The sequence below is a fragment of the Triticum urartu genome, chromosome 6, assembly GCF_003073215.2.
Source record: "Triticum urartu cultivar G1812 chromosome 6, Tu2.1, whole genome shotgun sequence".
NCBI classification, from domain to species: domain Eukaryota; kingdom Viridiplantae; phylum Streptophyta; class Magnoliopsida; order Poales; family Poaceae; genus Triticum; species Triticum urartu.
Window position 1 is genome coordinate 459,896,222 of NC_053027.1, and position 72,089 is coordinate 459,968,310.

Here is a 72,089-nt window from a genome sequence, read left to right on the forward strand (position 1 = left end):
TCCACTGCTGCATGTCCGTCCACCTTGTGCGGGAGGGATAGCGTGTAGCGAAAGCTTCTACTTACTGCTCCTGCCTTTGCGTCTATGATAGGTGGGCCCAACAGGTGGTTGGCCCTCCTATCATGCAGCCAAAGGCAGGTGCAGTTAAGGCACTGGAGCTCAGTCCGCGAGGGAGAGGGCGTTGTAGTAATCAAATTTCTTGGTCTTGTACGAGTTGATGCGACACATCAAAGCATTGCACTCGATATAAGTCTTTTTACACATTTCAAATGGGCTACTTCATATGTAGGAGTAGACATATTCTGCTTCGTATGTAGTCACTTGTTGCGATCTCTAAAAAGACTTATATTTGGAAATGGAGGGAGTACAACGCATGCATGCATGACGTGATTTTCCTTTTGATACTTGCATGTGTTGATTTGATGCACCTTGCCAAATTTTGACTATAAATTTAACTAACCAAATTTTCATGCATGTCACAAAAAATTACGGGGCTGTTTGGATTGTGACTATGTTTGTCTTGTGTTGCCACATTATTTTTCCCACACTTGCCACACTTGCCTAACATGAGTTGCTCAAATTGTTAGCCACACTTTGGCTTGCCTAAGGGAATCTTGCCACAATTTTTGTGTCTATGACATGTGGGGTTCACTGCTAATAAAAAAATCTTGTCTTAGGAGTGGCTAATAAAAAAGACTTATATTTAGGAACGGAGGGAGTATAAAATATAAATAATAATGCATGTTGGGGCAACCCACGTTTCTGCTATTTTTAGTCGTGGGCTTGTTCATAATTTTTACGAGGGGGTGGTTGTTCATTTAATGGAGGGACTTGTAGTACCAGACTTGAACGATACAAAGTGCGACCAGGCACACCGTAACACCACTTGGAACAAGCGGGTAGCTATCTCAAAAAACAATCAACAACTAAAAAAACCGCGACCTGGCATGTAGTAGTACACAATTTTAAACGATTGTTTTGATGGAGTGAAAAAGGAAAACTACCCCACTACGTATATATAGGCCGAAGCCTCCGCGCTTTCTTGCTAGGGTTGCTCTATTCACACACTCTCATCCTCTCCAGATCTAAACAAGATAGGGGTAGTAACACTGTCTTTCTCCCTTCAAAAAACACTGGCTTTCTATCCTCACCGCTGGTTACAGATCCGGACGTATCTCCCTCCGCCGGTGAAGGGGAGGAGGGCCAGCGTTTAGGCCGTCCACGACAGCGAGGGAGGAGACCCACTACCGGCCGCACCGTTATCTTTGGCCGAGCGCCAGCGCGGGAGGTCCTCCGATCCCTTCATCATTGCCTGTGGGCGGATCTGGCCTCCCGCCGCCCACCTATCCACAACCCGACGACCTTCGGGTATATCTTCGTTCGAAACCGCCTTAGCTCTACTTCCCCAGCTCGCTACGTTGTTGCATGTGCATCATTTTCTACCTCTCAGCCCCTCTCGATCAGATGGTCCAACGTCACATTTTTTTCTTCTATTGTTAGAGGTAAAGCCACTTCATGGAGACGAATCTTGTACTCCCTCCGTCCGAAAATACTTGTCATTGAAATGGATGCATCTAGATGTATTTTAGTTCTAGACACATCCATTTTGATGACAAGTAATTCCGGACGAAGGGAGTACTTGGTTCAAACAAGAAATAAAGTGGGGGTGGGGGAATTTAGTATGTACATCAGACTTGGAACAAACAGGAACGAAAGGGGGTGAAAGTAGTACAGACTGGTCATCCAACTAGTCTCTTGGTCAAAAAGGGAAATATAGGGGTAACGTTGTACACAGTGGTATGACCAGGACTAGATTTGCTATCCACACATAGGAGTAGGTGGCCAGAGTGAACAAAAATGGGACCAACCCAGATATGTTTCTTGGATGTTTGTTTCTCGGGGCAACAAAATATGAATCACCACTTTATGCCCCTGTTTACGTACATGGTGCTGGACTGATGGTGCACACACTGTTCTTAATCTAATGTCCCTGGTAAAAATGAAGCCATGCCACTGTTATAAGCCATGAAAAGTTTAGCCAAATGTTTTTGCCTGTAATTGTTTGAGACTCTGACTGTTTCCTCTGTGCCTTTTGTGCAAACAGGGATATCCAATTCACTTGGTTGCTGTTGTGACCTTTTGGTGCACTGCACAAAACTCTTCTTAAAAGAAGTGACTTTTGTGTTGTTTAACTGGAATGTTAGAATGGAACAATTGGTTCATTTTGGTGGAACTGCACAAAGGGAGATCTGTGTTCCAATCCTCATCATCCATATTTGCGCCATAACCTTCCTTTAGGTAAGAATGATATTTAATGCATGTGTTCATCTCTATTTTCCGACTGCCATGGGAAAATAATGTTGTTTTTTACTAGTACACTTGTACTCCCTCACTGACAAAACCAATTCTGAATTAGAAGGCCAATCATGTACTTGGTTTCACCAACTGGCGAGGAGAAAGAGAAACAGAGCATGAAGAGGAAGAAGAAGAAGAATAAACAGTGCCAAGGAGATCTTGCTGAAGCCAGAGGCCTCAGTCGAGGCCATTCAAGGGCTCCGGTAACGACTACCTTACATGTGAGACGATCCTCCAGGGAGCCCTTCCACTTCTGCTGTCTCACTTAATTAATTAGGAGTACTTAGGTACCACTAATTTATTACTGCCTAATTTTCCTGTTGGAGTTAAACAAATCTTTAGTAGGACCCTATGCTGAATCATGTACGTGTGTATGTTTGTCTATGGAGGTGAATCATGTGGTGGAGCAGGGAGGGAATATTATTAGTGTCATGACATAATAGTGCTATTGTTTTGCATGTCAATTTATTTCCATTGGTTCAATGAGGCTATGTTTTGCGTATTGTCCATCATGAATTTGATGCTACTGTTTGAGTAATATGCTAATGTCTTCCTATCCTTTATCACTAAGCTAATGAAGGTTTCACCTTGTTCCTACTTGTGCAAATAGGGATCATGTTGTGCCAATCATACATTTTAGTGGAACTATACAAGACAATACAATGAACTGTATCCCAGCCAGTGCTTTAACTCCGCTGGAAGTTCTTGATAATCTTTCGATATAATCTCAACACTGGTAAACAAGAGTGATTTCAACCATACATTTGAAGTGCACAAAAATAAATACTATTGTGTGATTCTAGTGAGTGCTTTATCATCTCTTATGGGACTACATGAATAAGCTTTTTTTCTCAGGTTGGTACGGGCCTAAGGCCTTCATCCATATTAGTTTGCTGTCATCTCTATTTGTATCATGCTACTGTCATGAGAAACTCCTTTATCTTTGCATGTTAAAGTTTTGCAACCTATGATAAATGGCAATGCTTTGAGTGTTGAGTTGAGCTAATTGGCACTGATTAAATAAACTAATACCCTCTTTTAGCAAGACTACTATGTTGCTAACTTTACCCATTAAGATAATGAGGGTGCTTCTATTTGTTAGTGTATGTTTCATCAACTAGTCCCACTATTATAGTAATCTCACTCTCTCAATATATGTGCCAATAGGGATGCTCGATTTTGGTGGAACTGCACAAAAACTTTGGGTGCTTCATTGCCTCGACAGCTTCCGTCCTTTCCTGTCAGTTGCTAATCTCCGCTTGCTTTCTTCCTTTGCTGTCAGTCGCTTGGCTTAGCTCGGCTTCCAGTCAAAGGAAATAGTAATTGATATGCTACCTCACACAGGTTGGTACTGGTCTTTATCCTGATTATTGTGCCTGTCATATGTATTGGTAATTTGGTATTGTGCTACTGTTTGCCAATTTCATAAAGGAGTAATTTGGAGCCTGAACTCGCAGGCAAATCATTACATCGGGTGATTTCAGTAGAACTACACAAAATGATTAGATGGACAGGTACTTATGCTGCGGCTATGTACTCCAAAGTTCACTCAGACAAGCATCGATGTTGACAAGAAGTGCCTATATTCATTCGAGTATCAACCGGCGTCAACCAATTGTCAAACTCCGAGTATTAGGAGAGTGAAAGCCAAAAATATTGCTTGGTGCATAGCCCAGAAAAACACAGTCCAGTCTTTGGTCCCAACTTGTGCCTTTTGGTTATCGGCACATATGGTAGCGAACTATATGGCATGGAGTCTAAAGATTCCAGACAAGTTGGTTGACACGTATATTCATCTGGCACTAAATCAGTCTGCACACCAAGGATGCTCCATTTCAGTTGAACTGCACAAAAAATTTGGGTGGTTCATTTTCTCAACAGCCTCCTTTCTCGTCTGCAATGTAGTATTTTGGCGAGATACATGACCAAGATGAGCCAGTAAACTAGTTGGATGAAAGTAGTGGCCAAGTTGCTCAAACCTCCCTCGGCACGAGGCCGCTATTTGAGGATAAACCTACAAGCAAAGTTCAGATTGTCTGTGCTGCCTCTTATGTACTCGAAAGTTTACTCATACAAGAACTAATTTTAGCAAGAAGTACCTCCGATTGAACACCATTTACCAGTCTGTACCCTAGGTAATTAAAGTTCGTCCATGGATCATATTGGCTGTGATCTCAATCATTTGGATGCATAAACATACTGAACATGTGTATATCTTAATCTTTTTGTGAATTATGTATGAATATTGTCGTGTGATCTATCAATCATTTGGATGCATAGATATGCTGAGCTTGTGTATATATGAATCTTTTGAGTTGTTGATAGTGAATGTTGGCTATGAATATGAATGTATCATGTGAACCTGAGTTTGATATGAATGTTTACCTTTTCTGTTGTATTTGTGTGTGAACTTGTTAGTATGCCTACTGTGGGGTATAAAACGCATGTCTCTTATAAAAGTAATGTTCTGTCCAATTTATGTTTTCCCTTCTAACCACATTATATATACTAGCAAAAGGGCCCGTGCGTTGCAACGGGAAAAAAAATATGGCACACACTTATGTTCTATTCTTCTTTACCGGGTCTGTCATTACATGTGCTCCGGTGTAATAACATCATAAATTACCAAACTGCCTTAGGAGTTTTTGTCTCAAGCACCACAGTGAGAATGATTGACAATATGAGCATCACCAGCCTGAAGAAAGTTGTTGCTGTTATGACTGGCATGGCCAAGAGGATATATGATGCGCACTGACATCCAACAACAACATTTCTCATGGTTTCGGTTTTTTCTGAACCAATGCTATATTTGATTATTTGGCACAAAAAAGTTGTAATTCTTTCACTCCAACTACGGACAACATGGCTCGTCATTCTTCCAAAAGATGTCCCTTATGATATTTTTCAGAAAAAAGGAGTTCATTATCTCCTTGCTGTCGTCTAACTGAAGGAAACTGAATGTGAAAATTTAAGTGTATATAGACTGACCCACTCGGAGTGCATACAAAAATATTTTTATCCAAGTCGTCAATGCCAACATTGTACCTCCAATGTCCATCTGCATTGACACGGCTAGGTCTAATCTTAAGCAAGAATGAAACTACCAAGCAAACTGAGATAACAGCATGTTGCCGACCCCGGGCAGCAGGTGGTCAGGGATCATCAGCAGAGAAACACGAAGTCGGCTGACGACCGCCGAGCATGGCCAGGCCCATCTCGCTCTCGTGGCTGCCGTGGTGGCTCTCGGGCCTCTCCATGGCTCCTCCACTCCGAGTCCACAGCCTGACCTCGGCATTCCGCCTCCATCCTCCTCCGCCCTCTGTCCCGCGTGCTCCTCCACACCTCCCTCTCCAAGCCGACGGATCCGACCTTCCCCTCGCTGGATCCGGTCCACCACGAGCCTCAAGCCACCCTGCCGCCGCGCTCGTGTCCATGTCGTGCGTGGTGTAGAGGTGGCCAGCGTGTGGAACAGGCTGCGTCACAGGCATCTGCGCGCTGCGCCTCCGCTTCCTCACCTCGGCGAGCGCCGGACTGAACAGCTTCGCGCCGGACTGCCGTTTTATTGTACAATGTCCCTTCGTTCCCATTCTGTGTTTGTTGATTCAAGAGGCTCGTTGTTGATATGCAATTTTCCTAGGTATATAAATTGGTAGACTTTCATGTAAGCAATCGAGGTGGGATTACTCCGAGTACATGTGTGAAAATCAGGTAAGGTACAGATACAGAAGCGTGCATGCAGGCCGAAACATGCATGCAAGACTAATAAGAGAATGTGGACGTGGACCAATTGGATGGACAAAGTTTTTAGTACCGCCTCGCAGCAATTGGACGGACTGTCGATCAAAACTAACGGAAAAAACTGAAAGCGTAAATTCACGGAAAGAAGCGTATTGTGACGGTGAACCCAAAGAGTCAATCCGTGCTTTATTATTAGGGAAATATTTATATTATTACTATTATCGTATATTTTATAGAGACCTATATATACATTATAAAACATCCCATGTGTTATTAACTTATAAAAGTAAATGTTTAACGGAAGTTGGCAAGGAAAATCCTGGTTGTTTTTGACTCACAGGCAAGGAAAATCCTGGTGATTGCATACAAAAGCTTGCGAAGATTTTAAGGACCAATTTAATAATAACGCACTCATTTTTATTTTGAGCAATAACTCACTAATTTATTAATTATATATATATAATGTGCTTCTCCGGTTTATTCTTTGATATCAATTGCTCCTTCTAACATAACATTATATATATAACGAGCCCACCTAATACGTGTATTTCAAGGAAGTGCAAATGGGCTGGGATTTCTTAGAAAATATAAATGGGCCTGATTGATGCGAAATTATTTGTTCACCCAGCCCAGCAAATGGACTGTACATTCTAGAAAATATGGGTTAAATATATGCCACATTTTTGCAGGCTGACATGTGGGCCAATAGGTCGAAGCCTATGCAGGGCGTTGTCAACTTGGTCAACAAATGATTGTGTCATCCACAGCCATTGGACTTATATCCAACGGCCAGCTTGCACCTTCAATCTCTCGTCTTCTTCCTCCAGCGTCGCCGGGACCGCCTGGTCCGGCCTCCGGCGGCTAGCGGCTCTGCTTAGCACGCATCGCTGCGAAGCGCTACCCCACCGTCGGCCAGGCTATCCCTCCACCCCTCGACACCTCCTGTTATTCTCCACAGACTACAGCCCCACGCCGCAATAGAACCAGTTTTAACCCTTCTCCTCCTCTCAATCTGCGACTCCACTGCCGAGTTTTCCCATCTCCGAGTCGTTCCCATCCCGGGCCTCGCCGTCGTCCACCGCCTCGCTGCGTTCGGTGCGGCGTGGTCAACAAACGAGAGTCATCGGAAGAGGACTATACGTGGAGAGCCTGACGGCTGGGACCCACGAGGTCCATGGTCGCACGCAAGGAAAATTCCTCCTTATTAAGCTGAAAAAAATGTTTCCTCCACCTGACAGCTGGGACCCACCGGCTATATCTTCACACGGAAGGAAGCGCCTCCTTGTTTTGCAAAAAAAATATTCATCCCGTTGACAGCTGGGACCCGTCAGATTTGGTGACTGACTTATGGGCCTACTAAGCGGACGTGTACGCACGGCTTTGTCAACTTAATCAACAAATAATTCTAGCAGCTGGACCGTTGGATGTTAATCCAACAGTCGTGCTCCTTCTTCAACCTCTGTTCTTGCTCCTGTCTCCCATGGGCGGCACCGCGGCTGTGCTGTCGCGCACCCGAACCAGTGAAGTTTCTCACTCCTCTCCATCTGCGACTCCACTGCCCCGTCTTCCCCATCTCCGGGTCGTTCCAGTCTGGGTGCGCTCGGCACGGTGGTGTCAACGTGGTCAACAACCGAGAGTCATCGGAAGATGACTATACATGAGAGGCTGACAGTGGGGACGCACCACGCCCATGGACACATACATGCAATGAAACGCGGTGAGGTCAACGTGGTCAAGGACGACTTCCATTGGAAGTATACTGTACGTGGAGAGTATCAGCTGGGTCCACGGTCGCAACAAGTAAGTGCCTCCTTATTGCACGGAAAATAATGATTCCTCCAACTAACAGCATGGACCCACTGGACGAGCCACCGTATTTTGTGAAAAAAACATTTGCCCCCTGACTGCTGGGACCCACCTAACGGGCCACCATATTTCATGAAAAAAAAACGTTCCCCCCGCTGTCAGCTCGGACCCATCAGAAGTTCCTCCTTATTACGCACAAAAAAATGAATACTCCCCCGGCTAGCTGGGACCCACCTTGGTGGGAGGCTGACTTGTGGGCCTACTAAGTTGACGGGGATGAAGGGCTTTGTCAACTTAGTCAATATGAACGATTCTAGCTCCAGTGACTGTATGATGTCCATCCAATGGCCGTAGTGCTTCTTCAACCTCTGGTCTTCTTGCTCTAGCCGCCCAAAGCAGCGTCGGTCGTGCCGCGTGCTCCTGCCTCCCATGGCCGGCTGTGCTGCCGCGGAGGCCTCACCGCCCCCTACTATTCCCACCGCTGGCCAGGCCCTGCGGCGACGGCAGCCTCACACCGCAGCCGAACCAGTGAACCCTCGTACTCCTCTCTGCGCGGGCTTCCACTGTCGCGTCTTCCCCGGCTCCATGTCGTCCCCTTCCTAGGCCTCACCGTCGTCCACCATCGTGGTGCTCTCCGCGCGGCGTGGTCAACGTGGTCAAGGAACGACTTCCATCGGAAGAGTACTGTACGTGGAGAGGCTGACAGCTGGGTCCACGAACACAGCCTAGTTTTTTTGTGATTTTCCAAGTAAGTCGCTTTGTCAGGCCTGTTGGGCTGCAAATCTTTCAAGATGAGGAGAGCTTTCATTCGACTGGCCGAGAAAATGGCCCATCAGTAATGAGAAATGGGTTGTACATTTTTAAAACACATCAAACCGGCAATTAGTTTCAAATATCTTTTTTTCATTTCGAGATTTTAAATTACATTAATTTTTATGCATGGAGAATTTGTTGGATTTTATATTGATATACATTTATTTTTAAAATCAGTTTGAATGTGAGTCAATATTTTGGGATTAAAAACAGTTCGGACCGCACTGAAATATGCAAAATTTCGTATAATTTTTTAATCGTGGCCACAATATGGGCTGTAATGCTAACAAAAATAATATGGGCTCCAAAAAAACCTTAAGAATTAGCAAATGGGTTGTAAATTATTAGAAATAATGGTAGATGGGATGTATGCTGTTTTCCACAGATTTGAGCCTTTCCTAAAAAAAAGGTTGATGCACAAGCAGTGACTGTTGGATGTCCATCGAACGGTCGTCGTGCTTCTTCAATCCCTGCTCTTCCTGCTCCAAGTGCTCAAACAAGCGCCGGCGGGACTGCCTGCTCCCTCCTCCCCGCGGCCGGCTGTTCTTCCGCGTAGGCCTCACCGCCCCACCGTACTCCCATCGCTGGCCTAGCCATCCCTCTACTCACCCACACCATTTGTTATTCTCTGGCGATGGCAGACGAACCAGTAAACCCTCGTACAGTCGTACTCCCCTCCGCGTGGGAAACAACTGCCGAGTCTTCCCTGCCTTTGTGCCGTTCCCTTCCTAGGCCTCGCCATCATCCACCGCCCTGGTGCTCTCGGCGTAGCCTGGTCAACGTGGTCAACGACCGACACCCCCTGTTATTCTGTGGTGACGGCAGCCTCACACCGCAGCGAACCAGTGAACCCTCATACTACTCTACACGTGGGCATCCAGTGCCGCATCTTCCCCGGCTCCGCGTCGTCCCCTTCCTAGGCCTCACCGTCATCCACCGCCCTGGTGCTCTCGGTGCAGCGTGGTCAACGTGGTCAAGGAACAGCTTCCATCGAGCGTGGACAGTACGTGGAGAGGCTGGCAGCTGGGTCCACGGCTGCAGCAAGGAAATGCCTCCTTATTACATGCAAAATAATTATTCCTCCACCTGACAGCGGGGAACCACCGGACGGGCCACCGTATTTCACGAAAAAAACGTTTGCCCCTGACTGCTGGGACCCACCAGCTACATATTCGCACGCAAGGAAGTGCGTCCGGGCAAAAAAAACGATTCGCCCCCTGACTGTTGGGACCCACCAGCTACATCTTCGCAAGCAAGGAAGTGCCTGACAGTCGGTACCCACCTGGTCGAAGCGTACGTAGCATTGTCATTCTGGTCGCGAACATGTATGTACATATATACTGGTGGATGTAGAGGCGCACACGTGTCGTAGTAGAGGCGCGTATGTGTCGTAGTAGAGGCGTGCACGTAGCATGTACACGTACGTACAACGGCCAGGGTGCAAGAAAGAAAATACAGCCACGTATGTGTACATACGGGCGGGGTCTCGAACGCCTACTCGCGCATACATACGACCAGGGCTCGTGTACATGGCTGGGTCGGAACGGAGAAACAGCACCGTCGTCGTGTTCATGGGGAGGCAACGGAATGCCTCGTGTTCATGGGGAGGCAACCGGCTGGGTTGGAACAGAATGCGTGGTCGTGTTCATCGGGAGGGCTTGGACGGAACAGGCGATGGAAACGAGGCCTAGCGTACCGCACAACGGACGAAACGGACCTCCTACGTTCGGAACGGGGTCCTGTTGATCGGGAGGGGTCTGGCGTACCGCAAAATGGAGGAAACGGACCTCCTACGGTCGAAACGGGGGTCCTGTTGATCGGGAGGGGTGTGGCGTACCGCAAAACGGATGAAACGGACCTCCTACGGTCGAAACGGGGGTCCTGTTGATCGGGAGGGGTGTGACGTACCGCAAAACGGACGAAACGAACTTGTGTTGGAGCGCTACGGTCGAAACGGGGGTCCTGTTCATCGGGAGGGGTGTGGCGTACCGCAAAACGGGACTCCACGGGATACTGTTCATCTCCACCGTCGACCTCCTCCAGCCTCCACGGGCTACCGTCGACCTCCTCCAGCCTCCACGGGCTCCTGTTCATCCAGCCTCCACCGCGCGCTACTCCACCGGCTACTGTTCAACCACCCCTCCACGGGCACCCCTCCACCGTCTACTGTTCATCCAGCCCTCCACACCATGGGGTCCTATTCAACCACCCCTCCACGGGCACCCCTCCACCGTCTACTGTTCATCCAGCCCTCCACCACACCACGGGGTCCTGTTCATCAAGAGGCAACGCCACCGCTCACTGTTCATCCACCCCCCCGCAATGCTCACTGTTCATCCCAGAGGCAGCATCGATCGGCTTCAGTTAGCAGCAGTAGCGAAGGAATCGCTCGATCGGGTTCAGTTAACAGCCATCGATCGATCGCTCGGGTTCAGTAACGCGTAGCCTGCAGTGCAATCGCTCGGGTTTAGTTAGAGCCCAACGCCTAGCTCGGTTTCAGTTAGAGCCACCGCCTTGCACACACGCGCGTACGTGTACGAGAGAAACGCGCATCGCTCGGCCCCCGACCTCCCACCGTAACCGGGAACTCCCCGAAATTTTCCTCCCCCTCGCTTCTACCACGGTTTTTTCTGTCATGGACGGCCCAAAGAATGTCATGCAGCTGCGTCTCCGGCCCGCCCAGGACGACAAGCCCATTTTCTGTCATGATTTTTTGTCATAGAAGTAGGAGCCCACCATATCTATGATGATACGGGTTTTGTCACAATTATCGTCACAGAAGTGTCATATGTATGACAGAAAAAAAATTCATTCGGCCCTAAATGTCACGGATGTGTCTTTTTTTGTAGTGCCATGAGGACTCGTGTGAGGTGAAATCCATCAATTATTGGGTCGAGGACCAGTGCGGGTGACCCGCCATGACGGATGCTGGTCGGATGGTCCCTGCGATCGAAGGTGATCGGGCATGACAACCATGGGTTGAATTTTGGGGTGATTGGCTCTATCGCATAGACGTCCCTGAGCGCGCGCTTGCGCTCCCTCTTGGGGATATGGGTAGCGTATATCATGTTCACCATTTTGATTTGAGGGGGAAACTTCTTCTGTCCCCCTGTGTTCGGTGGACGGGGCTCCTCGTCATCATTCTTGCTTTGTGACCGCTTCTCCTTATCTTCGCCATTTAATTTGCCGGCCTGTTTGAAGACCCAACTATTGGGGAACGTAGCAGAAATTTAAAATTTTCTACGCATCACCAAGATCAATCTATGGAGTAATCTAGCAACGAGGGGAAGGAGAGTGCATCTACATACCCTTGTAGATCGCTAAGCGGAAGCATTCAAGTGAACGGGGTTGATGGAGTCGTACTCATCGTGATCCAAATCACCGATGATCCTAGTGCCGAACGGACGGCACCTCCGCGTTCAACACACGTACAGCCCGGTGACGTCTCCTACGCCTTGATCCAGAAAGGGAAGAAGGAGAGGTTGGGGAAGACTCCAACCAGTAGCAGCACGATGGCATGGTGGTGAAGGAGGAGCGTGGTAATCCTGCAGGGCTTCGCCAAGCACCGTAGGAGAAGAGGAGGACTTGGGAGAGGGGGAGGGTTGCGCCAGAACTTGGGTGTGGCTGCCCCCCAAGGCAACGGGGGCACCCCCCCTTTTAGGGTTCCCCCAAACCCTAGGCGCATGGGCCCTAGGGGAGAGGCGCCCAGCCCACTAAGGGGCTGGTCCCGCTCCACATACAGCCCATAGGGCCCTCCAGGGTAGGTGGACCCTCCCGGTGGACCCCCGGAACCCCTCCGGTGGTCCCGGTACAATACCGGTAACCCCCGAATTATTCCGGTGACCGTATGATGACTTCCCATATATAAATCTTTACCTTCGGACCATTCCGGAACTCCTCGTGACGTCCGGGATCTCATCCGGGACTCCTAACAACATTCGGTAACCACGTACATCTATTCCCTATAACCCTAGCGTCATCGAACCTTAAGTGTGTAGACCCTACGGGCTCGGGAGTCATGCAGACATGGCCGAGACAACTCTCTGGTCAATAACCAACAACGGGATCTGGATACCCATGTTGGCTCCCACATGCTCCACGATGATCTCATCGGATGAACCATGATGTCAAGGATTCAATCAATCCCGTATACAATTCCCTTTGTCCATCGGTACGATACTTGCCCGAGATTCGATCGTTGGTACCCTGATACCTTGTTCAATCTCGTTACCGGCAAGTCTCTTTACTCGTTCCGTAACACATCATCCCGTGATCAACTCCTTGATCACATTGTGCACATTATGATGATGTCCTACCGAGTGGGCCCAGAGATACCTCTCCGTTTACACGGAGTGACAAATCCCAGTCTCGATTCGTGCCAACCCAACAGACACTTTCGGAGATACCTGTAGTGAACCTTTATAGCCACCCAGTTACGTTGTGACATTTGGTACACCCAAAGCATTCCTACGGTATTCGGGAGTTGCACAATCTCATGGTCTAAGGAAATGATACTTGACATTAGAAAAGCTTTAGCATACGAACTACACGATCTTTGTGCTAGGCTTAGGATTGGGTCTTGTCCATCACATCATTCTCCTAATGATGTGATCCCGTTATCAAAGACATCCAATGTCCATGGTCAGGAAACCGTAACCATCTATTGATCAACGAGCTAGTCAACTAGAGGCTTACTAGGGACATGGTGTTGTCTATGTATCCATACATGTATCTGAGTTTCCTATCAATACAATTCTAGCATGGATAATAAACGATTATCATGAACAATGAAATATAATATAATAATAACTAATTTATTATTGCCTCTAGGGCATATTTCCAACAGTCTCCCACTTGCACTAGAGTTAATAATCTAGTTCACATCGCCATGTGATTAACACTCACAGGTCACGTGGCCATGTGACCAACATCCAAGAGTCTACTAGACTCAATGATCTAGTTCACATCACTATGTGATAAACACTCAAAGAGTTCTGGGTTTGATCATGTTATGCTTGTGAGAGAGGTTGTAGTCAACGGGTCTTGCCATATTCAGATCCCTATGTATTTCACAAAACTTTATATCATAGATGCTGCTGCCACGCTCCATTATACGTATTTGGTATCTCTACTCAGAGCTATCCGGATAGGTGTTAAGATTGCATCGACGTAACTCTTTACGTCGAACTCTTTATCACCTCCATAACCGAGAAACATTTCCTTATTCCTCTAAGGATAATTTTGACCGCTATCTGGTGATCTACTCCTAGATCACCTTGGTACCCTCCTGCCAGACATGTGGCAAGGCACACATCAGGTGCGGTACTTCAGCATGGCATACCGTATAGAGCCTATGACAAAAGCATAGGGGACGACCTTCGTCCTTTCTCTTTCTTATGCCATGGTCAAGCTTTGAGTCTTACTCAACTTCACACCTTACAACTCAGGTAAGAACCCCTTCTTTGACTGATCTATTTTGAACTCCTTCAAAAACATGTCAAGGTGTGCGTTCTTTGAAAGTACCATCAGACGTCTTGATCCATCTCTATAGATCTTGATGCACAATATGTAAGCAGCTTTATCCAGGTCTTCCTTTGAAAAACACTCTTCAAACAACCATTTATGCTTTCCAAAAATTCTACATTATTTCGGATCAACAATATGTCATCCACATATACTTATCAGAAATGTTGTAGTGCTCCCACTCACTTTCTTGTAAATACAAGTTTCTAGCAAACATTGTATAAACCTAAAAGCTTTGATCACTCCATCAAAACATATATTCCGATTCCGAGATGGTTGCTCTAGTCCATAGAAGGATTGCTGGAGCCAGCATACCTTTTAGCATCCTTAGGATCGACAAAACCTTTTATTGTATCACATACAACTTTTCTTACGAAAACTGGTAAGAAAACTTGTTTTGACATCCATCTGTAAGATTTCATAATCAAAAAATACAGCTAATGCTATCATGATTCCGACGGACTTAAGCATTGCTACGGGTGAGAAATTCTCATCGTAGTCAACTCCTTGAACTTGTGAAAAGACTTTTTCCCACAAGTCGAGCTTCATAGGAGGTAACATTACCGCCCATGTCCGTCTTCTTCTTAAAGATCCATTTATCTCAATGGCTTGCCGATCATCGGGCAAGTCCACCAAAGTCCATACTTTGTTATAATATATGGATCCTATCTCGGATTTCATGGCTTGTAACCATTTGCCGGAATACGGGCCCACCATCGCTTCTCCATGGCTCGTAGGTTCATTGTTGTCTAGCAACATGATATCTAAGACAGGATTACCGTACCACTTAGGAGTAGTACACATCCTTGTCGACCTATGAGGTTCGATAGCAACTAGATCCGAAGCTTCATGATCACTATCATTAACTTCCTATTCAATAGACATAGGCGCCACAGAAAACATCTTTCTGTGTTGCATCACTCTCTGGTTGAAGTAAAGGTTCGACAACCTCAACAAGTTCTATCTTCCTCCCACTGAATTCTTTCGAGAGAAACTCCTTCTCGAGAAAGGACCCGTTCTTAGAAACAAACAATTTGCCCTCGGATCTGAGATAGAAGGTATACCCTACTATCACCTTTGGGTATCCTATGAAGATGTGTTTGTCCGCTTTGGGTTCGAGCTTCTCTGGCTGAAGCCTTAAGCATCGCAGCCCCAAACATTAAGAAACGACAACTTTGGTTTCTTGCCAAACCAATGTTCATACGACGCCGTCTCAACGGACTTAGATGGTGTCCTATCTAAAGTGAATGCAGCTGTCTCTAATGCATAACCTCAAAATGAAAACGGTAGATTAATAAGAGACATCATAGATCGCACCATATCTCATAAGGTTCGATTACGACGTCCGGACACACCATAACCCAGTGGTGTTCCAGGTGGCTTCAACTTTGAAACAATTCCACAATGTCTTAAGTGTTTGCCAAACTCATAACTCAGATATTCTCATTGATAAGATCGTAGGAATTTGATCTTCTTGTTATGATGATTCTTAACTTCACTCTGAAATCGCTTGAACTTTTCAAACGTTTTAGACTTGTGCTTCATTAAGTAAATATACCTATATCTACTCAAATCGTCAGTGAAGATGAGAAAATAGCGATATCCACCGCACACTTCAATTCTCATTCGATCACACGCATCAGCATGTATGATTTCCAACAAGTCACTTGCCCGCTTCATTGTACCTGAAAGCGGGGTCTTAGTCATCCTGCCCATGAGGCATGGCTCGCATGTGTCAAGCGATTCAAAATCAAGTGACTCCAAACATCCATCAACATGGAGTTTCTTCATGCATCTTACGCCAATATGACCTAAGTGGCAGTGCCACGAGAAAGTGGTACTATCATTATTAACTCTACATCTTTTGGCGTGAACATGTGTATTACCACGACCGAGATTCAATGAACCATTCACATAGGGTGCATGACCATGAAAGGTATCATTCATGTAAACAGAATAACCATTATTCTCTAACTTAAATGAATGACCGTATTGCAATGAACATGATCTAATCATATTCATGCTCAACGTAGACACCTGATAACATTTATCTAGGTTCAATACTAATCCCGAAGGCAGATGGAGCGTGCGATGGTGATCTCATAAACTTTGGAAACACTTCCAACACACATCGTCACCTCGCCCTTAGCCAGTCTCCGTTTAGTCCGTAGCTTTTGCTTCAAGTCACCAGTAATAGCAACTGAACCGGTATCCAATACCCAGGTGCTACCAGGAGTACTAGCGAGGTACACATTAATAACACGTATATACTTTGTTGAAGTTGCCAGCCTTCTTATCTACCATGCATTTGGGGTAATTCTGCTACCAGTGACCGTTCCCCTTACAATAGAAGCACTTAGTCTCGGGTTTGGGTTCAACCTTGGGTTCCTTTACTGGAGCGGCAACTCGTTTTCCATCCATGAAGTTTCCCTTCTAGCCCTTGCCCTTCTTGAAACTAGTGGTCTTGTTAAACCATCAACACTTGATGCTCCTTCTTGATTTCTACCTTTTACGGTCTTAAGCACCGCGAACAGCTCCGGGATCAACTCCATCCCTTGCATGTCATAGTTCATCATGAAGATCTAGTAGCTTAGTGATGGTGGCTAGAGAACTCTATCAATCACTATCTTATCTGGAAGTTTAACTCCCACTTGATTTAAGTGATTGTAGCACCCAGACATTCTGAGCACATGCTCACTAGCTGAGCTATTCTCCTCCATCTTGTTGGCTAAAGAACTTGTCAGAGATCTCACACCTCTCAACACGGGCATGAGCATGAAATCCCAATTTCAGCTCTTGGAACATCTCATATGTCTTATGGCATTCAAAACGTCATTGGAATCTCGATTCTAAGCCGTAAAGTATGGTGCACTAAACTATCAAGTAGTCATCAGGATGTGTCTGTCAGGTGTTCACAACATCCACAGACGATGTTGTAGGGGTTTGCACATCGAGCGGTGCATCAAAGACATAAGCCTTCTGTGTAGCAGTGAGGACACTCCTCGGACTACGGACCTAGTCCGCATCATTGCTTACAATATCTTTCAACTTAATCTTTCTCTAGGAATGTATTGAAACAGGGAGCTACAACGTGAGCTCTTTATCTACAACATATTTGCAAAGACAATTTAGACTATGTTCATGATAATTGAGTTCATCTAATCAAATTATTTAATGAACTCCCACTCAGATAGACATCCCTCTAGTCACCTATGTGAAACATGATATGAATCGACTAGGCCGTGTCCGATCATCACGTGAGACGGACTAGTCATCAACGGTGAACATCTCATGTTGATCGTATCTTCTATACGACTCATGTTCGACCTTTCGGTCTTCCGTGTTCCGAGGCCATGTCTGTACATGCTAGGCTCGTCAAGTCAACCTAAGTGTATTGCGTGTGTAAATCTGGCTTACACCTGTTGTATTCGAACGTTAGAATCTATCACACCCGATCATCACGTGGTGCTTCAAAACGACGAACCTTCGCAATGGTGCACAGTTAGGGGGAACACTTTCTTGAAATTTTAGTGAGGGAACATCTTATTTAAGCTACCGTCGTTCTAAGCAAATAAGATGTAAAACATGATAAACATCACATGCAATCAAATAGTGACATGATATGGCCAATATCATTTTGCTCCTTTTGATCTCCATCTTCGGGGCTCCATGATCATCGTTGTCACCGGCATGACACCATGATCTCCATCATCATGATCTCCATCATCGTGTATTCTTGAAGTTGTCTCGTCATCTAGTACTTCTACTACTATGGCTAACGCTTTAGCAATAAAGTAAAGTAATTACATGACGTTTATGTTGACACACATGTCATAAATAAATTAAGACAACTCCTATGGCTCCTGCCGGTTGTCATACTCATCAACATGCAAGTCGTGATTCCTATTACAAGAACATGATCAATCTCATACATCACATATATCATTCATCACATCCTTTTGGCCATATCACATCACAAGGCAATGTTGGAAATATGCCCTAGAGGCAATAATAAATTGGTTATTATTATATTTCCTTGTTCATGATAATCGTTTATTATCCATGCTAGAATTGTATTGATAGGAAACTCAGATACATGTGTGGATACATAGACAACACCATGTCCCTAGTGAGCCTCTAGTTGACTAGCTCGTTGATCAATAGATGGTTATGGTTTCCTAACCATGGACATTGGATGTCGTTGATAACGGGATCACATCATTAGGAGAATGATGTGATGGACAAGGACCCAATCCTAAGCCTAGCACAAGATCATGTAGTTCGTATGCTAAAGCTTTTCTAATGTCAAGTATCATTTCCTTAGACCATGAGATTGTGCAACTCCCGGATATCGTAGGAGTGATTTGGGTGTGCCAAACGTCACAACGTAACTGGGTGGCTATAAAGGTACACTACAGGTATCTCCGAAAGTGTCTGTTGGGTTGGCACGAATCGAGACTGGGATTTGTCACTCCGTGTAAACGGAGAGGTATCTCTGGGCCCACTCGGTAGGACATCATCATAATGTGCACAATGTGATCAAGGAGTTGATCACGGGATGATGTGTTACAGAACGAGTAAAGAGACTTGCAGGTAACGTGATTGAACAAGGTATCGGGATACCGACGATCGAATCTCGGGCAAGTATCATACCGCTAGACAAAGGGAATTCTATACGGGATTGATTAAGTCCTTGACATCATGGTTCATCTGACGAGATCATCGTGGAACATGTGGGAGCCAACATGGGTATGCAGATCCCTCTGTTGGTTATTGACCAGAGAGTTATCTCGGTCATGTCTGCATGACTCCCGAACCCGTAGGGTCTACACACTTATGGTTCGATGACGCTAGGGTTATAGGGAATAGATATACGTGGTTACCGAATGTTGTTCGGAGTCCTGGATGAGATCCCGGACGTCACGAGGAGTTCCGGAATGGTCCGGAGGTAAAGATTTATATATGGGAAGTCCTGTTTTGGTCACCGGAAAAGTTTCGGGTTTTATCGGTAACGTACCGGGACCACCGGGAGGGTCCCGGGGGTCCACCAAGTGGGGCCACAAGCCCCGGAGGGCTGCATGGGCCAAGTGTGGGAGGGGACCAGCCCCAGTGGGCTGGTGCGCCCCCCACAAGGGCCCAAGGCGCCTAAGGGGAGGAGGGGGGCAAACCCTAAGGGCAGATGGGCCTTAGGGCCCATGCCTGGTGCGCCTCCCTCTCCCCCTCCACCTGGCCGCCACCCAGATGGGATCTGGGGGCTGCCGCCACCCCTAGGGAGGGAACCCTAGGTGGGGGCGCAGCCCCTCCCCTTCCTCTATATATACTTGAGGTTTGGTCTGCCCAAGACACACGAGTTCCTCTCCTTCTTTGGTGCAGCCCCTCCCTCTCTCCTAAGTCCTTCTCCTCTCCCGTGGTGCTTGGCGAAGCCCTGCAGGATTGCCACGCTCCTCCACCACCACCACGCCGTTGTGCTGCTGCTGGATGGAGTCTTCCTCAACCTCTCCCTCTCTCCTTGCTGGATCAAGGCGTGGGAGATGTCACCGGGCTGTACGTGTGTTGAACGCGGAGGTGCCATGCGTTCGGCACTTGATCATCAGTGATTTGGATCACGACGAGTACGACTCCATCGACCCCGTTCACTTGAACGCTTCCGCTTAGCGATCTACAAGGGTATGTAGATGCACTCTCCTTCCCCTCGTTGCTGGTCTCTCCATAGATAGATCTTGGTGACACGTAGGAAAATTTTGAATTATTGCTACGTTCCCCAACAGTGGCATCATGAGCTAGGTCTATGCGTAGTTTCTATGCACGAGTAGAACACAAAGTAGTTGTGGGCGTTGATTTTGTTCAATATGCTTGCCGTTACTAGTCTTATCTTGATTCGGCGGCATCGTGGGATGAAGCGGCCCGGACCAACCTTACACGTATGCTTACGTGAGACCGGTTCCACCGACTGACATGCACTAGTTGCATTAGGTGGCTGGCGGGTGTCTGTCTCTCCCACTTTAGTCGGATCGGATTCGATGAAAAGGGTCCTTATGAAGGGTAAATAGCAATTGGCATATCACGTTGTGGTCTTTGCGTAGGTAAGAAACGTTCTTGCTAGAAACCCATAGCAGCCACGTAAAACATGCAAACAACAATTAGAGGACGTCTAACTTGTTTTTGCAGGGTATGCTATGTGATGTGATATGGCCAAAAGGATGTGATGAATGATATATGTGATGTATGAGATTGATCATGTTCTTGTAACAGGAATCACGACTTGCATGTCGATGAGTATGACAACCGGCAGGAGCCATAGGAGTTGTCTTAATTTATTTATGACCCGCGTGTCAACATAAACGTCATGTAATTACTTTACTTTATTGCTAACCGTTAGCTGTAGTAGTAGAAGTAATAGATGACGTGACAACTTCATGGAGATACGATGATGGAGATCATGATGATGGAGATCATGGTGTCATGCCGGTGACAAGATGATCATGGAGCCCCAAGATGGAGATCAAAGGAGCTATATGATATTGGCCATATCATGTCACTATTATTTGATTGCATGTGATGTTTATCATGTTTATACATCTTATTTTCTTAGAATGATGGTAGTAAATAAGATGATCCCTCATCAAAATTTCAAGAAAGTGTTCCCCCTAACTGTGCACCGTTGCGACAGTTCGTAGTTTCGAAGCACCACGTGATGATCGGGTGTAAGATTCATACGTTCATATACAACGGGTGTTGACGAGCCTAGCATGTACAGACATGGCCTCGGAACACATGCAAAACACTTAGGTTAACTTGACGAGCCTAGCATGTACAGACATGGCCTCGGAACACAGAAGACCGAAAGGTCGAGCATGAGTCGTATGGCAAATAGATCAACATGAAGATGTTCACTGATGATGACTAGTCCGTCTCACGTGATGATCGGACACGGCCTAGTTGACTCAGATCATGTAATCACTTAGATGACTAGAGGGATGTCTATCTGAGTGGGAGTTCATAAGATGAATTTAATTATCCTGAACATAGTCAAAAGGTTTTTGCAAATTATGTCGTAGCTCGCGCTTCAGTTCTACTGTTTAGTTATGTTCCTAGAGAAAATTTAGTTGAAAGTTGATAGTAGCAATTATGCGGACTAGGTCCGTAAACTGAGGATTGTCCTCATTGCTTCATAGAAGGCTTATGTCCTTAATGCACCGCTCAGTGTGCTGAACCTCGAACATCGTCTGTGGATGTTGCGAACATCTGACATACACATTTTGATAACTACGTGATAGTTCAGTTAAACGGTTTAGAGTTGAGGCACCGAAGACGGTTTTTGAAACGTCGCAAAACATATGAGATGTTTTGAGGGCTGAAATTGGGATTTCAGGCTCGTGCCCACGTCAAGAGGTATAAGACCTCCGACGATTTTCTTAGCCTGCAAACTAAGGGAGAAAAGCTCAATTGTTGAACTTGTGCTCAGATTGTCTGAGTACAACTATCGCTTGAATCGAGTGGGAGTTGATCTTCCAGGTGAAATAGTGATGGTTCTCCGAAGTCATTACCACCAAGCTGCTAGAGCTTCGTGATGAACTATGATATATCAGGGACATATATGATGATCCTTGAGATATTCGCGATGTTTCACACCGCGAAAGTAGAAATCAAGAAGGAGCATCAATTGTTGATGGTTGGTGAAACCACTAGTTTCAAGAAGGGCAAGGGAACAAAGGGATACTTCATGAAACAGCAATTCAGCTGCTGCTCTAGTGAAGAAACCCAAGGTTGAACTGAAACCCGAGACTGAGTGCTTCTGTAATAAGGGGAACAGCCACTGGAGCAGAATTACCCTAGATACTTGGTAGATGAGAAGGCTGGCAAGGTTGATAGAAGTATATTGGATATACATTGTGTTGATGTGTACTTTACTAGTACTCCTAGTAGCACCAGGGTATTAGATACCGGTTCAGTTGCTAAGTGTTAGTAACTCGAAATAAAAGCTACAGAATAAACGGAGACTAGCTAAAGGTGAGCTGACGATATGTGTTGGAAGTGTTTCCAATGTTGATATGATCAAGCATCGCACGCTCCCTCTACCATCGAGATTGGGGTTAAACCTAAATAATTGTTATTTGGTGTTTGCGTTGAGCATAGACATGATTGGATTACGTCTATCGCAATACGGTTATTCATTTAAGGAGAATAATGGTTACTCTGTTTATTTGAATAATACCTTCTATGGTCTTACACCTAAAATGAATGGTTCATTGAAATCTCGATCGTAGTGATACACATGTTCATGCCAAAAGATAGTACCACCTACTTGTGGCACTGCCACGTAAGTCATATCGGTATAAAACGCATGAAGAAGCTCCATGTTGATGGATCTTTGGGCTCACTCGGTTTTGAAAAGTTTGAGGCATGCGAACCATGTCTATTGGTGTATATGCATGAAGAAACTCCATGCAAATGGACCGTTTGGACTCACTTGATTTTGGAATCACTTGAGACATGCAAATCATACCACATGGGCAAGATGACTGAAAGCCTCGGTTTCAGTAAAATGGAACCAGAAAGCTACTTGCTGGAAGTAATACATTTTGATGTGTGCAGTCCAATGAGTGCTGAGGCGTGTAGTGGATATCGTTATGTTCTTACTTCATGGATGATTTGAGTAAATGTTGAGTATATTTACTTGATGAATCACGAGTCTGAATTATTGAAAGGTTCAAGTAATTTCAGGGTGAAGTTGAAAGATCGTCGTGACAAGAGGATAAAATATCTATGATATGATCATGGAGATGAATATCTGAATTACGAGTTTGGCACAGAATTAAGACATTGTGGAAATTGTTTCACAACTGATACAGCCTGGAACACCATAGTGTAATGGTGTGTCCGAGCATCATAGTTGCACCCTATTGGATATGGTGCGTACCATGATGTCTCTTATCGAATTACCACGATAGTTTATGGGTTAGGCATTAGAGACAACCGCACTCACTTTAATAGGGCACCACGTAATTCCGTTGAGACGAAACCGTTTGAACTATGGTTTGGAGAAACCTGAGTTGTCGTTTCTTAAAAGTTTGGGGCTGCGACACTTATGTGAAAAAGTTTCAGGCTGATAAGCTCGAACCCAAAACGGATAAATGCATCTTCATAGGTCACCCAAAACAGTTGGGTATACCTCCTGTCTCAGATCCGAAAGCAATAAGGGATTGTTTCTAGAATCGGGTCCTTTCTCGAGGAAAAGTTTCTCACGAAAGAATTGAGTGGGAGGATGGTGGAGACTTGATGAGGTTATTAAACCGTCTCTTCAACTAGTGTGTGGCAGGGCACAGGAAGTTGTTCCCATGGCACCTACACCAATTGAAGTGGAAGCTTATGATAGTGATCATGAAACTTCGGATCAAGTCACTCCCAAACCTCTTGGGATGACAAGGATGCGTACTACTTCAGAGTGGTGCGTAATCCTGTCTTGGAAGTCATGTTGCTAGACAACAATGAACCTACGAGCTATGGAGAAGCGATGGTGGGCCCGGATTCCGATAAATGGCTCAAGGCCATAAAATCCGAGAGAGGATCCATGTATGAAAACAAAGTGTAGACTTTGGCAGAACGGCTCGATGGTCGTAAGACTATTGAGTGCAGATGGATTTTAAAAGGAAGACGGACAATGATGGTAAGTATCACCATTAAGAAAGCTCGACTTGTCATTAAGATTTTTTCCGACAAGTTCAAGGAGTTGACTATGATGAGACTTTCTCACTCGTAGCGATGCTAAGAGTCTGTTGGAATTATATTAGCAATTACTGCATCATTTATGAAATCTTGCAGATAGGATGTCAAAACATTGTTTCCTCGACGATTTTCTTGAGGAAAGGTTGTATGTGATACAACCGGAAGGTTTTGTCAATCCTGAAAGATGCTAATAAGTATGCAAAGCTCCAGCAATCCTTCTGAGGATTGGAGTAAGCATCTCGGAGTTGGAATGTATGCTTTGATGATGATCAAAGATTTTGGGTTTATACAAAGTTTATGAGAAACTTGTATTTCCAAAGAAGTGAGTGGGAGCACTATATAATTTCTGATAAATATATGTTGTTGACATATTGTTGATCAGAAATGACGTATAATTTCTGGAAAGCATATAGGGTTATTTCGAAAGTGTTTTTCAATGGAAAGCCTGGATTAAGCTACTTGAACATTGAGCATCAAGATCTATAAGGATAGATCAAAACACTTAATGGAACTTTCAAATGAGCACATACCTTGACATGATCTTGAAGGTGTTCAAGATGGATCAGTCAAAGAAGGAGTTCTTGCCTGAGTGGTAAGGTATGAAGTTAAGACTTAAAGCTCGACCAAGGCAGAATAGAGAGAAAGGACGAAGGTCGTCCCCTATGCTTAAGACATAGGCTCTACAGTATGCTATGCTGTGTACCGCACCTGAAATGTGCCTTGCCATGAGTCAGTCAAGGGGTACAAGAGTGATCTAAGAATGGATCACAGGACAGCGGTCAAAGTTATCCTTAGTAACTAGTGGACTAAGGAATTTTCTCGATTATGGAGGTGGTAAAAGAGTTCGTCGTAAAGGGTTACGTCGATGAAAGCTTAACACCTATCCGGATAGCTCTGAGTAGAGATACAGGATACGTATAATGGAGCAACAATTTAGAATAGCTCCAAGTAGAACAGTTATTTGGAATAGCTCCAAATAGAACGTGGTAGCTGCATCTAGGAGATGACATAGAGATTTGTAAAGCACACACGGATCTGAAAGGTTCAGACCCGTTGACTAAAACCTCTCTCACAAGCAACATGATCAAACCCAGAACTCTTTGGGTGTTAGTCACATGGCGATGTGACCTGTGAGTGTTAATCACATGGCGATGTGAACTAGATTATTGACTCTAGTGCAAGTGGGAGACTGTTGGAAATATGCCCTAGAGGCAATAATAAATTGGTTATTATTATATTTCCTTGTTCATGATAATCGTTTATTATCCATGCTAGAATTGTATTGATAGGAAACTCAGATACATGTGTGGATACATAACAACACCATGGTCCCTAGTGAGCCTCTAGTTGACTAGCTCGTTGATCAATAGATGGTTATGGTTTCCTAACCATGGACATTGGATGTCGTTGATAACGGGATCACATCATTAGGAGAATGATGTGATGGACAAGACCCAATCCTAAGCATAGCACTAGATCGTGTAGTTCGTATGCTAAAGCTTTTCTAATGTCAAGTATCATTTCCTTAGACCATGAGATTGTGCAACTCCCGGATACCGTAGGAGTGCTTTGGGTGTATCAAACGTCACAACGTAACTGGGTGACTATAAAGGTGCACTACAGGTATCTCCGAAAGTGTCTGTTGGGTTGGCACGAATCGAGACTGGGATTTGTCACTCCGTGTAAACGGAGAGGTATCTCTGGGCCCACTCGGTAGGACATCATCATAATGTGCACAATGTGATCAAGGAGTTGATCACGGGATGATGTGTTACGGAACGAGTAAAAGAGACTTGCCGGTGATGAGATTGAACAAGGTATCGGGATACCGACGATCGAATCTCGGGCAAGTATCGTACCGCTAGACAAAGGGAATTGTATACGGGATTGATTAAGTCCTTGACATCGTGGTTCATCCGATGAGATCATCGTGGAAAATGTGGGAGCCAACATGGGTATCCAGATCCCGCTGTTGGTTATTGACCGGAGAACGTCTCGGTCATGTCTGCATGTCTCCCGAACCCGTAGGGTCTACACACTTAAGGTTCGATGACGCTAGGGTTATAAAGGAAGCTTGTATGTGGTTACCGAATGTTGTTCGGAGTCCCGGATGAGATCCCGGACGTCACGAGGAGTTCCGGAATGGTCCAAAGGTAAATATTTATATATAGGAAGTCCTATTTCGGCCATTGGGACAAGTTTCGGGGTCATCGGTACTGTACCGGGACCACCGGAAGGGTCCCGGGGGCCCACCGGGTGGGGCCACCTATCCCGGAGGGTCCCATGGGCTGAGGTGGGAAGGGATCCAGTCCAAAGTGGGCTGGGGCACCACTTCCCTTATGGCCCATGCGCCTAGGGTGAAGGGGGAACCCTAAGGAAGAGTCCCAAGGAGGGAAGGCACCTCCTAGGTGCCTTGGGGGGGAGGGAAACCTCCCCTAGCCGCCGCCCCCTAGGAGATTGGATCTCCTAGGGCTGGCGCACCCCCCCCTTGGGCTCCCTATATATAGTGAGGGTAGGAGGGCCTCTTGAGACACCCCTTATGCCTTTGGTGCAGCCCCTCCCTCTCTGCTAAGTCCTTCTCCTCTCCCGTGGTGCTTGGCGAAGCCCTGCAGGATTGCCACGCTCCTCCACCACCACCACGCCGTTGTGCTGCTGCTGGATGGAGTCTTCCTCAACCTCTCCCTCTCTCCTTGCTGGATCAAGGCGTGGGAGATGTCACCGGGCTGTACGTGTGTTGAACGCGGAGGTGCCGTGCGTTCGGCACTTGATCATCAGTGATTTGGATCACGACGAGTACGACTCCATCGACCCCGTTCACTTGAACGCTTCCGCTTAGCGATCTACAAGGGTATGTAGATGCACTCTCCTTCCCCTCGTTGCTGGTCTCTCCATAGATAGATCTTGGTGACACGTAGGAAAATTTTGAATTATTGCTACGTTCCCCAACAGGCATATGCTGCAAAAACAAGTTAGACGTCCTCTAATTGTTGTTGCAAGTTTTTACGTCGCTGCTATAGGTTTCTAGCAAGAACGTTTCTTTCCTACGCCAAAACCACAACGTGATATGCCAATTTCTATTTACCCTTCATAAGGACCCTTTTCATCGAATCCAATCCGACTAAAGTGGGAGAGACAGACACCCGCTAGCCACCTTATGCAACTAGTGCATGTCAGTCGGTGGAACCAGTCTCACGTAAGAGTATGTGTAAGGTCGGTCCGGGCCGCTTCATCCCACGATGTCGCCGAATCAAGATAAGACTAGTAACGGCAAGTAAATTGACAAAATCAACACCCACAACTGCTTTGTGTTCTACTCGTGCATAGAAACTACGCATAGACCTAGCTCATGATGCCACTGTTGGGGAACGTAGCAGAAATTTAAAATTTTCTATGCATCACCAAGATCAATCTATGGAGTAATCTAGCAACGAGGGGAAGGAGAGTGCATCTACATACCCTTGTAGATCGCTAAGCGGAAGCGTTCAAGTGTACAGGGTTGATGGAGTCGTACTCATCGTGATCCAAATCACCGATGATCCTAGTGCCGAACGGACGGCACCTCCGCGTTCAACACACGTACAGCCCGGTGACGTCTCCTACGCCTTGATCCAGAAAGAGAAGAACGAGAGGTTGGGGAAGACTCCATCCAGCAGCAGCACGACGGCATGGTGGTGAAGGAGGAGCGTGGTAATCCTGCAGGGCTTCGCCAAGCACCGTAGGAGAAGAGGAGGACTTGGGAGAGGGGGAGGGCTGCGCCAGAACTTGGGTGCGGCTGCCCTCCCAATCCCCACATATATATAGGGGCAAGGGAGAGGGGGGCCGGCCCCCTCAGATCCAATCTGAGGAGGGGGCGGCGGCCAAGGGGGGTTGCCTTGCCCCCCAAGGCAAGGGGGGCGCCCCCCCTTTTAGGGTTCCCCCAAACCCTAGGCGCATGGGCCCTAGGGGGAGGCGCCCAGCCCACTAAGGGGCTGGTCCCTCTCCACATACAGCCCATAGGGCCCTCCGGGGCAGGTGGACCCTCCCGGTGGACCCCCGGAACCCCTCCGGTGGTCCCGGTACAATACCGGTAACCCCCGAATTATTTCGGTGACTGTATGATGACTTCCCATATATAAATCTTTACCTCCGGACCATTCCGGAACTCCTCGTGACGTCCGGGATCTCATCTGGGACTCCGAACAACATTCGGTAACCACGTACATCTATTCGCTATTACCCTAGCGTCATCGAACCTTAAGTGTGTAGACCCTACGGGCTCGGGAGTCATGCAGACATAGCCGAGACAACTCTCCGGTCAATAACCAACAGCAGGATCTAAATACCCATGTTGGCTCCCACATGCTCCACGATGATCTCATCGGATGAACCACGATGTCAAGGATTCAATCAATCCCGTATACAATTCCCTTTGTCCATCGGTACGATACTTGCCCGAGATTCGATCGTCGGTACCCCGATACCTTGTTCAATCTCGTTACCGGCAAGTCTCTTTACTCGTTCCGTAACACATCATCCCGTGATCAACTCCTTGATCACATTGTGCACATTATGATGATGTCCTACCGAGTGGGCCCAGAGATACCTCTCCGTTTACACGGAGGGACAAATCCCAGTCTCGGTTCGTGCCAACCCAACAGACTCTTTCGGAGATACCTGTAGTGAACCTTCATAGCCACCCAGTTACGTTGTGACGTTTGGTACACCCAAAGCATTCCTACGGTATCTGGGAGTTGCACAATCTCATGGTCTAAGGAAATGATACTTGACATTAGAAAAGCTTTAGCATACGAACTACACGATCTTTATGCTAGGCTTAGGATTGGGTCTTGTCCATCACATCATTCTCCTAATGATGTGATCCCATTATCAATGACATCCAATGTCCATGGTCAGGAAACCGTAACCATCTATTGATCAACGAGCTTGTCAACTAGAGGCTTACTAGGGACATGGTGTTGTCTATGTATCCACACATGTATCTGAGTTTCCTATCAATACAATTCTAGCATGGATAATAAACGATTATCATGAACAATGAAATATAATATAATAATAACTAATTTATTATTGCCTCTAGGGCATATTTCCAACACCAACAACTCATGTGGGTATGGTTGGTTGGTTTATCAGGGGTGCCATGGATCTGACATGGGCTATCGAGTATGCGGTCCAGGCTAGAAGGGCCTTGATTATTTCTTTTATATGGCTTCTTCCATTGTCCGGACTTGGAGCCACTGAATCCGGCATTGACCGTCGTGTCATCGGTATGATCACCGTTGCTTCGGCGCTTATGTCTATTGCGTCGGGGCTTGCCGTTGCTATTTCTAGCTTCCGAAGTGCCGGGTTCGCTTGTGTTGTTATTGCTACGGGCTAGCCAGCTATCTTCGCCCATGCAAAAGCGGGTCATGAGTGCCGTGAGGGCTGCCATGGACTTCCGCTTCTCTTGGCCGAAGTGTCGGGCGAGCCATTCGTCCCGGATGTTGTGTTTAAATGCCGCTAGGGCTTTGGCATCCGGACAGTCGATGATCTGGTTCTTTTTGGTTAAGAATCTAGTCCAGAATTTCTTGGCTGACTCTCCGGGATGTTGGATTATGTGACTGAAGTCATCGGCATCTGGATGTCGAACATATGTACCTTGGAAGTTGTCAAGGAAGGCTTCTTCTAGGTCCTCCCAGCTGCCAATGGAGTTTTTAGGCAGGCTGTTCAGTCAGTGTCGGGCTGGCCCCTTGAGTTTTAGGGGGAGGTATTTGATGGCATGAAGATCATCGCCACGCGCCATGTGAATATGGAGGATAAAGTCTTCAATCCATACTGCGGGATCTGTGGTTCCATCATATGATTTGATATTCATGGGTTTGAACCCTTCTGGGAATTCATGTTCCATTACTTCATCAGTGAAGCAGAGGGGGTGTGCGGCGTGCGCCTCTATATCCGGCCAGGTCGCGACGTATTTCGAATGTAGTCCGTCTATGATTTTCGGCTCGGATGTATCTGTGCTTGCCATGTTCGGCTCGATAGCCGTCGTCGCGCGTCGGGGCACGTCCCTGTGATCCGTAGATCGATCTAGCCGGACCTGCTTTATTCTTCAGGCCCTGCCGGAGATCATATGTGTATCCCTGAGCAGTTTTGTCTGTCTTTACGGCAAGGTGGTACGGGCTGGTGTTCGGCTTGGGTTGCCGCTTTGTCCCGACCACGTGGTGGTCGGTCAGCTGCATTGTGCACTGATGGCATGGGCTCCAACGCCTCGACATCGAATTGAGGTAGTAATTTGTGCTTCGGGTAAATTTTGAGTGGTCGCTTGAGGCCATACTCCTCGGCTTCCAGGACGTTAGTCCATCTGTCATTGAGCAGATCTTGATCAGCTTGAAGCTGTTGCTGCTTCTTTTTTAGGCTCCTCGCAGTGGCTATTAGTTGGCGCTTGAAGCGCTCCTGCTCGAGAGGTTCCTCAGGCAGGACAAAATCCTCGTTTCCAAGGCTCAACTCATCCTCGGAGAGTGGAAGATAATTGCTATCCTCCGAGTCTTCGTGCGCGGCCTGTTCATCAGAGCTGGCTCGCCCATCTTCCCGTTCATCTTGTTCGGAAGTTGCCTCAACGGGGTCTTCATTGTCTTTGGCACCGCCCGGAGTGTTATCTTCTCCTGTGCCAGTGTTACTGTCTTGCTGCGACGTGATTTAGAGCGGCGCTGCTGACGCCGGTGCTTTGGTTGTATCTCAGGAGGTTTATCCTCAACTGGATCTTCCTTGTCATCACCACTATTTTCTTTTGGTGCATCTACCATGTATACATCGTATGAGGAGGTGGACGTCCATCGTCCGGTGGACAGCGGGTTTTCGGCCTGCTCCTCTCCAGCATCGTCATCCATACCATCAATGTCTTCGGAGCCGTAATCGAGCATGTCGGTTAAGTCTTCGACTGTGGCTATTAAGTGGGTGGGGAGTGGGAAGAGAAATTCTCCGTCGTCAGCCTCCAGTTCAAACCGGATATAATTCGGCTGAGAGTCCCCCGCTAAGGAGAGTGTTTTTAATGAGTTTAGCGGGTTGCCTAAAGGCGAGTGCCGAAAGATGTCCGCGGAGGTGAATTCGACGATCGACGCCTGATCAAGCTTGTCGTGCGCGGACGCACATGGTTTGGAACTTGTAGCCAGAAATGGGTCTGAGGTTCCGGTGACACGGATCCCACTCAAGGTTGGGTCGGTGTGCGGCTCAAACATCGCTGAATCTGCGGTTTCCGTGGCGGGGTTAAGCCTCCCGTCCTCGGATGGCGCAATCTGCTCCGGATCCAGGGCCGGAGCAGTTACAAGTGATGTCCCCTGGACATAGTCCGATGACAGATTTAATTCATGTTCATCGTGGCGGCAGGGAGCAGCTGCCATGGTCTCGAATCCGTCGAAGATCAAGTCTCCGCGGATATCCGTGACGTATTTCAAGCTTCCAAATCTGACCTGACGGCCAGGGGCGTAGCTATCATTCTGCTCTAGATGGCCACACGAGTTGGCCCGCAGTGCGAAGCCACCGAATACGAAGATCTGTCCGGGGAGGAAGGTTTCTCCCTAGACAACATTGTTGTAGACAATTGATGGGGCCATCGAACCTCCTGATGAAGACACAACGAAACTCTCAATGAAAACACCAATGTCGATGTCAAAACTGGTGGATCTCGGGTAGGGGGTCCTGAACTGTGCGTCTGAGGTTGATGGTAACAGGAGACATGGAACACAATGTTTACCCAGGTTCGGGCCCTCTCGATGGAGGTAAAACCCTATGTCCTGCTAGATTAATATTGATGAGTATGGGGGTACAAGAGTTGATCTACCACGAGATCATAATGGCTAAAACCCTAGAAGTCTAGCCTATCTGATTATGATTGTCCCTATGGACTAAGCCCTCCAGTTTATATAGGCATTAGAGGGGACTAGGGTTATACAAAGTCGGTTACAGAGAAAGGAATCTTCATATCCTAACGCCAGGCTTGCCATCCACACCAAGGAGGGTCCCATCCGGACGTAGGTGAGTGTCTTCGGTCTTGTATCTTCATAGCCCATCAATCCGGCCCATGTCCAACAGGCCGGACGCCCGAGGACCCCTAAGTCCAGGACTCCCTCGGGCGGCGGCAGCCAGGCAAAACAGCGGTAGTGGGAGGCAGTGGGGGAGCGGGCGGTGCGGGCACGCGTGCAAGCCGAGCGCGAGGTAGCAGCGGCGAGGCCGCGCGCGAGCGTGCAGAAAGGGCGCGAGGGAATGGCGACACAGGGCTCGACGGTCGCGGTGGCCATGGCCACTGGCCGGAGACCGACAGCTATGGACGGCGGCCTACGGCAATAATCAGACAACTACGACGACTAAATCAAGAGGGGAATAGGGGGATTCGGTGCCAGAGCTCACCACGAGGTGCAAGAAAGGCCGGTGGGAGTTTAGTAGTTGCAGGAGGCAGCGAATCGAGGAGGAAATCGACGACGGCAGAAGGAAGAAGACGATTTCGATCCCATCATTTGGCGATGCCCTGGCTCGATCTAGACCTTGTAGACGACGTGGAAGACAATGAGGAAGCCGGTGGACACACTAACTTGGCGCGGGGACGGCGGTGGCCGCGACAATGACGACGACGAGCATGGTCACTCCATGAGCTCTGAGCTTGTTTTCGAGCCGAGGAGGAGGGGTGTGATGGGGAATGGGAGGGAATCGGATGGGCATGAGCTAGGGTTTTCAAGGGGCTTATTTGTACGTCCAGAGGGGGCCGCGTGGAGGCCATCCATGGACAAGGTGCCATGGATGCGTAACACGCACGTCCTCTGTCTCCTATAGCGGGAGGTGGAGGAAAAGTCAGTTGGGTTGGGCCAAAAGTATTGTGGTCATCAAAGGCCCGATGGCACAATAGTTAGTTAGGCCATACTTATATTTTTCTTCTATGTATCTAAGTTAGCTACTATTTCATATTAATTTGAGTGATCAAATGAATTTAGTTGAATGTTAAACTTAACACATAAATAAGGCACAACATTGTAGTGTTTCATAAAAAGTTTCAGAGCCAAAGGAATTGTTCAAGCATTTTTAGAAATTGAATAAGCCACTTAAGATGCTGTTGGACCACTTTATATTTTCCTAGTGATCAAATGGTGAGTCGAATGATGTTGGTTTCTACACGATAATTAGCTAGTGAATACTTGAAACCCAACGGACATTTTTGTCTTTAAATTTTTGAAGAAAATAATTTGACTAGCAATTTGAATTTGAACTTGAGTTTGATTTGGAACTAAATGATGATTAGCAAAATAATTTCGATGACTTGGCAGTCATTTGCAGGAGTTTACTATAGCTTAATTACCCGGGCGTCACAATTCTCCTCCACTACAAGAAATCTCGTGTCGAGATTTAAGGGGAGGAATAAGGGGGAAAGACTCGGGAAGGACGAAGCTCAACACCTGATAGGTACCTGGGGGGCTATCTCAATGAATGTGGCATAGAGACATCTCTCGAGTTGAAATTCAAGAAAGTCATCAAGAGCAAGGTAAGAAGGTGCAATAGGAAGCTTCAAGCGGATAGACAATCGTCCGATGTGTGGAACAGAGTGTTAAAAGGGGTTTAGAGCAACGGGAATAAGTATTGTGTCTGATACCAGAGTAGATCGACTCTCGAAAGGCGGCTCGGGATTTTCATACGAAGCCAAGCATGAGAAATAACTTTAGAAACAAGGGTGTACAGGAGAGTCAGGTTTTGACCCTGTGGAACTGTGGGTTATGGGCCCACCATGTGGGTTAAAAGTAGGAAGGGCAATGATAGCAAGGCATGTCAGAGCATAGACTATTAGTTATGTTGTCAACAACGTTGGTACCAAGGGAGAGAGACGAAGAGAACCATTCTCCTGCTCGTTGAACGAGGCAGACCAATAGGCAAAGTTCTCGTCCATCGGTGGTTACCGAAATGTCATCAACATTAGTAACAGGGTCTTTGAGGGAGTCCTGGATTGAAGACTTCGTCCCATGTACGGATGGGACATTCCTTGACGTGGAAGGCAAGCTTGGGAATACGGATATGTAGATCTCCTCCCTTGTAACCGACTCTGTGTAACCCTAGCCTCCTCCGGTGTCTATATAAACCGGAGGGTTTAGTCCGTAGGACAACAACAATCATACCATAGGCTAGCTTCTAGGGTTTAGCCTCTACGATCTCGTGATAGATCAAGTCTTGTAATACTCATATCATCAAGATCAATCAAGCAGGACGTAGGGTATTACCTCCATCGAGAGGGCCCGAACATGGGTAAACATCGTGTCCCCTACCTCCTGTTACCATCCGCCTTAGACGCACAGTTCGGGACCCCCTACCCGAGATCCGCCAGTTTTGACACCGACATTGGTGCTTTCATTGAGAGTTCCATTGTGTCGTCACTGTAAGGCTTGATGGCTACTTCAATCTTCTGTAACGATGTGGTCCAGGGTGAGGTTTTCCTCCCCGAACAGATCTTCATATTCGGCGGCTTTGCACTGTGTGCCAACTCGCTTGGCCATCTGGAGCAGATCGAGAGCTACGCCCCTGGCCATCAGGTTAGGTTCGGAAACTTAAACAACACTGCCGACATCCGCAGAGACTTGATCTTCGACGGATTCGAGCCCATGTCAGGTGTGTTGCACAATCACGACGAGCATGACGTAACTCTGCCATCGGATAGTGTTCGGGAGATCACACGTGCAACTACTCCGGCCCTCATTCCGGAGCAAATTGCACCGTCCGAGGACGGGGGGATAGACCCCGCCATGGAGGCTGCACTCTCAGTGGCGATGGAGCCGAATACTGACTTTACCCCTTACGAGAGCCGTGTTGCTGAACTACTGGATTCATCCCCGGCCATAGACTCCGAGCCGCCTGCGTCCGTGCCTATCGAATCCGATTGGGCGCCGATCATGGAGTTCACCTCCATGGATATCTTTCAGCACTCACCTTTCGGGGACGTGCTAAATTCATTAAGGTCTCTCTCCTTGTTAGGAGATCCTTGGCCAAACTATGCCCGGCTAGAAGGGGATGCAGACGACGAAGAAATTCGCTGCCCACCCACCACCCACTTAGTAGCCTCTGTCGATGATTTAACTGACATGCTCGATTCCGACTCCTAAGACATCGATGGCATGGACAACGATGCAGGAGAAGAACAGGAACCAGTGCCCACAGGGCGCTGGACAACCACTTTACCACATGACATATACATGGTAGATACACCCAAAGAAAACAATGACAAAGAACAGCAGGATGCAGCGAAGAATAGCTTCCTCGAGAAGCAATCAAAGCGTTGGCGTAGGCGCCCCTCAAAATCCCGCCTCGGCAAAAACAGCGATAACAGTGCAAGAGAAAATAACACTCCAGTCGACTCCAGAGGAAACGACGACCACATCGACCCAGCGACAAAGCACGATGAAACTGCAAACGGCGAACATAGTACGGATCCTATGTCCGAACACGGCAACGCCAAGGATAAACCTTATCAAACCCCCTCTGGGGAGGAAAACAGTCCGAACGAAGATGCACACATCATCCCGGAAACACACTTGGAGCAAGAGAACCTCTGCAGAAGGCTTATTGCCACAGCAAGGAGTCTGAAGAAGCACAAGCAAAGGCTTAAGGCCGCACAAAATACGCTGAACAGCAGGTGGAACAAAGTGCTCGACAATGAAGAAGAGTATGGTGGAAGTTACCACACAAAGAGCTATCCAAAGCGCAAGCTATTACCTGAATTCGAAGATGAGGCCTTAGAGCCCACACAGCCGAAAAATAAAACGGCCAACCGGCTGGATCAACCACCTTGTGACCACGATAGAGCGGCTAACAAGGCCGCACATAAGCCAACACACGATCTATGTGAGGACTTGCGCCAAAAAACCAGTATGACCAGATCCATCTATGGATCTAGGAAGCGCGCTCCGGCACAAAATCAAAACCGAATACTACAACCGTCTGAACGCCATGACGCATCCAAACACAGGGGTGCCGCACACCCCCTATGTTTCACCGATGAGGTGTTGGACCACGAATTTCCAGAAGGATTCAAACCAGTGAACATAGAGGCGTACGACGGGACCACAGACCCTGGGGTCTGGATTGACGACTTTATCCTCCATATCCATATGGCTCACGGAGACGATCTCCACGCCATCAAGTACTTGCCCCTCAAGCTTAAAGGACCAGCTCGACATTGGCTGAAAAGCCTCCCCGAAAACTCAATTGGAAGTTGGGAGGAGCTCGAGGATGCTTTTCGGGCTAATTTTCAAGGGACCTATGTCCGACCTCCGGATGCAGACGATTTAAGTCATATAATTCAACAGCCTGGAGAGTCAGCCCGAAAGCTTTGGAACAGGTTTCTCCCTAAGAAGAACCAAATCGTCGACTGTCCGGACGCCGAAGCCTTAGCAACTTTCAAGCAGGCCGGTAAGCTAAACGCCAAACACAAGGGGTGGGAGACACCAAGCGAAGACGAGGACGAACCTCGCCAGCAAAGCACTGGAGGACAGAAAAAATTCCCACCAGAGGTTAAAAAAGTAAAGATGATCCATGTGACGAAGAGGAGAAGCAAACATGCACTCCGAGACATACGCGTCGTAGAGCCCGTCACACCCAAGTTCACCCCCTGGTTGGCCTGCCCGATCACTTTCAATCGCATGGATCACCTGACAAGCATCCGGCATGAAGGATTGGCTGCCTTGGTGTTAGACCCAATAATAAATGGATACCATCTCACATGAGTCCTTATGGACGGCGGCAGTGGTGTAAATCTGATATATCAGGACACAGTCCGCAAAATGGGGATAGACCCAACAAAAATCAGCCGCAGTAATACTACCTTCAAGGGAGTAATACCAGGATAAGAGGCCCGCTACACGGGCTCTCTATTACTAGAGGTTATATTCGGTTCTTCTGACAACTTCCGAAGCGGAAAGTTAACTTTCTACATCACTCCATTCCGAAGTGGCTATCAAGCACTACTCGGAATAGCGGCTTTCGCTCATTTTAATGCAGTACCGCATTACGCTTCTCTCAAGCTTAAGATGCCCGGTCCATGTGGCACCATCACAGTTAGTGGAAATATTGAGCGTTCTCTACGCGCGGAAGAACATGCGGCGGCTTTAACAGCCGAGCACTAGACGGCCTCACCAACCAGAATAAATGACAGGTCGTCAAGACCACAGACACAGTTAGACGAGTCCGGCGCATCACTACATATACATGAGATTGGTTTGATGGTTAAACCCTCATAGACGGTACTGATACGTCTCCAACGTATCTATAATTTTTGATTGCTCCATGCTATATTATCTACTGTTTTGGATGTTTAAGGGCATTATTATACACTTTTATATCATTTTTGGGACTAACCTATTAACCCAGAGCCCAGTGTCAGTTTCTGTTTTTACCTTGTTTTAGAATATCATAGAAAAAGAAAACCAAACGGAGTCCAATTGACCTGAAACTTCACGGAACTTATTTTTGGAAGGAAAGCAACCCGGGAGACTTGGAGTCCACGTTAAGGAAGCTTCTGGAAGGCCACGAGGTAGGGGGCGCGCCCACCCCCCCTAGGCGCGCCCTCCACCCTCGTGGACCCCTCGTGGCCCCCCTGACGTACTTCTTCCACCTATATATCTCCATATACCCTAAAAACATCCGGGAGCACAATAGATCGGGAGTTCCCCCGCCAAAAGCCTCCGTAGCCACCGAAAACCAATCTAGACCCGTTCTGGCACCCTGCCGGAGGGGGCATCCCTCTCCGGTGGCCATCTTCATCATCCCGGTGCTCTCCATGACGAGGAGGGAGTAGTTCTCCCTCGGGGCTGAGGGTATGTACCAGTAGCTATGTGTTTGATCTCTCTCTCTCTCGTGTTCTTGAGGTGTTACAATCTTGATGTATCGCGAGCTTTGCTATTATAGTTGGATCTTATGATGTTTTCTCCCCCCTCTACTCTCTTGTAATGGATTGAGTTTCCCCTTTGAAGTTATCTTATCGGATTGAGTCTTTAAAGATTTGAGAACACTTGATGTATGTCTTGCCGTGCATATCTGTGGTGACAATGGGATATCATGTGATTCACTTGATGTATGTTTTGGTGATCAACTTGCGGGTTCCTCCCATGAACCTATGCATAGGGGTTGGCACACGTTTTCGTCGTGATTCTCTGGTAGAAACTTTGGGGCACTCTTTGAGGTTCTATGTGTTGGTTGAATAGATGAATCTGAGATTGTGTGATGCATATTGTATAATCATACCAACGGATACTTGAGGTGACATTGGAGTATCTAGGTGACATTAGGGTTTTGGTTGATTTGTGTCTTAAGGCGTTATTCTAGTACGAACTCTAGGGTTGTTTGTGACACTTATCGGAATAGCCCAACGGATTGATTGGAAAGAATAACTTTGAGGTGGTTTCATACCCTACCATAATCTCTTCGTTCGTTCTCCGCTATTAGTGACTTTGGAGTGACTCTTTGTTGCATGTTGAGGGATAGTTATGTGATCCAATTATGTTATTATTGTTGAGAGGACTTGCACTAGTGAAAGTATGAACCCTATGCCTTGTTTCCTATCATTGCAATACTGTTTATGCTCACTTTTATCATTAGTTACCTTGCTGTTTTTATAATTTCAGATTACAAAAACCTATATCTACTATCCATATACCACTTGTATCACTATCTCTTCGCCGAACTAGTGCACCTATACAATTTACCATTGTATTGGGAGTGTTGGGGACACAAGAGACTCTTTGTTATTTGGTTGCAGGGTTGTTTGAGAGAGACCATCTTCATCCTACACCTCCTACAGATTGATAAACCTTAGGTCATCCACTTGAGGGAAATTTGCTACTGTCCTACAAACCCCTACACTTGGAGGCCCAACAACGTCTACAAGAAGAAGGTTGTGTAGTAGACATCAGGTACCAGGGGCTTTCCGCGTGTAATCAGGGCTAGTTCGGCTCAACTTGACTTATCTTGAATTTTAATGGCTTATTGATAATAGCCAATTTTCTGGCACGACAACTTTCACCTAAGTTCTTCTCTTTTACAGATGACAATCGTGCTACACCCGTCCAGGACACGGCACAACGGAGACACAGGCGCAGACGTGCAGCAGGGACCCGCTCAAAGGTTTCTTTTCAGATTAAGACCCTATGTAAACCTTTTTTACTGTCTCTTGTTGTTCACATCCTCCGGATACTCAATACAACCGAGAAGGTTGCTGACGTTATTGGCATGTGGCCACGTCAGGATATTGTACGTACCTGGACACTCGGGGTTTATTATTAAGGGCATTGTTTAGCCCGGCATATGTTATAAAGACCGAATACCTTAGGGAGTGTTCGGCGTCGCGAGTTTGGCCTTATATGCATCAGCTCCAAATCATGTCTTTTGGTCAAATGTTGGGTTTGCCCGGCTCCCGTGTTTTTCTACCTTACGTTCCGCTCTATCGGCTAAGGCGGCACCGGGAGAACTACTGCGATTGTGCCCTGGTTCATCCGGATGAGCACCTCAGTAGAGAAAGCCGAAAATTGACTGTCATGATAAAGCGCGAGACTGGTCAACCACTCGATGACTTAGTGGAATCTTCGGTATTCCTCCGCATTAACGAAGGGCCATTTCTCGGTCATGTACGTATGCACCCCGTATTCGGACGAGCGTGGAAGTACAAGGGGCTATATAGTAGTCCCACCGTCAAACTCCTATGGCTAAGCGAAAGTGTTAAAGCAATATAGTCCGATTGCCTCGTTCGCTGCGCTACCACCTCCTTCATGGACCAAGACGTTGGATCAAGTGTGAATACGCATTTTTTGCGAACACCCCCGCATTATATGCGTGGGGGCTGAAGCCGACGACTGCAAACTTTCAGGTTATATACATATATACATAAACGGCCGCACAGGAGGCATCATAATACTTTCAGGCAAAAGTATAAACACAGCCTTTATAATTCAATAAAACATTGTTTTTACAATGGGAATACATGTCACTACAACATAATATTCTTCGAGCACTGAGCCTCTATCGAACGAGCGCCTTCAAGGACTTCTTCAAAGTAGTGCTCGGCAGCTACTCGGCCCACGGCCGAACCCTGTGTTGCAATGGTGGTGGCCTCCATCTTTGCCCAGTATGTCTTGACACGGGCAAGTGCCATCCGCGCACCCTCTATGCACGTCGACCTCTTCATAGCATCGATGTGCGGCACAGCACCAAGGAATTGTTGCACTAAACTAAAGTAACTATTCGGCCTTGGCCCTTCCGGCCACAGATGATCCACAACAGACCTCATGGCAAGTCCAGACAACCTATGGAGCTCGGCCCACTCGTCCATTCGCTCATTCAACAGCAGCGGATGCACTGGAGCATGGAACTATGACCAGAACAGCTTTTCCACTTCACGATCTTTTTGATCCTTGAAGTACTCGGCCGCATCAGCAGCACTTGCTGCCAAATCCACGTATGCGTCTGCAGAACTCCATAGTTGATCAAGAGGGGCATACTTCGGATCTCCGAACTTAGTCCGCAACAAAAAGGGCTTCCCGGCCGCGATATCTCCAGCTTGACGCAGCTCCTCCTTCGCCGCTCTGATTTTGGAGCGGGCTTCCTTGGCTGCTACCATGGCCTTCTCAAGGTCCGTCGCCTTCGCTCGGCTTTCTTTTTCAAGAAGCTGGTAACGGTCGGCGGCATCTTTCAACTCAACAGCCATCTTGGCTATTCTTTCCTTGCTTTGGCAATGCACGGCCTGTTCGGCCCTCAGCTCTTTGACCGCCTTTAGAGCGGCCGCATTACTATTCCTGGCTTGTTCCTTGGCTCGGGCAAGTTCCGCCCGAAGGGTCTCCATGGTGGCAGCTTCATCTGTAGTCACAACATATTAAAGATACTGGCATCATGCTCCTCTTACTATGTGTTGATCGCCGGAGAAATCACATACCATGTGCCTCGTCGAGCCGCTTGTTGACAAGCACGATGTCGACATCTGCCGCATCAAATTGCCGCTTTAGCTCGGCAAACTCATCAGTCCGGCTAGCCACCGGACCTTCAGCCACCTGCACATGATGGCGGCCTGATTATTAACTGGGACTATGATCCTCTGTTTGCCGTCGTTCTCGACGGCAACCAGAGTCTCAGGGGCTACTATCTGCATAGGGCACACCTAACGTGTGCGGTACTGTCAAAAACATACACTATTTCACGTACCTCAAAGCCTTTCAGCAGACTCATAAAAGCTTCATGCAACCCGCTTTCGGTGGATGAAATCCTCTCAATCACTGTACCCATTAGCGTATGATGCGCTTCTGAGATGGCCGTTTGCTCCAGAAGATTCTTCAGTGCGTCTGATCACACACCGGACGGTTCCGGACTCTTTCTGTTGCTCTCTTTAGGAGACGAATACTGAGGACTTCGGGTGGCCAAAGGATTACCCTCTGGCCTTGGTGGATCAGGATAAACCCTCCGCGATGACACTTCAGGGGCGCCCGCCTCATGAGGCGGGATGGCAGGGGGAGGTGTTTCGCTCTCCATCATCTCCGGAAGAAGATCCCCCGAAGACGAACTATGTCGAGAAGGGCTACGATCCGAACTACAAGATATATGCTTCGGTTATTGTCTTCAGAGGTAATGTAGGATATTTTTACTATTAAGTACTTTTTGTTTACTTACAGCTCGGTAGAGGGCTGATCCCCTTGCGGGCACTGTGCGGCAAGAGTACCCTCCGAGGCAGGACCCTCTGGCGAAGATTTCTTCCCCTGTTTGGAAACCTTTGCTTCCGGGTCTTCAGAGGTGGTCCTCTTCCTTCCTTGGGGAGAGGGAATTTCAGATTCTTCTCCCTGGTTATCCTCCTTCGTGGAGGTGCTAATTCCCCCGGTTTGGATGAATAATGAGTGAGGCCGGCTCTCAGCCTCTTTACTCCCCCTTTATCTTCCCCTCAGGGCGCCTGACAAGGCACCGGCTCGAGCATTCTGGCTAGTACCGGATTTGCTGAGCCTTCGGGAAGGGGGGCCGAACACCTGATCATATTTGCCTTTGTTACCCAGTCCTGGTCAAGGAGCGCCTTTTCAGAATAATGTTATGATAAATAAAAAGACAGCATGTTCGGCCACGGGATTACTTACTTGGGTATCTGGGCGATTACAGCTCAGACCCGCATCCTCGGTGGTGTACGGACACTTTATTTGTGGTCCGAAGAACAATTTGTACATCTCTTCGAGCATCATGCCGAGGAAGTGCTGGATGGTTCGCGGTCCTTCCGGGTTGAATTCCCACATACGGAGGGGTCGACATTTGTAAGGCGGGACTCGATGAACTAGCATGACTTGCATTACCGTGACCAGGCTGACTTCTCTCTCGAGGAGATATCGGATGCGACTCTGCAATATCGGCACATCATTTACTGGCCCCTAGTTCAGCCCCTTGTTGATCCATGACGTCAGTTGTGGTGGGGGGCTCGAGCGAAAGGCAGGGGCGGCTACCCACTTGGCACTTTGGGGAGCTGTGATATAAAACCACTCCCGTTGCCATAAACCGGACATCTCTAGGAAGGAACCCTCTGGCCACGGAACATCAGCACTTTTGCTTATCACGGCACCTCCGCACTCTGCGTGTCGCCCCTCAATCATCTTCGGCTTCACATTGAAAGTCTTGAGCCATAGGCCGAAGTGTGGGGTAATGCGGAGAAAGGCCTCACACATGACGATGAACGACGAGATGTGAAGAAGGGAATCCGGGGCCAGGTCATGGAAATCCATCCCGTAATAGAACATGATCCCCCTAACAAAGGGATCCAGAGTGAGGCCTAGACCTCCGAGGAAGTGAGAGATGAATATAACGCTCTCGCCGAATTCGGGAGTGGGAATTACCTGCAATCGAGCAGGCAGCCTATGCGAGATTTCGAGGGTCAAATACCTGGCCTCTCTTAGCTTTTTGATGTCTTCCTCTATGATAGAGGAAGGCATCCACCGACCTTGAAGGTTGGATCCGGACATGGTTGAAGGTCTGAAGCGCCTGACCTGAGCCTTTGGTGTTGGAACTCGAGGCGGGGAAAGGATTCGATTGAGTACGAGAGGGAAAAAAGGACAAGCCTTGGCCTCTTTATAAAGAGGGTGAATATCAAGCGTCCTCCTTGTGGCCGTTTGGGACTTGCCTAAAACCGAGGAAACATACCAACGGGCACGATTGGGTTACCCGCGTCCGTATTGATGAGAATCCCGTAATAAGGGGGACACGATCTCTGCTTTGACAAGACATGTCAAGAGAACCACCTCGCGATATGTGCAGTGCTGGTTGAGAAAAACGGTTCAAATAAAGGCCGGGCCATGGCATGATGTCATGTTGCTAGACGTGTCAGCAGACTAGATTTGTGGAAATATTATTCTCTCTACGGTGGTATGTGGAACTTATTTTGCAGAGCCGGACACTATTCTCGTATTCAAGATCTTCTATGATGTATTCGGAGGAGGAACCCGCCTTGCAATGCCGAAGACAAATCTGCGCGCCGGACTCATCGTCATTGAAGCCTGGTTCAGCGGCTACTGAGGGAGTCCTGGATTAGGGGGTCTCCGGACAGCCGGACTATATCTCTTGGCCGGACTGTTGGACTATGAAGATACAAGATTGAAGACTTCGTCCCGTGTCCGGATGGGACTTTCCTTGGCGTGGAAGGCAAGCTTGGCAATACAGATATGTAGATCTCCTCCCTTGTAACCGACTCTATGTAACCCTAGCCTCCTCCGATGTCTATATAAACCGGAGGGTTTAGTCCGTATGACAACAACAATCATACCATAGGCTAGCTTCTAGGGTTTAGCCTCTATGATCTCGTGGTAGATCAACTCTTGTAATACTCATATCATCAAGATCAATCAAGCAGGACGTAGGGTATTACCTCCATCGAGAGGGCCCGAACCTGGGTAAACATCGTGTCCCCTGCCTCCTGTTACCATCCTCCTTAGACACATAGTTCGGGACCCCCTACCCGAGATCCGCCGGTTTTGACACCAACAGTCTTACCAACATAATTGTACACCGGGGTGTTTACATAAGCAGGAGAATATTACTGCTTAGATCATATAGATCACAAGAAAGGTTAAACAAAACAATGGGAAGGAAAGGGTGATTATCAGATTAAACAGAACAATGGAAAGGAAAATGTGTTTAAACACATATTTCAGGGGTATATCCTTCCCAAGGACAAGCAGAGCATGATATCCATGACAGGATATAATGTAGAAAACCCTTTTGGTAAGGGGAGAGAAATTTCATGACATTACCCATACAACGGTGCCTGGATAATTGAGCAAGAAACATTTAGCAATGGGCTTCAATTGTTCTTGTTGAAAACCGGAGTACCACAGACATGCTTCGAGATAGCATTGACATGGTCTTCAAGCAAGGTCGGACTTTGGATACACAAGGGATCCATTATGAACAACTTATAGAATAAGTCTTACCATTTCCTCGTGGAAGAATGGCTAGCCTTGCTAAAAAGGAAACTATAACAATAGGTCCTATGGCCAGGTGTGCTAGGCATGACATCACCTTACCGAGTCATATAAAGATCAATGTTATAACTCTTGGAAATATGTTCCAACCATCATATCTGACCGAGATTCAGATCTGATTGGTGTTAGGATACCATAGACTCATGATGCCTGAGAAGAAAAGGTGCAACACAAATTGACGAGAAGACATTGTAAGATTCTCGGGAAATGAACTATGGGAGTGAGTTCCGAAACAAGAGTTCATCATTAAACCAAGGAGAGGGTGAGGAGGTGGCTGATGGACTCAGCGACATTCCATCGAGATTTCCAAAAAGATGGATTTCCACAATTATGTGAACAAGGAGATAACATTTGTCAAATCAGATGGCATAATGAGGTATGCTTGAGGAAAACATACATAATTAAACATTGGTTGAAAGGTGCACCCGAAATATGGGCTAGGTAGCATGATCAATGTTAGAATGGTGATTCAATAACCAATGGTCTAAGAATGAAATGTCGACCATTAACTTCAAAGCAATAGGGTTGCTAGGAGTTTTGAATTCGCACTTCATAGTTCAATTGTCGGCTTTCCGTTTAGAAACAAAATGGGGACTAAGGAATGAACGGAGATGACAAGAAGTATCACTTGTATCAAGAATTCTTAAGAGGTGGTGAAATTCTCATGACCTTCCTGCCATAAAAGATGGTAATACTCTGAGGTAAAGGAGAACAAATGCTGGATAGCAAGGAACTCAAGTATAACACAAAACATGAACAAGTTTGTGTTGGAGCGAAGGCAATAAAATAGTCGATGATAACACAAATCATTGAGGGCAAGGATGGTATTTCTCATCATGAATTCAATTGATATCCTGGAAGAGCTCGGAATGCTGATGATCACGACACATTTGTCGAGAGATTTCATGAAGATGTAATCGATCGGCGATGACATCAAGTCAAAGGAATGATGAAGCGAAAGGTTATTGGAACCATTGTAGGACACAAACTCGAAATCAACTTTGTTGTTCAAGGAGAATCGATATGACGAGGAAGATCGATGTAAGATTAGCTCATCGTCGAAATTTGTGCTCTAGGAAGAAGGACCAGGTAGCATAGTTAAAATTAGCACGATAATGATGTAGTCAATCAGGCTAGGAATGGCGCGATGGAGTATTAAACTTCTTAACAACAAAGTACTAGGAGTACTAAATCACACTGTAGATTCGATTCACTAATCGGTGTTCTCGGTTGACGACAACCTAGAACCCGTGGAGTGACTATGACGCGGAAAGGTACTACTTCATCAGGAATTCATAAGATGTAGTGCAATGGGTTGATATCATCGAGATACCAGGGGGTAATACTAGAAGGTACATCAAAATAGTGGTTGGGCAGGCGTATTGTTCTGTAGAAGGCAAGTACTTTAACTTGTCCAAGAAATAGAATCAAAGAAGAACAATCATGGTCGGAACCACGGTTGTAAAGGACCAAACCCCAGATATAAGATGAACTTATACCAAGGGATAATTAATTTTAAGAGAAGCCGCCATGATAAGATCTACATCGTGTCCATGGGCATGAACACAAGGTCCAAGGTCGACTCTCACTTCTTCAATGCATAACCTTCCATTCACTGCTCTATTAAAAATGATTTGAGTGCGAAGACCTACCTGGTGATTTACCAGAGGAGTATGAACCTTGAAAAACTTCTGGATTCACACAGATTAAGGAAGGCGTAGGTTCAACCCATCGGGGCATCTTAGAAACATATACCACAAGCTTCGAGAGTAATTTATCACCAACTCAAAAGCATAGCATGGTTGGCCAAATCAGAGAATAGGATTTACCAATGGCATTATGTATCCTAGGAAAGGCTCACAAGGTTATTGAATATGAAGGACATTGTCAGATAAAATCCAACAAAGGATCTGGTGGTCCACAAAGGATCTGATGTGAGTATCGGCACACAACCAGAGGAAGAAAAAATGCAAGGACATTGGATTATAGAAACAACTGACTAACTTAGAGCTCAATGGCAAAGGAATTATGATTTACAAAGTGAAGGATCAGAAGCAGACGCTCTGATCAAGGACAGATAAGTTCAATAGACTTAGGGGCACACTCGATGGCAATTTGATTGGTTGAGATCCAGCTCGTGTTTAAAATAACGTCTGAGCCGGAAGGATGAATTCTAGGATCTAATTGAGGATTGCCATCATTCGCAACATATTGCATCAACGGACTTAAAATGGAAATGACAAGGGATGCCAATAAGATTACGAGACTATGGGATTAACCATAATGCAAGCAAGCAAGAATTTCAAGAGCAATAGGCTGCTCAGGATTTTCAGAAGATCGAATGGTGTTTTGAAGATTGGTGCCATACATGAATCAACCGGGGATGAGTGGATACTCGGTAAGTGCGAGAAATTATCTGTAGGGGTATTCATGTGACAAAGAACTGCAAGGCAGTAGGCACAAGGTATTCTCTGAACAATAGAGAAACTTTCGGGGTTTCTTGTAATTACAAGATCAGCGGGAAATGATTGTATGAATGGCAAGTGTACTTGGTTGTCCATTGGGGTTTATCGATGGAAAGGAATTGCAAAAGCAATGGCACAAAATATCGAGGGAACATCAGAGAGTAACTTTAGAATCTTCTAGTGCACCAAGTAATCATCTGGAGTGAGGGGATCTCCAGGAGCAAGTAGTTATGAGAGCCTAGAGTCGGAGTTAGTAAAATCTTTTAACCCGAATAGAAGAGAGATCAGAGTCCCAGAGTAAAGATCGAGGAATAAAATATCCTAATACCACCCAATGGCGACATGGGCCCGTAAGCCACACGGCCATGTTAGTAAAACAACTTTCACTGACTAGACTCAACTTCGGCCAAGGAGTTTGAAAGGGGGATTCCTATAGGCAGTCGGCTCTAATACCAACTTGTGACGCCCCCAATTCAATCATACACTAATTATACACACAAACGTGTATGATCAAGATCAGGGACTCACGGGAAGATATCACAACACAACTCTACAAATAAAATAAGTCATACAAGCATCATATTACAAGCCAGGGGCCTCGAGGGCTCGAATACAAGAGCTCGATCATAGACGAGTCAGCGGAAGCAATAACATCTAAGTACGGACATAAGTTAAACAAGTTGCCATAATATGGCTAGCACAAACTAGGATATAGATCGAAAGAGGCGTAGGCCTCCTGCCTGGGATCCTCCTAAACTACTCCTGGTCGTCGGTGACGGCCTGCACATAGTAGTAGGCACCTCCAGTGTAGTAGGAGTCATCGTCGGTGGTGTCTGGCTCCTGGGCTCCAACATCTGGTCGCAACAACCAGGTATAGAAAGAGGGAAAAGGGGGAGCAAAGCAACCATGAGTACTCATCCAAAGTACTCGCAAGCAAGGAGCTAACTACATATGCATTGTTATCAATGAAAGGGGTACTATATGTGGACTGAACTGCAGAATGCCAGAATAAGAGGGAGATAGCTAGTCCTATCGAAGACTACGCTTCTGGCAGCCTCCATCTTGAAGCAGTAGAAGAGAGTAGATGGTAAGTTAACCAAGTATCATCGCATAGCATAATCCTACCCGGTGATCCTCCCCTTGTCACCCTGTGAGAGAGCGATCACCGGGTTGTATCTAGCAGTTGGAAGGGTGTATTTTATTAAGTATCCGGTTCTAGTTGTCATAAGGTCAAGGTACAACTCCGGGTCGTCCTTTTACCGAGGGACACGGCTATTTGAATAGATAAACTTCCCTGCGGGGGTGCACCACATTACCCAACAAGCTCGATCCCCTTTGGCCGAACACACTTTACTGGGTCATGCCCGACCTCGGAAGATCAACACGTCACAGCCCCACCTAGGCACAATAGAGAGGTCAGCACACCGGTCTAAATCCTATGCGCGCAGGGGTCTGGGCCCATCGCCCATTGCACACCTGCACGTTGCGAACGCGGCCGGAAGCAGACCTAGCCTCCCTAATACAAGAGCAGGTGTTCCAGTCCAATCCGGCGCGCGCCGCTCAGTCGCAGACATCAAGAAGGCTTCGGCTGATACCATGACTTCGAGTGCCCATAACTGTTCCCGCGTAGTTGGTTAGTGCGTATAGTCCAGTGGCCAGACTCAGATCAAATACCAAGATCTCGTTAAGCGTGTTAATTGATGTAACTGCGGTCGCCGACCAGGGCTAGGCCCACCTCTCACCTAGGTGGTCTCAACCTGCCCTGTCGCTCTGCCAAAAAGTAACAGTCGGGGGCCGTCGGGAACCCAGGCCCACCACTACCTGGATGGAACCACCTGCCCCTTTAGCCCCCATATCGGAATCACTTGCGGGTACTCTACGAGCCGACCCGACTTTAGTCACCACCTTGTATCATGTATAATAGTGTAATATGTATATACCCGTGATCACCTCCCGAAGTGACCACGACCCGATAATATAGCATAGCAGACGGACAAGAATGTAGGGCCACTGATGGATTACTAGCATCCTATAGTAAGCATTTAGGATTGCAGGTAAAGGTAACAATAGTAGTAGCAAAGACAGGCTATGCATCATAAATGGATTAACGGAAAGTAGTAACATGCTACACTACTCTAATGCAAGCAGTAGAGAGAAGGAATAGGCGATATCGGGTTGATCAAGGGGGGGCTTGCCTGGTTGCTCTGGCAAGAAGGAGGGATCGTCAACGCCGTAGTCGAACTGGGGGTCGCCGACAGTCTCGAGGTCTACCGGAAAGAAGTAACAGAGGGGTGTAGGATCGAAAGTATGTCTAGAGGGGGGTGATTAGACTACTTGACCAAATAAAAATCTAGCCTTTTCCCAATTTTAATTCTTAGCAGATTTTAGCAACTTAGCACAAGTCAAGCAAACAACCTACACATGCAATTCTAAGAGTATAGCAGCGGAATGTAAAACAATTGCATATGAAGGTAAAGGGAGGAGTTTGGAGGGAGAAAATGCAATGTAGACACGAAGAGTTTTGGCGTGGTTCCGATAGGTGGTGCTATCATACATCCACGTTGATGGAGACTTCAACCCACGAAGGGTAATGGTTGCGCGAGTCCACAGAGGGCTCCACCCACGAAGGGTCCATGAAGAAGCAACCTTGTCTATCCCACCATGGCCATCGCCCACGAAGGACTTGCCTCACTAGGGTAGATCTTCACGAAGTAGGCGATCTCCTTGCCCATACAAACTCCTTGGTTCAACTCCACAATCTTGACTGAGGCTCCCAAGTGACACCTAACCAATCTAGGAGACACCACTCTCCAAGAGGTAACAAATGGTGTGTTGATGACGAACTCCTTGATCTTGTGCTTCAAATGATAGTCTCCCCAACACTCAACTCTTTCTCAGAGGATAGGATTTGGTGGAAATATGATTTAAGTGGAAAGCAACTTGGGGAAGGCTAGAGATCAAGATTTATGTGATTGGAATGAAGTATCTTGACCTCAACACAAGTGTAGGTGGTTCTCTCTCAGAAAATGTATGTTGGAAGTGTAGGCATGTTCTGATGGCTCTCTCCACGAATGAAGAGTGGGTAGAGGGGTATATATAGCCTCCACACAAAATCTAACCGTTACACACAAATCACCAAACTCGGTGGGACCGAATCATACAACTCGGTCAGACCGATTTAGTTCATAATGTGACTGTTAGGGTTTTCGGTGGGACCGACATGTCAACTTGGTGGGACCGATATCATTAGGGTTAGGGCATAACGTAATCTCGGTGAGACCGATTACACAAACTCGGTGAGACCGATTTTGGTAATAGACTAACCAGAGAGTTGGTCAGGCAATCTCGGTGGGACCAATTCGCTCTCTCGGTAGGACCGAAACATTACGAAAGGGAACAGAGAGTTTGCATTGCAATCTCGGTGGGACCAATCGCTCATCTCGGTTGGACCGAAACGTTACGAAGGGAAACAGAGAGATTACAATCCCATCTCGGTGAGACCGAGATCTCTATCGGTAGGACCGAAAAGACTAGGGTTTGTGGCAGTGGCTATGTCAAGTGAACTCGGTGGCACCGGATAGATCAAATCGGTGGGGCCGAGTTTGACTTTTGGTTTGGGATATATTTGGATATGAGAAAGTGGTTGAGGGTTGTGGAGCATGTCACTAAGCACTTTGAGCGAGAACCTCATTAAGAAACACCTCACCCCCTCTTAATAGTATTGGCTTTTCCTATGGACTCAATGTGATCTTGGATCACTAAAAATGAAATGTAGAGTCATGTGCTTTGAGCTTGAGCCAATCCTTTTGTCCTTAGCATTTTGAGGGGTCCACTTTCTAATCCATGCCATGCCAATCATTGAGCTTTTCCTGAAATATTTATCTTCAAGTAGCATTAGCTCAATGAGCTATATGTTGTTAGGAATTACCAAAACCACCCAGGGATAGTTGCACTTTCAATCTCCCCCTTTTTGGTAATTGGTGACAACATATAGATCAAAGCTTCGACAAATGATTATAAGATTGAAAAACATCATCGCTTTGAGAAGCATGTGATAAGCAAGAGCTCCCCCTAAATTTGTTCATTATTTAAAATTTGCTTTTGAATGCAAATGCACAATCGATTAGGATCATGGGTTACTCTTCCATGTCACATACATCTTGGTGGAGCGCTCAAAATGATAGAAATTAAAAGCATGCACTCATCACCAAGCAAGTGAATGATCATATATGGAATATAAAGGATAGCATCATTCAACCAAAAATTAAGGTACATATGATCAACCACATGATCATACAAGTATCTCACAAGGACATAAAGTATCTCACACAAGCACACAATAAAGTAGTTCAACCAAAATAGCAAGAGAGATAAAAAGCAAGACACTCTCTCTCGAAGCCTATGATCTATACATATTTCTCCCCTTTGGAAACAAGTTACCAAAAAGTTTGAAAATGCATAGTGTTATACGTCTCTCAGGCTTGGTCTTCGGGAGGTGGTGTAGATAGAACTCCAAGGACGAAGGCTTCCGACGATGTAGTTGGAGCTGATGGAGTGGGTGCTGGAGGTGGCACTGGAGTTGTAGCTGCTGGTGCTGACACTGAAGCTCTAGCATCTGAGACTGGCACTGTAGTAGACCTTGGACCTCGTGGCACACGCTTAAAAGCATCAGTGGTTGCTTTTCCTCTCCTCTCCTCTGCTTCCTCCTGAAGCTGCTCAACTGCAGTCTGAATCTCAGTCACTGTCGGTGTCAAAACCGGCGGATCTCGGGTAGGGGGTCCCGAACTATGCGTCTAGGCCAGATGGTAACAGGAGGCAGGGGACACAATGTTTTACCCAAGTTCGGGCCCTCTTGATGGAGGTAAAACCCTACGTCCTGCTTGATTGATATTGATGATATGGATAGTACAAGAGTAGATCTACCACGAGATCAGAGAGGCTAAACCCTAGGAGCTAGCCTATGGTATGATTGTATGTTATGGTTGTTGTCCTACGGACTAAAACCCTTCGGTTTATATAGACACCGGAGAGGGTTAGGGTTACACAAGGTCGGTTACAAAGGAGGAAATATCCATATCCGTATTGCCTAGCTTGCCTTCCACGCCAAGTAGAGTCCCATCCAGGCACGAGATGAAGTCTTCAATCTTGTATCTTCATAGTCTAACAGTCCGACCAATGGAGATAGTCCGGCTGTCCGGAGACCCCCTAATCCAGGACTCCCTCAGTAGCCCCTGAACCAGGCTTCAATGACGATGAGTCCAGCGCGCAGTATTGTCTTCGGCATTGCAAGGCGGGTTCCTTCTCCGAATACATCACAGAAGAAATTGAAAACGAGGATAGTGTCCGACCCTGCAAAATAAGTTCCACATACCACCATAGAGAGAATAATATTTTCGCAATTCTAATTTGCTGACTTGTCTTGACAGTATGGCGTTATGTCATGGCCTGGTGATTATTCGAACTGTTTCCTTTAACCGGCCACGCACATAACGCGAGGCAGTTTTTCGACACGTCTTGTCAAAGCAGTGGTCGTGTCCCCTTATTACGGGATTCTCATCAATACGGGCGTGGGTAACCCAACCGCGCCATCGATTGCGGCACTTGGGGGATGAGCGAGTTTTACCAGGAAAGTGGGGACACTTAGTTTCGTCCGCCCATATAAAGGGATAAGGATTCACCTTCCTATCCACGCCTTCTTCCTCCTTTGCTCATCTGTTTTCGCACACTCGAGCTCTAGCGCCCAAGTCCGCACTTCCCACCTCAACCTTCTCCAACCATGTCTGGAGCGGGAGGCAGGTGGATGGTCTCCTCCGTCACGGATGGAGACATCAAGAAACTGAGGAGAGCCGGATACCTGCCCGACGATATCGTGCACCGGCTCCCAGATGAGGGGCAGCTCATCCCCACCCCTAGGCCCCATGAGAGGGTAGTATTCCTCACCCATTTCCTCCGCGGACTGGGATTCCCTCTCCATCCATTCGTCCGGGGGCTCATGTTCTATTACGTCCTGGATTTCCACGATCTGGCCCTGAACATCATCCTCAACATCTCGGCATTTATCGTCGTGTGCGAGGCCTTCCTTCGCATCAAGCCCCACTTCGGCTTATGGTTGAAGACCTTCAATGTCAAGCCGGAGGTGGTGGGCGGCCGCCAGGCGGAGTGCGGAGGCGCCATGGTGGGCAAGATGCCCAACGTAACATGGCTCGAGGGCTCCTTTGTGGAAACCATAAAGGGGTGGCAATCGGGGTGGTTCTACATCACCGAGCCGCGCGACCCTGTATGGGCAGCGGCCCTCGAGTTCCGATCTGGCATCCCCATGCGGCTCACCTCCTGGAAAGAGAAGGGCCTGTCCTGGGGTAGTTCGGAAGAGCTGACCGGACTCCAAACATGTATTCAAAACATGGTGAACAAGAAGCTCAAACTTGTCAACGTGGTCCAGGTCATGCTCCACCACCGGATTCTCCCGTGCCAACAACGGGAGTTCAACTTGTGGGAGTTCGACCCAGCGCGGCACCGAACTCTGAACAGGCTCTTCAACACAACTCACAAAGATGCCTGGAGGGTGCTGTTAAAAAGCACCGAGGTCCCCCCTCCCATTACTGAGGATCGTGGATTCAGCACGAAGCGCCAAGCCAAAGCGGTAAGCTGCTTTACCTCTCGCAGGATACTTATTTTTTATAGGTTGAGTCCATGCGGGATCTAAACTCCCGTACCTTTGACAGGACTGGCAGGAGACGGCCGGACAAATCGACTGTCCAGCTCCTTTGCCCAAAGGCCCAGCAGACGCTCTTCTGGCGAAGATGCTGACTCTGGCTCCTTATACGGTGCCGGAGAAGACCAAGAAGGCCAAGGGAACCCGAAAGAGTTCCCGACGCCAGGCGTCGTTGGACTCACCATCCGATGACTCTGCGGCGCACTCCTCCCCCGAAGACGAGGAAGAAGAAGAAGATGCTCCCCCTCCTGCAGGGGGAGATAAGAAAAGGAAGGCTGCCCTAACTGGGGGGCCGAAGGGTCCAAGAAGGGAAGGACTCTCCTTCCGGACAGCTCCACCGCCGCCGACGAAGACGAAGACGAGTGGTTGCCCAGGGCCAAGCCCCTGGGGAGATCGTAAGTATTCGGATACCAGAGTAACTCGTAGCATTCCTTTATCGCACTGCTTTCCCTAACACGAACATGATTATGCAGGCCGCCGCGAACCAGCATCGATGTATCATCGGACGGCTCCCTGGGCTCGTCGGACATGGATAGCGATCCAGTCCCAACCGCCACCTCCCCTCCTCCTGCGGACGACGCCGAGGTGTTGTCTCAAGAGGCACCGGATCGAGGGGAGACAGTCCCGGAGGCGCCTCAAGGCGACCTTCCGGACTCCGGGAGCCGAGGGGACGGGGCCCCTGAGAGCTCCGAGTTCGGCCCTCAGCCGAACATCGCGCCGGAACCTCCAGCGGTTCCAGGCTCAGGCAGGCGGCCTCCTTCTAAGAGGGGCAAGACACCTGTGCTGGTGACCTCTGTCCATCCAGAGGCGCCGGACAATCTGCTGGAAGCGCTTCGCAGCGCTTCCATCAACAAGGAGCACCGTACTGTTATGAGTACGGTGGTCCAGAAGGTTCAGTCCGCCAAGAGCGGGTTGACTGAAGCCTGTGCCAGCCTTCTAACAGGCTTCGAGGTAAGTGTTTTAAAATGTAGTAGAAATATTACCGCATAGACAGTAGCCCCTGATGCTTTGTTCAGTGTTCACAAAGAAAAGACGAATAGAGGATCAAATAATATCGCAGGAGTCTAATATAAGTATGTCAATATGCATATGCAGGCTTCGCTGCTGGCGTCCGCCGCACTAACTGCGGAGGTCACCGTACTGAAGCAGGACCTCGAGGGGTCCAGGAAAGAGCTCGGCCTTGCCAAGAGGCAGCTCGAGGAGAACAAGGGTAAGTAATACCCTGTCTATAGATATGTATATATAAAAGAAGACGCGATTGCAAAATGACAGGATCAACATATATTTGCGAGGGGCCACGAGCGAGGTGGCGACCCTGAAGCGAGCGCTAACCAAGGCCGAAGATAATGCGGCCAAGGAGCGCACCAAGCGAGAGAAGCACGAGGCTCGGGTGGGCGAGGTGCAGGAAGAGCTCCAGGCTCTCGTGGCGAAGCACGAGGCGTTGGAGCTTGACTCAAAGACGCGGGAGTCTGAGCTTGCTGCGGCCCTCGAGAGCGCAAGAAGTGCCAAGGCCGAAGCCCAAAAGGCCCTCCAGGAGATCGACGCAATGAAGAAGATGGCGGCGGGTAAGGCTTTCTATATGCAAAGCAAGCATGTAAAAGTAAATTACCGATTACTTACCCGAACCCGGAGCTCTCTAGGAGCATTCGCAGATTTGCCCCTGCTACGTCTTGAGCTTGCGTTGGTTTTCCCCGAAGAGGAAGGGATGATGCAGCAGAGTAGCGTAAGTATTTCCCTCAGTTTTTGAGAACCAACGTATCAATCCAGTAGGAGGCCACGCGCAAGTCCCTTGTACCTACACAACACAAAGAGCTCAACGCAACCAACGCGATTAGGGGTTGTCAATCCCTTCATGGTCACTTACGGAAGTGAGATCCGATAGATAATATTTTTGGTATCTTTGATATAAAGATGCAAAGTGAAAAGTAAAAGGCAAAGTAAAAACAAAACAAGATTAAAATGATGGAGATTGATATCATGAGAATAGACCCGGAGGCCATAGGTTTCACTAGTGGCTTCTCTCGAGAGCATAAGTTTTCTACGGTGGGTGAACAAATTACTGTTGAGCAATTGACAGAATTGAGCATAGTTATGAGAATATCTAGGCATGATCATGTATATAGGCATCACGTCCGTGACAAGTAGATCGAAACGATTCTGCATCTACTACTATTACTCCACTCATCGACCGCTATCCAGCATGCATCTAGAGTATTAAGTTAAAAACAGAGTAACGCTTTAAGCAAGATGACATGATGTAGAGAGATAAATTCATGCAATATGAAATAAACCCCATCTTGTTATCCTCGATGGCAACGATACAATACGTGTCTTGCTGCCCCTTATGTCACTGGGAAAGAACACCGCAAGATCGAACCCAAAGCTAAGCACTTCTCCCATGGCAAGAACTACCAATCTAGTTGGCCAAACCAAACGGATAATTCGAAGAGACTTGCAAAGATAACCAATCATACATAAAAGAATTCAGAGAAGACTCAAATATTGTTCATAGATAGACTTGACCATAAACCCACAATTCATCGCTCTCAACAAACACACCACAAAATAAGAAGATTACATCAAATAGATCTCCACAAGAGAGGGGGAGAACATTGTATTGAGATCCAAAAAGAGAGAAGAAACCATCTAGCTAATAACTATGGACCCGAAGGTCTGAGGTAAACTACTCACACTTCATCGGAGAGGCTAGGATGATGTAGAAGCCCTCCGTGATGACGGCCCTCTTCCGGCGGAGCTCCGGAACAGGCCCCAAGATGGGATCTCGTGGATACAAAAAGTTGCGGCGGTGGAATTAGGATTTTGGCTCCTGTTCTGATCATTTGGGGGTACGTGGGTATATATAGGAGGAAGGAGTACGCCAGAGGAGCAACGAGGGGCCCACGAGGCAGGGGCGCGCCCCCCACCCTCGTGACCGCCTCTTTTCTTCCTTGGAGCAGGGTCCAAGTCTCCTGGATCACGTTCGGTGAGAAAATCATGTTCGCGAAGATTTTATTCCGTTTGGACTCCGTCTGATATTATGTTTCTTCGAAACACTGAAATAGGCAAAAAACAGCAATTCTGGGCTGGGCCTCCGATTAATAGGTTAGTCCCAAAAATAATATAAAAGTGGAAAATAAAGCACAATATAGTCCAAAACAGTAGATAATATAGCATGGAGCAATTAAAAATTATAGATACGTTGGAGACGTTGGAGACGTATCAGGCATCCCCAAGCTTAATTCCTGCTCGTCCTCGAGTAGGTAAATGATAAAAAGAGAATTTTTGATGCGGAGTGCTTACCTGGCATAATTTCAATGCAAAATTTCTTAATTGTGGTATGGATATTCAGATTAGAAAGATTCAAGACAAAAGTTAATATTGACATAAAGAATAATAACACTTCAAGCATACTAGTAAAGTAATTATGTCTTCTCAAAATAACATGGCCAAAGAAAGTTATCCCTACAAAATCATATAGTCTGGCTATGCTCTATCTTCACCACACAAAGTATTTAAATCATGCACAACCCCGATGACAAGCCGAGCAATTGTTTCATACTCTAACGTTTTCAAAAAAAATTCAATATTCACGCAATACATGAGCGTGAGCCATGGACATAGCACTATGTGGAATAGAATGGTGGTTGTGGAGAAGACAAAAAGAGGGGAAGATAGTCTCACATCAACTAGGCGTATCAACGGGCTATGGAGAGGCCCATCAATAGATATCAATGTGAGTGAGTAGGTATTGCCATGCAACGGATACACTAGAGCTATAAGTATATGAAAGCTCATCAAAAGAAACTAAGTGGGTGTGCATCCAACTCGCTTGCTCACGAAGACCTAGGGCAATTTGAGGAAGCCCATCATTGGAATATACAAGCCAAGTTCTATAATGAAAAATTCCCACTAGTATATGAAAGTGACATAACGAGAGACTCTCTATCATGAAGATCATGGTGCTACTTTGAAGCACAAGTGTGGTAAAAGGATAGTAACATTGTCCCTTCTCTCTTTTTCTCTCTTTTTTTATTTGGGCCTTTTCTCTTTTTTTATTGCCTCTTTTTTTTGTCCGGAGTCTCATCCCGACTTATGGGGGAATCATAGTCTCCATCATCCTTTCCTCACTTGGGACAATGCTCTAGAAAATGATGATCATCACACTTTTATTTTTCTTACAACTCAACAATTACAACTCGATACTTAGAACAAATATGACTATATGAATGCCTCCGGCGGTGTACCGGGATATGCAATGAATCAAGAGTGACATGTATGAAAGAATTATGAATGGTGGCTTTAACACAAATACGATGTCAACTACATGATCATGCTAGCAATATGACAATGATGGAGCGTGTCATAATAAACGGAAAGGTGGAAAGTTGCATGGCAATATATCTCGGAATGGCTATGGAAATGCCATGATAGGTAGGTATGGTGGCTGTTTTGAGGAAGGTATATGGTGGGTGTATGATACCGGCGAAAGGTGCGCGGTATTAGAGAGGCTAGCAATGGTGGAAGGATGGGAAAAAGTGCATATAATCCATGGACTCAACATTAGTCATAAAGAACTCATATACTTATTGCAAAAATCTAGAAGTTATCAAAGCAAAGTATTACGCGCATGCTCCTAGGGGGATAGATTGGTAGGAAAAGACCATCGCTCGTCCCCGACCACCACTCATAAGGAAGACAATCAATAAATAAATTATGCTCCGACTTCATCACATAACGGTTCACCATACGTGCATGCTACGGGAATCACAAACTTTAACACAAGTATTCTTTAAATTCACAACTACTAAACTAGCATAACTCTAATATTATCACCTCCATATCTCAAAAAAAATATCATGCTTCAATCTTCTCTTAGTATTCAACTCACTCAAAAGAAAATTTCACATATCTTGAACACCAAGCATATTTATATTAAGCAAATTACCATGCTATTAAGACTCTCAAAATAATTGAAGTGAAGCATGAGAGATCAATAGTTTATTTTAAAAAAAACCACCACCATGCTCTAAAAGATCTAAGTGAAGCACATAGAGCAAATTATAACGCTCAAAAGATATAAGTGAAGTGCATAGAGCAAAACTACATAGCTCAAAAGATATAAGTGAAGCACATAGAGTATTCTATCAAATTTTAATTCATAGATGACTCCCTAAAAAGGTGTGTACAGAAAGGATGATTGTGGCAAACTAACAAACAAAGACACAAATAATACAAGACGCTCCAAGCAAAACACATATCATGTTGGTGAATAAAAATATAGCTCCAAGTAAATTACCGATGGAAGTGGACGAAAGAGGGGATGCCTTCCGGGGCATCCCCAAGCTTTGACTTTTTGGTGTCCTTGGATTATCTTGGGGGTGACATGGGCATCCCCAAGCTTAGGCTCTTTCCACTCCTTGTTCCATAATCCATCAAAAGAACTCACCCAAAACTTGAAAACTTCACAACACAAAACTCAATAGAAATCTCGTGAGCTCCGTTAGAGAAAGAAAACATAAAACCACTTCAAGGTACTGTAATGAACTAATTATTTATTTATTTTGGTGTTAAACCTACTGTATTCCAACTTCTCTATGGATTATAAACTATTTTACTAACCATAGATTCATCAAAATAAGCAAACAACACACGAAAAACAGAATCTGTCAAAAACAGAACAGTCTGTAGTAATCTGTAGCTAGCGCAAGATCTGGAACCCCAAAAATTCTAAAATAAATTGCTGGACGTGAGGAATTTATCTATTAAACATATGCAAGAAGAATTAACTAAATATCACTGTTAAAATAAAAATTACAGCAGTTCTCGTGAGTGCTAAAGTTTCTGTTTTTTTACAGCAAGTTCAACAAGACTTTCCCCAAGTCTTCCCAACGGTTCTACTTGGCACAAACACTAATTAAACACAAAAAACACAACCAAAACAGAGGCTAAATAAATTATGTATTACTAAACAGGATCAAAAAGAAAGGAATAAAAATAAAATTGGGTTGCCTCCCAACAAGCGCTATCGTTTAACGCCCCTAGCTAGGCATAAAAGCGAGGATAGATCTAGGTTGTGCCGTAGTAATAAGATAGATCAGTGAAACTCATTTCATATTCTCTACGTTCGGCAGCAAGTTTTCTTTGTGGCAAGCAAAAGTAATCAAAAGGGCTAAATTTAATAGGACAGAAGTCCCCAAGATCAATTTTAGGAGGTATAGGTTCCTCTTTCGGCCCTTCGTATTGTACAACCAATTCATCATTATAAGCATTCTTTTGACAGAACCTTGTGAGCCTAAACTCAAGAGAGCATCCTAGCTCATTATTTTGAATAGCCAAATCATCATTAAGTTTAGAGATTGTATCAATTAAAATATTGATTGGCACCTTTTTCTAAGGTTTTCATTAAAAGCAACATAGTCAAGAGATTGAAAGCGCATAATTTCTTCTTGATCGAAGAGGATAGACTCTATGGGAGGAAGACCAGCGTCCACCCTATAGTGAGCAAAGATTTCTTTGGCTTCTTTTATTATAAATCTGAATTCATGAGCCAAAAAGATAGTAGCGGCACGCTTAACAGAGGAATGCTCGATATTAGAAAATTCTAGGAAAACTCTTTGTATAGATGGGTGCATATGCATAAATTGCCTTTCAAGTTCAACGATAAGCATGGCAATAGCGTCTGCAAGACTACTAGTTCTATGGAGAATAGAACCGCCCATAGAGGGCAAAGCACCGGCACAAGTAAAGAAATCTTGAATAACTCCTTTTCCAATAATATTACCACTACCGATTCGAAATCTTTTTGTATGGTAGGAAGGGGGTTCTTCAGCAGGAGCATCAGAATTTTCCATGATATTGTTATCACCCATATCGGCGATAACTTCCCCAATTTCAGACATAACGACAAGCAAGCAAACTAGCACACGAGCAAACAAGAGCAAACGGGTAAAAGAGGCAAATAGAGAGGGAGGATAGAGAGAGAGAGGGCGAATAAAACGGTAAGGGTGAAGTGGGGGAGAGGAAAACGAGAGGTAAATGGCAAATAATGTAATGCGAGAGATAGGGATTGTGATGGGTACTTGGTAAGTTGACTTTTTGCGTAGACTCCCCGGCAACGGCGCCATAAATCCTTCTTGCTACGTCTTGAGCTTGGCGTTGCTTTTCCCGGAAGAGGAAGGGATGATGCAACAGAGTAGCGTAAGTATTTCCCTCGGTTTTTGAGAACCAAGGTATCAATCCAGTAGGAGGCCACACGCAAGTCCCTTATACCTACACAACACAAAGAGCTCAACGCAACCAACGCGATTAGGGGTTGTCAATCCCTTCACGGTCACTTACGGAAGTGAGATCCGATAGATAATATTTTTGGTATTTTTGATATAAAGATGCAAAGTGAAAAGTAAAAGTCAAAGTAAAAACAAAACAAGATTAAAATTATGGAGATTGATATGATGAGAATAGACCCGGGGGCCATAGGTTTCACTAGTGGCTTCTCTTGCGAGCATAAGTTTTCTACGGTGGGTGAACAAATTGCTGTTGAGCAATTGACAGAATTGAGCATAGTTATGAGAATATCTAGGCATGATCATGTATATAGGCATCACGTCCGTGACAAGTAGATCGAAACGATTCTGCATCTACTACTATTACTCCACTCATCGACCGCTATCCAGCATGCATCTAGAGTATTAAGTTAAAAATAGAGTAACGCTTTAAGCAAGATCACATGATGTAGAGAGATAAATTCATGCAATATGAAATAAACCCCATCTTGTTATCCTCGATGGCAACGATACAATACGTGTCTTGCTGCCCCTTATGTCACTGGGAAAGAACACTGCAAGATCGAACCCAAAGCTAAGCACTTCTCCCATGGCAAGAACTACCAATCTAGTTGGCCAAACCAAACGGATAATTCGAAGAGACTTGCAAAGATAACCAATCATACATAAAAGAATTCAGAGAAGACTCAAATATTGTTCATAGATAGACTTGATCATAAACCCACAATTCATCGGTCTCAACAAACACACCGCAAAAGAAGAAGATTACATCGAATAGATCTCCACAAGAGAGGGGAGAACATTGTATTGAGATCCAAAAAGAGAGAAGAAACCATCTAGCTACTAACTATGGACCCGAAGGTCTGAGGTAATCTACTCACACTTCATCGGAGAGGCTAGGATGATGTAGAAGCCTCCGTGATGACGGCCCTCTTCCGGCGGAGCTCCGGAACAGGCCCCAAGATGGGATCTCGTGGATACAGAAAGTTGCGGCGGTGGAATTAGGTTTTTGGCTCCTGTTCTGATCGTTTGGGGGTACGTGGGTATATATAGGAGGAAGGAGTACGCCGGAGGAGCAACGAGGGGCGCACGAGGCAGGGGGTGCGCCCCCACCCCCGTGACCGCCTCTTTTGTTCCTTGGAGTAGGGTCCAAGTCTCTTGGATCACGTTCGGTGAGAAAATCACGTTCCCGAAGATTTTATTCCGTTTGGACTCCATCTGATATTCTGTTTCTTCGAAACACTGAAATAGGCAAAAACGACAATTCTGGGTTGGGCCTCCGGTTAATAGGTTAGTCCCAAAAATAATATAAAAGTGGAAAATAAAGCCCAATATAGTCCAAAATAGTAGATAATATACCATGGAGCAATCAAAAATTATAGTTACGTTGGAGACGTATCAGCCCCGCAGCGTGTCCGATGCCGCACAATTTTACCAGGCCGAGGATGGAAGCTCAACAGAGAAGTTGTTCTGGTCTCAGTATGCTGAGGCCGAACACCCAATGCCAATGTGCGACCAGCAGAAGCAGATGGTCGAGCTACATAAGGCGGCCGATCGGGCCATGAAGAGCTTTATAGTCCGGCTGTGGCCTGGCGACGCCCTTTCGAACAGCTTCTTCGGCCTGGTGGGGCGGCTTGTGGATGCCTGCCCGCGGCTAGAGGTCGTCAAGCGATCTGTCTGCATTGAAGGTGCACGCCGGGCTTTTGCCCGTGTGAAATTGCAGTGGGTCAAGCTAGACGTCGTGAAGCTGATCAAGGAGGGGCCACGGAGGGCAAGGAGCACCGCCACCCCGAGATGTACTACGAGGGTGTTCTGCCGGGTGCCCGTCTCATAGCGGACGAGTGTTTAAAAGATGTAATATTTGAATGAGACTTGCTCGTTTTATCCTGTATTTATGTAAACTTGTTTCAATGCGCTATGCAACGCTTGTTTAAATTTAAAATATTACCTTTCGTTTGGCTGTTTATCCAATCTGAGAGATGGCTAGTCCTCGGCTTCTGCCCCCATGCCACGAGTGCTGGGGTGTTCGGGATAAACCTAAGCACTCTTGTTCCCTTGTTTGGGTCCTTCGAGGGAGGTGCTCAGCACAGCGAACAAGGCAACCAGACTAATAATGGTTTATCACTCTCACTTAGCCATAGAATTCTATAATTTTAAATTTCGGCGAAGCCCCTGGTATTTGGAAGGCCGAATTTGGGGCGCGATACACGCCTTTAAGCGGGACAGGGCCGGCCCCTCGCTCTAAGCGGCATAAGTCTTTAGGGACTCAAAAACCTCGCCGAACAGCGACCAGTCTCTCGCCTTATCATGACAGTCAGTTTTAGCTTTCTCTACTGAGGTGCTGAACCTAGCAGAATTGGGGCACAATCGCAGTAGTTCTCCTAGCGCTACCTTAGCCGATAGAGTGGAACGTCAGGTACCAAAACATAGGAGCCGGGCAAACCCAACATTTGACCAAAGACATGATTCGGAGCTGATGCATATGATGCTATAAGTTCGGGGTGCCGCACTTGTGAAAGTGTTCGGACTTTTCACACCGTATTGTGAGGTACGTAAGCCCCTGGTGTATTAGCCGTACCAAGGTGTACGGTTGCAAGGCGTCATTAATGAACACACACACACACACACATATATATATATAACAAGAATGCAATAATAGTCGTAATGTCATGCATTGTTTATTAAAAAATTGCGTTTAAAGAAGAGTGATACAGATAGTGCGAAAAGCAAAGAGTAGGACTATGCCCCTTCCAAGGGCAAGCTGAGGAATGATATTAAATCGAATATTTCGCTCGTTACTGTAATCCACCTGGGAATTCTGTGGTATGACGTAGCTGTCTGCCTCCTTGGTTGCTGCATCATGTGGTCGGCAATAGTGCTGCCGGACAGTGTTTCCAGAAATTAAGGTCCTGAAAAAAGAGAAAAATAACCAAACAGGAAGCCCCTATGCGGTTTAAGCCGCGTCTTGGGGCATGCCGTAGTTGTGCCCCCCTCCCCACCTGTGCCCATGGTATTTTTAATGCGTAATTATGTACGCGCAGCACGAGTTTCGTTGTTGGGCTGGGATTGGGGTGGCCGTCGTATTGCTACGTGAGCTCAGATCGCGCCAGGTGGTCTATTTGACGATTGCTTTGAGCACGCTTGAAGGTGTCCAGGCTTTGAAGCGCCGAACTGGTTGATTGCCTTGAGAGGCTGCTTTGCGCTTCTGCTACGAGGGCCGCGGTGTGCTCCTCTGTTCGGAGAGAGCGCTCTGTGTTTCCATTGACTGTAATAACTCCGCGAGGTCCTAGCATCTTGAGCTTGAGGTATGCATAATGCGGTACCGCATTGAATCTAGCAAATGCGGTTCACCCGAGCAGCGCGTGATAACCATTGCGGAACGGGACTATATCGAAGATTAACTCTTCGCTTCGGAAATTATCCGGGGATCCGAAGACCACTTCCAGTGTAATTGAGCCTGTGCAATGGGCCTCCACACCTGGAATGACGCCTTTAAAGGTCGTTTTTATGGGTTTGATCCTTGAGGGGTCTATACCCATTTTGCGCACTGTGTCCTGATAAAGCAGGTTCAGGCTGCTGCCGCCATCCATAAGGACTCGAGTGAGGTGGAATCCGTCAATGATTGGGTCTAGGACCAGTGCGGCAAATCCGCCATGACGGATACTAGTGGGATGGTCCCTGCGATCGAAGGTGATCGGACAGGAGGACCAAGGGTTGAACTTTGGGGCGACTAGCTCCAACGCATATATGTCCCTGAGCGCACACTTCCGCTCCCTCTTGGGGATGTGGGTTGCGTATATCATGTTCACCGTCCGCACTTGTGGGGGGAACCTCTTCTGTCCTCCGGTGTGCGGCTGCCGGGGCTCCTCCTCGTCATCGCTATGCGGCCCCTTGTCCTTGTTTTCGGCAATTAACTTGCCGGTCTGCTTGAACACCCAACAATCCCTGTTGGTGTGATTGGCTGGCTTGTCTAGGGTTCCGTGTATTTGACACGAGCGATCGAGTATACGGTCCAAGCTGGACGGACCCGGCGTACTTTGTTTCAATGGCTTTTTCCGCTGACCGGGTTTAGAGCCTTTGAATACGGCATTGACTGCCGTATCCTTGGTATTTTCGCTGTTAATGCGGCACTTATGTTTGTTGTGATGTGACCTGCTATTGCCGTCCTTGGTATCCGGGGTACCATGGTTCTTTGATATGTTATTACTGCGAGCCAGCCAACTGTCTTCTCCCGCACAAAAGTGGGTCATGAGCATCGTGATAGCTGCCATAGATTTCGACTTTTCCTGACCAAGGTGCCGGGCTAGCCACTCATCTCGGATGTTGTGTTTGAAAGCCGCTAAGGCCTCTGCATCCGGACAATCGACGATCTGATTTTTCTTTGTAAGGAACCGAGTCCAGAATTGCCTGGCCGACTCTTCTGGTTGCTGAATTATGTGGCTCAAGTCATCGACGTCTGGTGGTCGCACATAAGTTCCCTGAAAGTTGTCGAGGAATGCGGCTTCCAGATCTTCCCAACAGCTAATGGAGTTTGCTGGCAAGCTGTTAAGCCAATGTCGCGCTGGTCCTTTGAGCTTTAGTGGGAGGTATTTGATGGCGTGTAAGTCATCACTGCGGGCCATGTGGATGTGGAGGAGGAAATCCTCGATCCATACGGTGGGATCTGTTGTGCCGTCGTATGATTCAATATTTACAGGTTTGAAACCTTCTGGGAATTGATGTTCCATTACTTCGTCTGTGAAGCATAAGGGGTGTGCGGCGCCTCTGTATTGGGCTATATCGCGACGCAGCTCGAATGGGTCTTGCCCGCTGTGTTCGGCCCGGCCGGATTTGCTTTTACTGTATCCAGCGTGACATTTGTCGTCTCGCAGAGTTGTGCACCCTCGTAATCCGTAGATCGATCTTGCATGCTTTGCTTTGTCCTCCAATATGTCTCGCAGGTCTGGCGTATCTCCCCATGCCTTTTTATTTGAATGGCGTCGGGGTAGAGGCTGAGTTTTTGGCTGGAATGCCTCTCTATCGTGGCCACGAGGTGGCCGATCAGCCGTATCATCCGCTTCTTCCTCCAGTCGGGGTAGTAACCTGCACTTTGGGTAATTCTTGGAGAGGCGCTCGAGTTTATATTCCTCGACCGCGAGGACTTCAGTCCATCTGTCAGCTAGCAGATCTTGATCAGCTTGAAGCTGCTGCTGCTTTTTCTTCAGGCTATTGCCGTGGCCATAAGCCGGCGCTTGAAGCGCTCTTGTTCGACGGGATCCTCTGGTACGGCGAATTCATTGTTGCCGAGGCTTGCCTCGTCTTCGGAGGGGGGCATGTAATTGTCATCCTCCTCCTCTCCGTCTGCCGCTCTCTCAGGAGGGCTGGCTCCTCCATCCTCCTGCTCTGAATCTTGCTGGAGGGGAATGTTGTTGTCTTCCGTACTATCCGGAGTGTTATTATCTCCTGTGCCGGTATCACCACTTTTGCTTTGGCGGGACCTGGAGCGGCGCCGCTGATGTCGGCGCTTGGGTTGCTTCTTGGAGGGGTCATCCTCCGCTATCTCGTCGCCATTGCCTTCTTTGGGTGTATCCACCATGTATATGTCATATGACAAGGTGGCTTTCCAGTGCCCTATAGGCGCGGGTTCGTGTTTGTCTCCTACATTGTCGTCCATACCGTTGATGTCTTCGGAGTCGAAGTTGAGCATGTCGGTTAAATCATCGACAATGGCTACGAAGTGGGTGGTGGGTGGGCATCGAATTTCTTCGTCGTCCGCATCCCAATCCTATTGGCCATAGTCCGACCAGGGCTCTCCTGACAAAGAGAGAGACCTTAGTGAATTCAGAATGTCACCGAAGGGCGAGTGCTAAAAGATATCCGCGACGGTGAATTCCATGATCGGCGCCCAATCGGATTCGATTGGCAGGGGCGCGGGCGGTTCGGAGTCCGGAAAAGAGTCTGACACCTTGGAGTCATGGGCTTCGCGGAGGATTAGGCTGGTGTTCAGCTCGATCGCTGTTGAGACTGCATCCCCTGAGGCGGTGTCTAGCCACCTGTCCTTGATTGGCACAGTTGGCTCCGAGCTAAGGGTCGGAGCTGATGCGGGCGTGACCTCTGGGGTACTGTACAGCGGCAGAGCTAGGTCATACCCATCGTGGCAGTGCGGCACGCCTGGCTGTGGCTTGAATCCGTCAAAGATCAAGTCTCCGCGGATGTCGGCCGTGTAGTTCAAACTTCCAAATCTGACCTGATGGCCAGGGCGTAGCTTTCAATCTGCTCCAGATGGCCAAGCGAATTAGCCCGCAGTGCAAAGCCGCCGAATACGAAGATCTGTCCGGGGAGAAAAGTCTTGCCCTGGACCGCATCGCTATCGATGATAGTAGGAGCCATCAAGCCTAACGGCGAGGACACAGAGGAACTCTCAATGAAAGCACCAATGTCGGTGTCAAAACCGGCGGATCTCGGGTAGGGGGTCCCGAACTGTGCGTCTAGGCCGGATGGTAACAGGAGGCAGGGGACACGATGTTTTACCCAGGTTCGGGCCCTCTTGATGGAGGTAAAACCCTACGTCCTGCTTGATAGATATTGATGATATGGGTAGTACAAGAGTAGATCTACCATGAGATCAGAGAGGCTAAACCCTAGAAGCTAGCCTATGCTATGATTGTATGTTATGGTTGTTGTCCTACGGACTAAAACCCTCCGGTTTATATAGACACCGGAGAGGGTTAGGGTTACACAAGGTCGGTTACAAAGGAGGAAATATCCATATCCGCATTGCCTAGCTTGCCTTCCACGCCAAGTAGAGTCCCATCCGGACACGAGACGAAGTCTTCAATCTTGTATCTTCATAGTCTAACAGTCCGGCCAATGGAGATAGTCCGGCTGTCCGGAGACCCCCTAATCAAGGACTCCCTCAGTCACCTTCAGATCAAGATCATAGAATTTTGTTTCCACAATCCTCTCCAGGCTCTCCTGATTCTGAGTCAGGGTGGCCAAGCCCTTCTCAATCCTCAGTGTAGCTTGAATCAGATAGCCTAACTGATCTTGCTTGCTCTTCAGGAAGACTCGAGATGCCTCTTCAACACTTGGCATCTCGGAAGCTTTCTCAGCCTTTTCCTTGGCTCTCTTCTCCTGGACTTGAGCTGATGATGGTTCTTCCTCATTCATCACAACAGTGTTGTCTTCAAACTCAGGATATAGAGGTAGATGTTGTTAGGTAACGCAGTAATTTCAAAAATTTCCTACGCACACGCAAGATCATGGTGATACATAGCAACGAGAGGGGAGAGTGTTGTCCACGTACCCTCGTAGACCGAAAGCGGAAGCGTTATATCAACGCGGTTGATGTAGTCGTACGTCTTCACGATCTGACCGATCCAAGTACCAAAAGCATGGCACCTCCGAGTTCTGCACACGTTCGGCTCGGTGACGTCCTCGCCTTCTCGATCCACCAAGAGGGGCAAAGTAGTAGATGAGTTCCGGCAGCATGACGGCGTGGTGACAGTGTTGGCACTACTAGGAAAAGGGCTGTAGATAGGATTGACACTAATGGCGCACCAGGGAAGTAGTGCGCCACTACTATATACTAATGGCGCACCAGTTGGTGATGCGCCATTAGTGTGGAAGACACTAATGGCGCACAAGAAAACAGGTGCGCCACTAGTGATAATTTTTTTTACATACATACTAATGGCGCATCCTATGTCTGGTGCACCATTACTAGTTCTAACTAGTAATGGCGCACCAGACAAGGAGTGCGCCGGTACTGAATTTTTTTTATTCTTTTTTTTTGCAAAACTACTAATGGCGCACCGCCTCACCGTGCGCCATTAGTAGTTTAAACTACTAATGGCGCACCCTGTAAAAGTGCGCCATTAGTATATTTTTTTTTACTTTTCTACAAAACTACTAATGGCGCACCACCTGCAGGTGCGCCATCAGTAACCAGGGTTACTAATGGCGCATGTGCAGGTGGTGCGCCATTAGTAACCTGGGACCCCAACATGATATTTTGGACAGCCCCACACCTACCCACTCACTTTCCCCACTTCATTCCCTCCACCTCCTTCTCCAAGCTTTCGGCTGCCTCCTCCTCCTCACCTCATTTCCACCATAGATTCATCAAAATTAAGTGGTGAAATTACCTTTTTGATAGGTAAGTAAGAGGAAAGCTATCTTCATGACGTAGATCTACTTTTTTTCTCCCTAGCTCGCTCCAACAATGTGCACATGCACTTTTTGTGGCCTAGCTAGATCTATGTATGTTTGTGGTGTTGCATGTGTTTGTGGTGTTGCATATATGTTTGTGTTTGTAGGTACCGGTATTTGAAATGCGATAGTTGCCAATATTTTGCTGGAATGTTGATCCATTTCCGTTTCGGTGAGAATTTTGGCACTATGCATTCTTTTTGGTCCTATTTTTAGGGAAGGTCATGCCAAATTTTTTCTTGGTTCTAAAATATCGTTTTGCTCTACCCCGCAGGCGACCATGGTTCGCACAATGACCGAAGGCATCGTGAATAGGTTTTTGAGCTCCGGAAGGCCGAGATGCTTCAAAAGAACGAGACAGAGATAAGATGTCTGTGTCAAAGATGCAAGCTGAAGAGCCTTATTGCGGACCCGGATTCCGGGCAGGTGCGGGACCACCTGCTCTTGCGTGGTTTCATGGATGGCTATCGGTGCCAAGGTGATGAAGATGACTATGAAGTCGTCCATGGGGGCCGAGCAAGAAATGAGGAAGGGCAACAAGACAAGTACCACCGCGGCGAGGGCGGGCGAGAAGACGAAGAATCTCCAGGACATGATCATGACGGTGATGCTGTACACAGTCATCATGTAGAAGATCATGTTGTACATGATGATGAGGAAGATCAAGACGAAGGGCATGATGATGAAGATGAAGATGCCAGAGCAAACGACGATGGAGGCTGGGTGCAGGACCCTCATATTCAAGAGCTGCTTCTCAAGCAGACGGATAACGCAAGAGCTGCTGCCAGAGAGAAAGCCAAGCTGGATCAACTGGAGATAGACGCGGTTACTCCATTGTATGAAGGATGCAGGCCCGAGGATACCCGCCTGAAAGTAACGCTCATGGCTCTGGAGATGAAGATAAAACACAAAATGACCGACGCATGCTTCGATGAGAACATGTCATTCTGGCACGAACATCTTCCCAAGGGGAACAAGTGCCCGACCAGTTTCGAGGAGGCGAAGAAAATCATGTGTCCTCTGGATTGACCGCACGTGAAATACCATGTGTGCATGAACAATTGCATCATTTATCGGGACGAGCACACATAGTCTACCATATGTCCGGTGTGCGGCATCACTCGATACAAGAAGAGGAAGAAAGCTCCTCGAAAATCGGTGTGGTACTTTCCGATCACTCCTCGTCTGCAGCGGTATTTCGCGGACCCTAAGGTAGCAAAGCTCCTGCGTTGGCACGTGGATAGGGAGGAGAAGAAGCGGGAAGATGACGGAAATGATCCAGAGATAAATAAAAAAGACAAGATGATGAGTCACCCTAAGGATGCGAGCCAGTGGCAAGCGTTGAACTTCGAATACCCAGAATTTGGGAAGGATCCAAGGAACATCGTGTTGGGCACGAGCACCAATGGAGTCAATCCGTTTGGCAGCCAGAGAAGCACACATAGCACGTGGCCTGTGTTTGTGTGGATGTACAACCTTCCCCCCTGGTTGTGCATGAAGAGGAAGTACATTCACATGAGTATGCTAATTGAAGGGCCGAAACAACCAGGGAACGACATCAATCTATATCTGGGGCTGCTGAAAGAGGAGCTAGACACACTGTGGAAAACGCCAGCCAATACGTGGGACACCGTAGAGAAAGAATATTTCCCTATGAGAGCCGCACTGCTCACGACAGTGCACGACTATCTCGGTTACGGATATCTCGCGGGGCAGGTAGTCCACGGATTTTCTGGATGCGTAAGGTGCATGGATGACACAATGTATCGCCAGCTAGATAGAGATCCTGGATCTTCGAAAACCGTGTTCATGGGACATAGAAGGTGGCTTCGTGACGATGACCCGTGGAGGAAACGCAAGGATCAGTTCGATGGTGAAACCGAACCCCGAAAACGCCCGCGTACAAGGAGCGGCGAGGAAATAGACGAGTTGTTGAAAAATTGGAAAGATTGCCCACTGCCAGGAAAGAAGCAAAAGGCGCCAGAGCCAGGAAAGAAGCGAAAGGCGCCTGAGCCGCTGCTGAAGGTGTGGAAAACGAGGTCTGTTTTCTGGGACTTGCCGTACTGGAAGATCCACCGTGTGCCTCACAGCCTTGATGCCATGCATATCACGAAGAACGTGTGCGAGAGTCTGCATGGTACCCTGCTCAACATGCTAGAGAGGACCAAAGATGGGCCGAAAGCAAGGGCAGACTTGAAATCAATGGGCATCAGGCAGGAGCTTCACGCTAATGATGATGATGATGATGATGATGATGATGATGATGATGATGATGATGAGGCGAAGCAGGACACAGAAACTTGTTGCAAAGGCAAAAAGGCCAAGAAGACCGAAGTGACTACCCTCCCGCGTGCTTCACTCTAAGTCAAGAGGAGATCGAGCAGTTTTTCACCTGCCTCGTAGGAGTAAAACTTCCTTACGGTTATGCGGGGAAGATAAGCAGATACCTAGACCCAGCGAAGCAGAAGTTCAGCGGGATGAAGTCTCACGACTATCACGTGCTGATGACGCAGATACTTCCAGTTGCAATCCGTGGGATCATGGACGCGCACGTCCGCGAAACGCTATTTGGCCTATGCAACTTTTTCGACGTCATCTCTCGGAAGTCGATTGGCGTGAGGCAACTCAGAAGGCTACAGGAAGAGATCGTGGTGATACTATGCGAGCTTGAGATGTACTTCCCGCCCGCATTCTTCGACGTTATGGTGCATCTGCTGGTCCATATCGTGGAGGATATCATCCAACTCGGGCCGACGTTCCTGCACAGCATGATGCCGTTTGAAAGGATGAATGGTGTCATCAAAGGATACGTTCGCAACATGTCACGTCCAGAGGGAAGTATAGCCAGGGGCTTTCTGACCGAAGAGTGCATCTCCTACTACACGAATTATCTAGGCATCGAGAACCCCGTTGGTCTGCCCGTCAACAGGCACCTTGGTAGGCTCGCTGGATGGGGTCACCGTGAGGGTCGCCGCGAAATGCATGTCGACTT